This window comes from Nannobrachium achirus (genome assembly GCF_963921795.1).
Source record: "Nannobrachium achirus genome assembly, chromosome: 1".
Lineage (NCBI taxonomy): Eukaryota > Metazoa > Chordata > Actinopteri > Myctophiformes > Myctophidae > Nannobrachium > Nannobrachium achirus.
Window position 1 is genome coordinate 84,052,962 of NC_137810.1, and position 72,089 is coordinate 84,125,050.

At 42.6% G+C, this 72,089-nt stretch overlaps 1 protein-coding gene across 2 annotated transcripts; it reads right to left on the reverse strand.

Moving 5' to 3' along the window:
• Window positions 1-3,199: 3,199 nt before the first annotated feature.
• Window positions 3,200-56,094, reverse strand: LOC308281871 (neurotrypsin-like). Of its 2 annotated transcripts, XM_080722200.1 has the most exons (10): window positions 55,988-56,094; window positions 50,897-50,920; window positions 49,239-49,544; window positions 37,920-38,225; window positions 18,087-18,386; window positions 17,768-17,975; window positions 13,664-13,824; window positions 11,596-11,727; window positions 11,084-11,229; window positions 3,200-3,739 (listed from the first exon to the last, which is right to left on the reverse strand). In XM_080722200.1, the coding sequence occupies exons 1-10, from the start codon at window positions 56,031-56,033 to the stop codon at window positions 3,416-3,418; spliced, it is 1,953 nt and encodes a 650-aa protein (XP_080578326.1). In that variant the 5' UTR covers window positions 56,034-56,094; the 3' UTR covers window positions 3,200-3,415. The 2 variants fall into 2 exon arrangements, with proteins under 2 accessions (XP_080578326.1, XP_080578327.1); XM_080722201.1 differs by lacking the exon at window positions 18,087-18,386.
• Between the last annotated feature and the right edge of the window lie 15,995 nt (window positions 56,095-72,089).

The window sequence follows — 72,089 nt, forward strand, 5'->3', positions numbered from 1 at the left end:
AAATTTTGAGAAAAAAAAATTTTGAGAAAAAAAATTTTGAGAAAAAAAAATTGAGAGAAAAAAATTTGAGAAAAAAAAATTTGAGAAAAAAAAAATTGAGAAAAAAAAATTTTTGAGAAAAAAAAAATTTTGAGAAAAAAAAGTTTTTTGAGAAAAAAAAAATTGAGAAAAAAAAATTGAGAAAAAAAAAATTGAGAAAAAAAAATTGAGAAAAAAAATTTTTTGAGAAAAAAAAAAAAATTTTGAGAAAAAAAAATTTTTGAGAAAAAAAAAATTGTATGACACCAGCCGCGAGTCTGTACGACAAACGGTTCATGAGTTATAGAGGCACTTCCTGTTTGGCGAAGGACACTTCCTGTTACAGAGGGGGCGGGGCTTAATCAATTACAGCTCATCCCTATTGGCCGGAAAAAGACCAAAGTTACGTGTGCATTTTAAAGTTTAAATCACGTTGCTAGGCAAAAGTATGGCAGAGTTATGTGGCGCCAAAGTTTCTGGGTTTTTTTCGGAGTCCCCCATTCTAAGTCAATGGAGTTTTTGGGCGTCGTTTTTTGCGAATTACATCGCAATCGTATCGCGGATCGGAAAGAAAAGTAATAGCACACCATTCCCGGCCGAGCCGCACATTTTGATGTATATATTGCGGGGGTGGCGTAAATCGTGCGGCAGTTATTACGTGCCGAAATTTCCCCCATTCTAAGTCAATGGGGTTTTTGGGCGTCGTTTTTTGCGAATTACGTCGCAATGGTAACGCGGATCGGAAAGAAAAGTAATAGCAACCTATTCCCGGCCGAGCCGCACGTTTTGATGTATATATTGCGGCGGTGGCGTAAATTGTGCGGCAGTTATTACGTGCAGAAATTTGTGGCGAAACTATGGACTTAATTAAGTATGGCGGATTACAATAAGTGTTTTGCCATTGCGTTGCATGGCAGGCACACTTAATTAATGACTTAAGTATGGCGGATTACAATAAGTGTTTTGCCATTGCGTTGCATGGCAGGCACACTTAATGATCCCACAAATTTCGGCACGTAATAAGTGCCGCACAATTTACGCCACCGCCGCAATATATACATCAAAACGTGCGGCTCGGCCGGGAATGGTGTGCTATTACTTTTCTTTCCGATCCGCGTTACCATTGCGACGTAATTCGCAAAAAACAACGCCAAAAAACCCCATTCACTTAGAATGGGGGAAATTTCGGCACGTAATAACTGCCGCACGATTTACGCCACCGCCGCAATATATACATCAAAACGTGCGGCTCGGCCGGGAATGGTGTGCTATTACTTTTCTTTCCGATCCGCGTTACCATTGCGACGTAATTCGCAAAAAACGACGCCCAAAAACCCCATTGACTTAGAATGGGGGACTCCGAAAAAAAACCAGAAACTTTGGCGCCACATAACTCTGCCATTCTTTTGCCTAGCAACGTGATTTAAACTTTAAAATGCACACACAACTTTGGTCTTTTTCCGGCCAATAGGGATGATTGATTAAGCCCCGCCCCCTCTGTAACAGGAAGTGTCCTTCGCCAAACAGGAAGTGCCTCTATAACTCATGAACCGTTTGTCGTACAGACTCGCGGCTGGTGTCATTTTTCTCAATTTTTTTTTCTCAAATTTTTTTTTCTCAATTTTTTTTTTCTCAAATTTTTTTTTTCTCAAATTTTTTTTCTCACAAATTTTTTTTCTCAAAAAATTTTTTTCTCAATTTTTTTTTTCTCAAATTTTTTTTTCTCAATTTTTTTTTCTCAAATTTTTTTTTTCTCAATTTTTTTTTTCTCAAATTTTTTTTTCTAAAAAAATTTTTTTTCTCAAATTTTTTTTCCCCAAATTTTTTTTCTCATTTTTTTTTCTCAATTTTTTTTTCTCAATTTATTTTTCTCAAATTTAATTTTTCTCAATTTTTTTTTTTCAAATTTTTTTTTCTCAATTTTTTTTTCTCACAATATTTTTTTTCTCACAATTTTTTTTTTCTCAAAAAATTTTTTTTTCTCAATTTTTTTTTTCTCAAATTTTTTTTTCAGGAAGTGCCCCTCACCAAACAGGAAGTGACCCGTTTTCTCGTGAACCGTTTGTCGTACAGACATGTGGGTGGTGTCATATGAAGAACAATAATGTTAAAGTTTATGCACAAAAATGCTAATGTTAATAACGCTAATGCTAACACCAACCGCTACACAAGGTTGCACAGACTTAGCGAGCTGCAGGCACACTTAAAATTTCTTAGAAATTTTCTTTTCTAGTTGCACTTTGCGATCACAACATCGTCCAAAATGACCGATTAGTCACCTGTGTGTTAAAGAAGATTTTTTGGGGCGGTCTTTTTTCCTGTATAGTAAGTGAATGGGTAGGTGCAAGAAATCATTAAAAATAAACCCCTTGGGACAATATTTCAGCTTGTTACCTGGCAGAATCTTAAAAAGAATCTAAACATCATCTACCCTTTAAGGATTACAAAAAATCAGGTGGCGAAAAAACAAACACCCTATGTGTTTTCCTACTAGACTATACCGCATAATCAACCAAATGGTGCAGATTATGCGGGCGTCACATGTTTGCAAAAAGGCCACATAATTGCATATTTCCCACATATTAAACAGCATAAAATCACATAAACCCTGCATATTTTGCATCCTTTCGTATATTTCTCGAATTTCACAACTATTTGCATATTTCGCATGTCCCATATTTCACAACTTCGCATATTCCACAACTTTCCGCAATTTCACTGCATAAAATCACATAAAAATCTGCATATGGCATTGCAAAATCAAGGACTTTTGCCAGCATAATCAAGAATTTTTGCCTGTGTTTTTCTGGAGGGTCTAAGGTTCTCAGAGCTGTCAGAATATCTGTTTTATCACTTGTACTAAACAGTGAGTTAACATCTACTTTTATTCATAGTTAATCTGAACTAAATTGATAAAATGTTTGTCAGAATATCTGTTTTATCACTTGTACTAAACAGTGAGTTAAAATCTACTTTTATTCATAGTTAATCTGAACTAAATTGATAAAATGTTTGTAAGTGCTTTAAGGAAGCATTACAATTACTCTACATTTTATAGATTTATTTTCTAATGGCACTTAACAGCTGTTCAAGACCTAAACAGTGTACACGATTCAACAATTACCCCACAAGCAATGTAATATCAGTAATATCAACTTAGATTTTTATTAACATTGCATCATTCATTACTATCAACTTAATATGTCACATTTTATCATTCATGCATTATCATCAACTTATGTAGTAAAATTGTATTATTCATTACTATCAACTGAATACATGTTGTAACATTGTATCATTCATGCACTATTATGGCTTCCTCACACTGTTTATTGTGTAATATCTGCATGAAGGTGAACTTTAACCTGTCTTTTACAAGATGCTTGCTTATCACTGATCACCCAATTGGAGGTCTGAAGTCGTCACCCAATGGAGGTCTGAAGTCGTCACCCAATGGAGGTCTGAAGTCGTCACTCAATGGAGGTCTGAAGTCATCATTAGTGAAGTCATAATCAATACGATCATTAGACATGGAGGTGGTGTAGTCATCATAATTGTAATCATATTCAACATGATCTTGTTTAATCCAGTCCACAAATCTGTGGACATTGGTGTAGACATCAGGCTTGTTGCTCTTAGTGCCGGGAGGTCCCCAGCTCACCAAACCAGCCACGTAGTGAATTCCATCCTGTTCACACATCAGAGGACCACCTACATCACCCTGTAGAGACAACCAGTTGAATATATATATATATATATATATATATATATATATATATATATATATATATTTTTTTTTTTTTTCTTTTCTTTATATATATATATATATATTTTTTTTTTCTTTATATATATATAAATATATATATAATATATATATATATATTAGGCCTGCAACGATACACAAAATTCACGGTTCGATTTTTTCCCCTTAAATGTATTCAAACTCATTTTCAACTTTCAACAACCAACAACACCCATATTCTAGGGCAGGGGGTCCCCAGCCCTAGAATATATATATACAGTATATAGTATCAAAATCAGCTTAACCACTTTAATCTAGCTTGTAGATCTTTTTCAAAAAGAAATCTAACAATGTTTAAATATTTTTGTTCATTCTAACAAATCTTGTATTTATCAGCACAAGATATTTTCAGATGTTAGTCCACTGCCAAATACATATTAATTTGAGGGTTCCTGATATGAACAGGTTTGAGAACCACTGTTCCATGGTGTATTCTTAGCAGCATGTAAAACAAATGCACCTAATGGAGTTACACTTGACTAATTTTCTGCTGTGCATTCTTAGCAAAACATCAAACTAAAGGGGGGTTATTGTAAATAACCTAAAATTCTCTCTATAAATACCCAGGGGGCAAAGGAAGGTGTGCTGCATTTGCCCCGACATACAAAGTTGTCCACCAGAAATATTATCTATGACCCAGTAGGATCACAACCTATATGGACAACCCGGTCAATTTGTACAATATGGCCGCCTCAATATTAGCCCCTATTAGTTTTAATGGGGGGTGAATAGGGCAAAATTTTAAACTGAGGGATATTTCCACGAAACGTCACAGGTTGATCAATGGTATACATATGAACATTTTTTGTATTGCAAGTTTCCATGAAATCCAATATGGCCGCCACAATATGGCCGCCATAATGTAAGGACCCAGAAAATAGGTTTTGCCTCTAACTTCTGAACCAGATGAGCTAGAAACGAAAACTAGGTGTCTATTTCATGGTGTCTGACCATGGGAGACTCAATGGAATAGCTATTTTATTATTGGGTGTGTCTGGACCTTTATTGTGTATATTTGCAAGATGGTGGACTCCCAAAATAGAGCTTTAACATAATTTCTACCATGATTGTTGACTGCTTTTGCAAATACAAGCAATATGAATCCATTTGCTAAGATTTATGGCACAGAAGGGACATACCCGTATTATTCTTGAGTTTGCATGTTGTCAAAATGGCTGTAAACGAGATATTATATTTCCTGTCCGATTCTACTGTATGTAGTTGTAGCAATGACTTCAGATAAAATCAGAGACCAAAACAATGTATCTTAGAAATTATTTTTTAATTAAAAAAAAAGAAAAAAAGAGAGAGATTATCTCAATGAAATGAATGCAACTGCCTTTTTGGGTCTTTCACACATAGACATGCACATGCTTTCCAACAACTTCAGCTTCAGGGAAATTATAATGAACACATGATTAAAACAGGCTGCATTATAATGCAAATAATTGCTAGTCACTATCACTGTCATGTGTACCTATCCTGCTGCATCTTGTCTCCAGTCCTTGGCAACGACACCCCAAGTAGCATGCAATTCCCTTCTTCGCACATGAACCGTTTTTCTGGCAGCCTTTGATACAGCTACATGATATTGCCTTGTCCATTGATATAGGCCAGGCTGGCTCTGTAGGTGGACAGGGGACTGCCTTCCCATCACTGAGAGACCATCCATATTCAGTGAAGCAAGGGATGTCTGGCTTCGCGATGTGTGCAGTTTTATCTATTATGGCTGCTAGAGCAGCTCTTTTCAGGTGCAGGCCAAAGGCATTTTCTGTAGGTGGCAGCAGCTTCAACAGGGTTGATCGGTTATTTAGGAACTTGTACACTCTCAGCTTTGCCAGGTCAAAGTCCTCCGAATGGTCAGCTTTTGATGCATATACAGCTATTGTGAGGTCTCTAGCCTGATTCTTGACATCCTCTGAGAGGGAATAAGAGGAATTTTCACCAAACTCCTGAAGTGCAGGGAGATCTAGACCCATGCTGGCCTTGAACCATGCCTTCTTTCCAGTGAAAAAGGGATATCTGGTGGTATCTCTGCCACTCAGGCTGTGAATAAAGGGCAGGGCACGACACTGTGCGAGTCCAAGGGCTGAGACCATGTGATGGATAGGAAGATATGCATCCTGCTCTGTTCTCACCCACAGCTCTGGAAGGTCTAGGAGGTGGGTGGCAACATGATATAGGCACATGATGATGATGTCTGTGTCATTAGCATGGATGACAACTCTGTCAACTTTGTGAGCCTGGACACTGTAGATGGTGTGTAGAATTACCCTTGTGTCGGCCTCCTGTTGTGTTGACTCTAGTGCAGGGACATCAACAACACACCCCTCCTTGATCACCACACTCCTTGTCTCTTCTTTAAATCCTCCACTCAGGTAAAGATGGGTTGTACCAAGAGCAGACTTAAGTGTCTCATTTTGACACCATTCTTCACAGAGGAATCTTAGAAGGTTTGCTTTGTTTTCAGAGACAGCAAAAAACTCTTGAGGATCAGGAGCTGCATGGGTCTAGATCTCCCTGCACTTCAGGAGTTTGGTGAAAATTCCTCTTATTCCCTCTCAGAGGATGTCAAGAATCAGGCAAGAGACCTCACAATAGCTGTATATGCATCAAAAGCTGACCATTCGGAGGACTTTGACCTGGCAAAGCTGAGAGTGTACAAGTTCCTAAATAACCGATAAACCCTGTTGAAGCTGCTGCCACCTACAGAAAATGCCTTTGGCCTGCACCTGAAAAGAGCTGCTCTAGCAGCCATAATAGATAAAACTGCACACATCGCGAAGCCAGACATCCCTTGCTTCACTGAATATGGATGGTCTCTCAGTGATGGGAAGGCAGTCCCCTGTCCATCTACAGAGCCAGCCTGGCCTATATCAATGGACAAGGCAATATCATGTAGCTGTATCAAAGGCTGCCAGAAAAACGGTTCATGTGCGAAGAAGGGAATTGCATGCTACTTGGGGTGTCGTTGCCAAGGACTGGAGACAAGATGCAGCAGGATAGGTACACATGACAGTGATAGTGACTAGCAATTATTTGCATTATAATGCAGCCTGTTTTAATCATGTGTTCATTATAATTTCCCTGATTTCCTTTTTTTTAATTAAAAAATAATTTCTAAGATACATTGTTTTGGTCTCTGATTTTATCTGAAGTCATTGCTACAACTACATACAGTAGAATCGGACAGGAAATATAATATCTCGTTTACAGCCATTTTGACAACATGCAAACTCAAGGATAATACAGGTATAAGTCCCTTCTGTGCCATAAATCTTAGCAAATGGATTCATATTGCTTGTATTTGCAAAAGCAGTCAACCATCATGGTAGAAATTATGTTAAAGCTCTATTTTGGGAGTCCACCATCTTGCAAATATGCACAATAAAGTCCAGACACACCCAATAATAAAATTAGCTATTCCATTGAGTCTCCCATGGTCAGACACCATGAAATAGACACCAAGTTTGCGTTTCTAGCTCATCTGGTTCAGAAGTTAGAGGCAAAACCTATTTTCTGGGTCCTTACATTATGGCGGCCATATTGTGGCGGCCATATTGGATTTCATGGAAACTTGCAATACAAAAAATGTTCATATGTATACCATTGATCAACCTGTGAAGTTTCGTGGAAATATCCCTCAGTTTAAAAAATTTCCCTATTCACCCCCCATTAAAACTAATAGGGGCTAATATTGAGGCGGCCATATTGGACTTTGTTGTACAAATTGACCGGGTTGTCCATATAGGTTGTGATCCTACTGGGTCATAGATAATATTTCTGGTGGACAACTTTGTATGTCGGGGCAAATGCAGGTTTCCTAAAAAAAGGCTGGTTTGCCCCCTGGGTAAAACCCCATTATCAAAATAGGATTGTTGCCAGATTTTGCGAGAGGAATAAGCAACCAGGTCTATGAAAACAAACCCAAGGGAAGTGAATATAGGCCATATGAACACTTTAAACCTATGTTGGCTATTTGAAAATAGCTGATCCGATCTGCAAGCTCACAACCACAACCGCCATTTGTAATTAGCAACTTTACATAAAAACAAGCCCAACGTCAATGTGGCTTATAATAATCAGATGTGGCAACAGATTCCTCTGCATGTCTCTCGCTACACTGGCTCAGTGAGAAGGCAGGGGCGTCTAATTGGGTATGGCAGGGGTATGCAGCTGCCATACCTTGGCTACAGGGGAAATAAAAATGTACTTTTCATCGTGCCTGTTGCTAAGGTATGGCAACATGACTGGTGTCTAGTCATGTTGCCATACCTTACCTTTTTCTGAACTGACGCCACTGTGAGAGGGGGCTACCGTCTACGAGGGCTAGATTTGCTGCTTGCTTGAGCGGCTCACATAATCGTCAGTCAGAGTCAGACAACATCACACTGTGGACATGCCTGGGACCCCCTATATTTTACAGTCTATGCTGGGGACCTGCCTGGATCCCGAGGCTATGACTGCCCATGGCTTTTGTGTTGGCAGTCTGACATAGGGTTGCCACCCGTTCCATATAATACGGAATCGTTCCGTATTGGACAATTAAAAGATGCGTTCCGTATTGAACCAATACGGAACACGGTTTGTTCCGTATTTAACCAAATGCCCCATAAAGGTCTGTCACACAAACATCAACACAGAATTTAACAATAATGAATGAAATAAAACACAGGAAAAGACAGCAAAAGGAGGGAGAGGCACGGACTGCCTGTGAGGCGGCTCGCAGTCGCTCTCTCCTCTCCTCTCCTCTCCTCTCTGCTAGCCCGGCCCCTGTCTGCATTATGCACTGCATGTCGCTGTCAATCACCGTTGCCTAGAGTTACAGTCAGTGCACAGCGCGCGCTTTAAAAATGTCGTCTGAAGACAATACTCCACCGCCTCAAAAAAGGACAGAAGCCTACAAAGGTACAGACGCGAGTGGGAAGAAACAAACCCGTGGCTTGACAGCGTCAGTGAAGGTTGCTTGCCAAGCAACCTAGCCTACAGTGTGTGGAGAAAAATAACATGCAGTTGCCAGGTCTGATAATATAAGCCATGTTGGGCTAGGTTGGATGAAATACCCTATGGAAATACCATGCAGTGTTGCCAAATCTGACTATTATAAGTATTTTGGGCTCTTATTTCTGTAAAGTTGCTCAGGTTTAGGCTAGTGAAGCCTATTCAGCCTAAAGTAAAACATGTTTAATCTTCGTTGCTAATAAAACACTTTAAACTTTAAGTATATGACTTAATGGTTTCTTGACTACCTTCTCTTTACTGACCACCAAGTGACCCAATACAAGAGCCAGGTTCAAATCATTCATACATTGCTTTATTTCATACAAAATTAACTTATTCATATGTTAGAAACAATTGGCCACTTCAAACTGCAAAACAATATAGGTTATACCATGTTGTGTGTTATAGTTATAACTATTCTATGCATTTCATGGGTTTGGGACTGTATTTTTTCGCCGGCCGGCAGCTGTGCCACGCGCACGGAACGCACGCACCGCGTGCCCGGAAGAGGTGTTCCTTATTTCAATTTCTGAAAGGTGGCAACCCTAGTCTGACAGTAGTAGCTGCCGGCTACGATAGCTTGCTAATGCTAACGCTAGGCTAAGTAGCCAGTTTAGCCACAGACAGTGCTCCGTAGGGACAGACACAGACAGAGAGAGAGAGAGAGAGAGAGAGAGAGTGTGTGTGTGTGTGTGTGTGTGTGTGTGTGTGTGTGTGTGTGTGTGTGAGAGAGAGAGATATCCTCTCGGTGCGTAAGAGTGCTAATATGTTTCTCCATAGCCAAGAAAGAGTGCAATACAACTTCTCCATCCAAGTGTAACCGAGTTATGATTCACATGAGCATCACCCGTGAAAAGAAATCCCACCCCCAAAACAGCGTCTCTCTCTGTCTCTCATCTGGTCAGTGCAGCTCATAGGGTGCAGCTGAGTGCACGCATGCACGTTTCTCTCTATCTGTGTGTGTGAGGAGGAGGAGGAGCAGCTGCGGGCTGCTGATATATATATATAATTAATTATCGTTCGGTCGTTCGGTACGTAGCGCGTACCGAACCGAGACCCCCGTATCGAACGGTTCGATATCGGTTCATTTATCGTTGCAGGATTAATATATATATATATATATATATATATATATATATATATATATATATATATATATATATTTATGCCTGAAGTAAGGCCTATCGTTGCAAGCAGGGATGCAACAATATGGAATTTTTTGTCCGATACCAATGTTTAAAATAACAATTTAGCCGATGGCTGATACCAATTTTTGTTGTTTTGTTGTTTGTGCCAGGGAAACAGATACAGCTTCATTATAAGAAATAACTTCAGCATCTACAGCTTGGTAGGCTATAGATAACCAACATACTACAGCTTGGTAGGCTACAGATAACCAACATACAGCTTGGTAGGCTACAGATAACCAACATACTACAGCTTGGTAGGCTACAGTATAACCAACATACAGCTTGGTAGGCTACATACAGTATAACCAACATACAGCTTGGTAGGCTACATACAGTATAACCAACATACAGCTTGGTAGGCTACATACAGTATAACCAACATACAGCTTGGTAGGCTACAAATAACCAACATACAGCTTGGTAGGCTACATACAGTATAACCAACATACAGCTTGGTAGGCTACAGATAACCAACATACAGCTTGGTAGGCTACAAATAACCAACATACTACAGCTTGGTAGGCTACATATAACCATACAAATGAAGAAAAAAAAAGAGTAAAGCCGCACACTCGTAGCTGCCGATGCACATTTATTAGGAGGAGACAGAGTTAGAAACCAACGTTTCGGATAGACAAGCTGCCTTCTTCAGGCTACAGATAACCAACATACTACAGCTTGGTACGCTACAGATAACCAACATACTCCAACTTGGTATGCTATTAACAACATACAACAGCTTGATAGGTACAGATAATAAACATTTAATTAATAAATATCGGCTACTGCCATCTGTATATTATGTTTCATTTGCCAATATCGATGTTGACCGGTAACAGCAAATATAGACCAATATGTGGCCGATAGTGCATCTCTAGTTGCCAGCCATTGGTCTGATTTCTCCATCACTCTGATCTCATTGAGCCTCAGTCAGTCATGTGATCATGCTCCTCAATGCCAGTAGTTTAGAATGTAATGGACTTAAACATCATTGACATAAAAAAGCATAAACAAACACACACACACACACACACACACACACACACACACACACACACACACACACACTCACTCCGCAGGTGTGATCTCCTCCTCCCTCCACGTATCCTGCACAGATCATGTTCAGATCCAGTCGGTCTTCATGGGCAGCCGCGCAGCGTTGATTAGAGATCAAGGGAACCTTGCCTTTCAACAGTCTGTTTGAAAGTTTGCCATTCCCTGAGTTTCAAGAACACAGAGAGGCAGAGGAGACAAAGAGAAGAAAACTTGACACACGCTGCAAAATGTTATTTACAAAACACATGCCATCTTATGTTTCCATTGGTAAAGGAATAGATTGATTACAGAATGGAGAGAAATAGATGACCCAGGAACATGTTTATGTGTTACATAATGTCACGTTCTGTGTCAAATCCTAGGTATCTAACAGGCAGGCAGAAACCAACTGTTTTTATTTTCTTAAATAAATGCAGATGGTAATGTGTGGATAGATACATACCAGTGGCAGTTATTAAGCTCAGTGCTAATGTGTAGATACGTATACATACCAGTGATTCAGATGGTAATGAGTAGATAGATACATACCAGTGCTGCCCCATCCAGAGACCACACACACCTGGCCATCAGGAAACGGTTGCTTTGGCAGACAGGCAGTTTTAACATAGCGGGTTTCCATGGCACAGAGAGGACCGTTGGTGACATTCAGCTGAAGTAAAGCTGACACACAGAATGATGCATTAGATATTGCATATCTGACAACAATTTACAATTCAGACATTTAGCAGATGCAATTTATAGTAAGCAAGGTAAACACAAGTTTCATCAAGTGCCCAGTAATCTAGGATCATAGGTAAACCAAGAACCTTACAAAAACTTTAGGTGTAGAGTAGAGGGTAGCACGGGTCCAAAAAATGGGAGCCGAGCCGAAATGGAATCGAGGGAAATGGACCCGATCTGGCCAGGTCTTTGGCCCGAACTGTGTCCGATGCTTTATATAATGATAATGCTTTAATGTTTTTTAATGTTTTTTTACAATTTTTTTTTATTAGACTAATAGCCTAGACACTAGGGCAGCAGCAGTGCACCTCAGCCGCTGCTCCGAGGACCGAGAGGTGAGAGCTATTGCGGGGGGTTGCGTGCCCTGTGCGTCATGCAGAACAGTTAGATTTTCAGCTCAGTCCCCAGCTGAACAATCACAGTGACAATCCAGTGAGAGTGTTACTGTCCAGTCAGTGTCCACGACTCCACAGCTCGCATCACAAAACTTTCCTCCGCTCTCGGCTGCCCCACCAGAGTAATCACAGACTGAGAGGAGACTCAGCTGGCTCGCGTGCGTCGGTGCGTTTGTGTTGCAGATAGACAGATTTTTGCCGACTTTATGTCGCCCGTCCCCGCATATGATGTCCAGAAACATGCTCCATATAGGCTAAATGACGTCTAACCTCCATCTTCCAGGTGGCCTTTGTTTGCGTTTCACCTCCCAAATAAATAAAAAACTCCATGATTTTCACTTCAGCGGCAGCAGGGACGTGCAGAGAATGTTAGAGAGGCAGGGGCTGACATTTCTAAAAGGGCCTTTTGGTGGACAATTATCTTGAATGCAGCCTTCAGGTATGGCATGGAAAGGTGACATTTGCATTTCTTTTACCATAGTAAAAATAAATGCATTCATGGTCTGAAGAGGGCACTTTTTACAGACGGATAAGAGGGCAGGGACTCAAGCCCCCTTTGATGTCTATGTGTGCACGTGCCTAAGCGGCACTGCAAAATGCTTGAGATTGGATGCGCTGAACGGGACTCATTCAGTAAGCGAGAACAGGCAATAATGTGGATTTGGGAGCGTAATTGCAATGCATGTCTCATTAAAAACAATATATATTTTAAAGTTGATGGGTAAATACACAGTATATTTTTAAATGCAGTGGTTGGAGTCATACTTAGGGGGGAGACAACAGTGTGTGAGGGTAAATGGGGAGAAATCGTCACTGCTTCCGAATAGTATGGGAGTATGGGAGTGTCCATACAGCTGCCTGTCAGGAGGCTCTCTATTGTCCCTCTGTAGAAATCCCTGATGGTGTAGGGTCTCAGGCTGTTGGTGTGGGGGAAAGCACGGGGCATACGAGTCCTTTAACCAGACTCTCAAAGCACATGTTGACTATGGCAGTGAAGGCTATGGGGTGTCAATTCAGATGTTCTGACTAGTTGAACTAGTTCAGATGTCATAACTCGTCTTCGTCAGAAGGAGCATATATTGACCTTAAGAATTCTGCTGCTTCTGTTCTGAGTCCATCCACGCTGAATACAAATATTACATGACAATATAGTGACGTAATTGTTTTATTTTTTACAAGGTCAATGTTTCACAGCAAATAAAAGCATCAATTGTGTGTTATCACAAAATTCATTGTTGATGTGAAATATTTGCAGATGTATGTTCTGATCATTTATTTGTCACACTCCCAGTGAATAAGAACCTATTCAGACAATCTACAGGGCATTTTCTATAACACAGGGGGTGTGTCCAACTCCAGTTGTGGTATTTAAACATGTTACCAGAGTGTAAAACACTCAAAGGACCACAGACACAATAAAAGACAGAGAGATGAAATAAATGTAACACCTGGCTTGAGAGTTAATCAATTCATGGCCTTACCAATGTCACAATTAACACTGAGGAGATGACCATCAGGGTCCCTTGTTTGCCTGTAATCCTTGTGAACGATGGCTCTCAACACAGGGATGACCTGGTCAGAGTCTTCATTTCTCTTAAGGTATACTCCCCCCAACACCACCTGCATGTCCTTTGACCTGTCACTGAACAAACATTATGTTAAATAAAAGTCATGAATCTTTCAAATCCTTATCATTTCAATTGAGACTGCAGGGCTGGATGTGCTAGTGAACACATCCCACCAACAAGGACAATGAGCAGCTTTGGCCTCCAGGGAGCGTGTGTGCACAGTTTCACATCAATCGGGACCGGTGTTGTCAATAACGCGTTACAAAGTAACTATAATTACTGTAACACTGTTCTTTTTTTCAGTTACGAGTACTCTTACGCATTCTTTTTTTAAATTCAGTAACTCTGTTACCGTTACATGGAGTGTTACTCTGTTATTTTGCGTTATTTTATGCAGCTAGAGTGTTGAATCAACACTGCAACATTGGCTAGAACTGAGCGTAGTCCTGAATCTTCCTGTGTCACTCACATGCAGAGTGCAGACAGACACCGACACCCACCACTGCCAGACAGAGACGAGCTGAGACGCGCTGTGATTAGACGCGACTACAGACCATAGCCCCCACTAGGTACAATATGATAGAATGCGATCACTTACAGTAGGACTTCTCCCGTCCGCTGCGTGCAGTGGACAGCTGTGCGTTATTGATGAGATGATTCATTCCGACATAGCATCCTTTTGACGGTACGTCTTTTCAACGCAGGTGAATGTTAACCTGGTGAAATGCTAACCTGCCGACGCTGGTGAATGCTAACCTTATTAGCCAAACCTAACCTAAACCCTAACCCTAACACCAGTAAAAATATGCCTAAACCTAACCCTAAAACCTAACCCTAAGTCAAAATGATGGCCGTTCGAAAAAGCGAGAGTTCCCCAACTGACAGCGTATTGTAAATGTTTCTGCCATTTATTAACTACACAGACACAGACAAAACAGCAATTTGTGCTGCTCACCACTATTTGTTTAAATCAAAGTCCTTTGTGATGTGTTCACCATTGATGTGTCCCGAATTGCGGTCAAATCCGTTGTCGCGTCTATTTCATTAAGGCTATTTCATTAAGACATTTCTGTTAGAAGAAAGCTTATAACAAACTTTCTGTGGTCATAAGGTAATGTTCCCCCAAGTTTCTGCTGGTAAGGCATTGCACATTATTTCAGAATGTCTTGAGTAAAATACGATTGTTTTGTGTTTTTGTTGTAGCCAGGGCCAGCTTAAAGGTCCTACACCAAGCATTTAAAAATAATTTATATAACACTGTTTGTGTCCCAAAAACGTTTTTGAAAAGGTTTGAGGCTAAATCACCACTCCTGAATACAGAGCCCCTGTCATTTCTGCCTGGCTTTCAGCTGCAGTACCACCTTGTCCTGAGTGGGAGGACTGCGCTATTGAGCCAGTTTTGGCCCCACACTCCTCCCCACCTCCTGCTCAGCAGGCCTGCCCACCCCTCCCCAACCCTCTCCCAGCTCCTCCTGCCTCCTTCTCAGGCCTGCCCACCCCTCCCCAACCCTCTCCCAGCTCCTCCTGCCTCCTTCTCAGGCCTTGTGACATCACAAATCTGACCTTTCACAATCAGGGCCGTTCTGAGACATGCTAACATAGATCTGCCCATAAACTGAGAAAGACACAATGGTCAGAAATAGGACTTTGTGAGGATAGAAGTTGCTGGTGGGACACCAAGAAAATACATAAAAATTGGAAAAATGTAAATTCATGTTGTAGTCCCTTTAACCCTGTGAGGTGCCCCAGGGCGACCTCAGCTTAGTGCCCCCCACCCCTCCCTGCACGAGCGCGCACGCACGCACGCACGCACGCACGAGCGCACGCACGCACGCACGCACGCACGCACGCACGCACGCACACACACACACCTTCAATGTATTTATTTTACTATGGATCTAAACACCATAGATTTATTGGCAGTACAAATTCAACAAATACGACACCATAACAGACCAAAAAAAAGCAACCAGCAACTACCAATATTTACAAGCAACATTACAGAAAAGTAATACCAAAGTTGCTTAGCAGACATGGCAACCCAACACACACACGCACACACACACACACACACACACACACACACACACACACACACACACACACACACACACACACACACACACGACACAACTTCAATGTATTTATTTTATTATGGCTCTAAACACCATAGCTTTGCATGAGATGAGGTTACAGACCCCCCCCCCCCCCCCAAAAAAAAAAGAAAAAAAAAGAAAACACAGCCACCAGAAAGATAAGCCCAACGTTGCTTATAATAAGCAAACATGGCAACCCTGACACACTCACAATGTACACTTTAGGCATTTAGCGGATGCTTTCAGAGCCAGTGTTGTAGTAGCCAGTGATAGTTCTAAGCAGGGGTCTCGCCTCTCATCCCAAAACCCCCCATGTTCACACCTCGCCAACGCTTAATGCTTAGTGTCACTACAGCATGTTTTAACAAAGAAACGAGCCTATATGCATATCAATAGACCTGTATAGTAGGTGTTGAACGGTGTTTGCGGGACGTCTTTAGATAAGCGACCCCCAAACATTGAATCACCATTGCACCACTGTTCAGAGCGATATACAATAAGCAAGGTAATACACCAACATCAAATGCATAGAAATAGTAATCTAAGAAAAAGAACGTAGGTAGACCAAGAAGCACCTATAACTCACACGCGCGCGCGCGCACGCACGCACGCACGCACGCACGCACGCACGCACGCACGCACACACACACACACACACACACACGCACACAAAGGAGAAAAAAGACAGCCATACTGTATGTCTTACCTTGCGCCAAAATATGCAATTTTATATCGAGGTGAGATGTCCCCACATTACAGGGGCACACACAACAATGTGTCATCCAGCCTCGTAGAACATCGCCGAAAACGTTAGTACGCAGGTAGGTATCGTATATTTAAAAATAAAAGTCCTGCGGATGGCTGTAGTTAATCCCAGGGGGGGCGTGCACTTTTCTCAACCAGTAGTCCGCGGACCTGACTAGCGCATGCATGCGAATCTGTGATGCACAGGCATGCACTCGTCTCTGACACAGACACACACAGCGGTCCTCTCACTTTTGGAAAACATTAACGCTTATAACATTTTTGAACAAGCGATTAAAACATTTTTGGGGGAAAAACGTAAAGAAAAAATAATATATATATATTTATTGAGTCGCGGTGAGCATGAGTCGATAATCGCGTTGATTTTCGATTTTATTTCACATCACTAATCTCATGAATGCACGGTGGTGCAGTTGGTATCGCTGTCGCCTCACAGCTAGAAGGTCCTGGGTTCGATTCCCGCTGTGGGCACTGGGGGCGTGTTCCCTCCTCCTTGTCATCAGCAATGACACGGAGGAGGGAACACGCCATAATAGGTGGGGTTGGCGAAAGGGCCTGTCTGTGTGCAGTTTGCATGTTCTCCCTGTGTCTCCTAAGGTAGATACCCTCACAAAAACATGCAGTAATCATGGTCCCTATACTGCCTAGCCCTGGCCAGCAGGGGCACCTGATGGAGGGGAAAGGAACTGGTTGGACTTTTTTTTCTTTTTTTAAGCTGTGAACGGCATGCACACTAGGGATGTGAATCTCGACCACTGAGTCGCTACAAGTGCTTTTTGAGTCGCTACAAGTGCTTTTTGGGGGGAGGGCTGATGGGGCATTTAATGCGCCTCGGAAACACAGTATAGAATGAAATACTATATGCAAAAACCGATCCAACCGTGGAATGTACCGATCCAGAGACTCACGATACGATACATCACGATTCCAGCCGTCAATTGTACCGATCCACCCTGAATGAACCGATTCACTCGTATCGCGCACGTTTGTATCGCGATTATGATCCGTACCGGTATATCTTTGCATCCCTAATGCACACACAAGGTGCAGTATCTGTGCATGGCCGTGCATGATCTGTGCATGGCCGTGCATGATCCGTGCAAATTAAAAACTAAATTGTGGCAGTAAATATTACCATAAATTTAATGCAGCTTACATGCAGAGAGCAGCAGTGAGGACCCAACAGGGCTGAATGAGGACGCCTCCACATGCATGTCTGAATGGTTCTGATGATCCAGTGGTTCTGCGCTGCAGGGACACCTGCCATGGATGATCCCCAGGACGAGTGCGACTGCCTCCCACGATCCTGGTCGTATCACCCGGCTCAGGTCTGCCACACTGGGAGAACTGGAACCGGAAGATCTCTGGACAAGATGAAGACTTAACATGAGAGCTAGAGAGAGCAGGATCTAGATAGATAGATAGATAGATAGATAGATAGATAGAGACAGAATATTGAATTCATTGTTTGCTACCTGAACAGATCACTTCGAGTCTGTCCCCAGAACTAACAGGCTGCATAGTTACACACTCCATCAGAGAAGCTTCAGAACCATTACAGGAAGATGTAATCCACCATACAGGTTGACGTTCAGAACCAGAAATCCATTTTGTGTCAATAGCAGGGCCACAGTTCAGGTGTTTACACACTACAGATGATGACCTCAGGTTCCAGTTAGACACAAGATCAGCCCCTGGTCTCCAATCTCCCTGGTGTTTCACTTCCAGTCTACCAGCACAGTTACTGGTTCCTCCCACCAACCTGACAAAAGACTCTGTACAGAGACAATGGAATATGTGGTACAAAGGTAAGATTACTCTTATTACAGTGTTAAATACATGGATGGATGGATGGATGGATGGATGGATAGATAGATAGATAGATAGACACAATTGGCTGCGTTTACATGGGCAGGTATATTCCACTTGTAATCAGAATGACTGCTCATTCAGAATGAAAATGCTCATGTAAACACCTCAGAATGGAATTGAATATCCATTCAGAATGAATTTTCATTCCAGTCTGGAGGGGTGGTATATACCGTAAAAAAAATAATAACACATTTTAATCATGGGCGGACTTTATGGGGGGGCAGGGGGTGCACTGCACCCCCCAGGCATTTCTGAGCATTTAGGGAAAAAAAGTAAGTCTCTAGCTCATACCTGTCAAGAGTTATGATTTGTAAAAATATCAATTTTTTAAGTTATTATTCACTGATATTCCCTTATTGTTCATTCATTATTGTCCTGCATCAAACAAAATGTTTTGTAGCCGTTTAGAAATTATAGCTGAGATTATCAAATGGTTTATTCTTATTGGCATTTCTTGTAAGCTGCAACTGTGTCAGTGTCGCCAATAATGAAAGTAGCTATTTTACTTAATAATGAACACAATTTGTAAAATGACACTGCTCTAACCACACATAATTGTACTTTTGTTTTATTTGGTACACTAGTGGTCTGGTGGACACAATGAATAACAGTAGTTGGATAGTGTGATAAGTTAGATGGCATGTTGCTGTTCAAGCCTGCCTCCCCTAGGGCAAATGGCAAAGTCCGCCTATGATTTTAATCGCACTTAGTTTTGCACCACAGAACCTTCAGTTTTGGGCATACCAATCATAGCTTGCACCAACCAAGAAGAGACAACAAACGCAAAGGGAGAAGTAGCTGATCAGAGCACTTTGCTTGGCCCAGTGGATGCGAATTTTAGATAAAAAAAACCTCACTCGTTGATTCACTCGTACAACCAAATGTGTTTTACTTGAAAGAAAATGCTTCTCAGGTCAAATACTTATATGCGATTAAACATGCGATTTACAAAGCCTCTGATTAATTAAGTGTGCCTGCCATACAATGTCAAAACACTTATTGTAATCCGCCATACTTGTGACTGCAATGCAATGGCAAAACACTTATTGTAATCCGCCATACTTAAAGGGGAAGACCACCCATTTTCAATATTGAACTATGTCATTAATATACCTTAGATGAGTTGTGTGGTAATTTAAAAAAAAGTTCCCCCTCTTCTCTGATGCCTAGAATTGGAGGATTGATTTTGGGGTTTGTATTGTAAAGTACAATGTGTGATGTCATCAAGTTGTGATTTGCAATACAAACCCCAAAAGCAATCCTCCAGTTCTAGTGAAATAAATGATTTTTATCCGAAAATCGGCGATCGTCTAACCTTCCCTAGTCACCGCTCGTCCATCGATAGCTCATGGCTGCTCTGACATGAAGCAGAGGTGACGTCATTGCCTTTCCTTCTTCATGCTTCCTTGACACCGTCTGTTTACTGTCTGGAGGATAACATGAGCATAGCTGGAGTGCTAAGGGCTAAGCTGGCCAAAATGGTCACATCGACTGTTCAGTCATTCTTGGATTATATGCATGGATTATTATGCGCACGGATCGCGCACGCGAAACGCACAGGGAGATCGATGCTCGGCCAAAACTACCACTCTATCCCAACGGAGATCCAGATAATCATGGTGAGCTAATGACCTGGGGGGGGGGGGGGGGGGGGGGGAAGAAAAAACAACGGTGCGGTCCAAGAAGGAGTGGTGGCGGGCTCATGTTTATAAACATAATATTATGTTTCAGATCACAATACAATAATAGAAATGTCACGGCTAATCTACCAACAACCATTCTATTTTGGCTGGCAAACTGTTAAAACACTCACATGACTATGGACTTTTTCCAGCCAAAAGGAACGAGCTGTAATTGATTAAGCCAAACCGCCTATGTATTCCTATTGGCTGGGCTTTAAACAGCCATTACTCCAGTTCACAGCATAGTACCGTCTTGAAACTTGGTGTCTGGACTTAAACGGCCAATAGGGACTTATTACTTAAGCCCCACCCCCTCTTAAGCCCCGCCCCTATCTTCCTATTGGCTGAGCTTTAAACAGCTATATCTCCAGTTTGCAGCATGGTACCGTCTCGAAACTCGCTGTGTGTACTTACATTGCTTACTCCTTCCTATTGGCTGGGCTTTAGACAGCCATATATCCACTTCCCAACACGTTACTGGTCTCAAACTCGGTGGGTGGTCCCACAGTCCCAACGGCTAACCGCTAATGCTAATGCTAACAAATGCTAAGGCTAACAAATGCTAATGCTAACAAATACTAATGCTAACACATGCTAATGTTACACACATGCTAATGCTAACAAATGATAATGCTAATAAATGCTAATGTTAACAAAGGCTAATGCTAATAAATGCTAACCAATGCTAATGCTAATGTTAACACATGCTAATGCTAACACATGATAATGCTAACAAATGCTAATGTTAACACATGCTAATGCTAATGCCAACAAATGCTAATGCTAACACATGCTAATGCTAACACATGCTAATGCTAACAAATGCCAATATTAAAATTGCTAATGCTAAAATTATAATGCTAGCTAATGTTAATGCTAAAATGCTAATGCTGGCTAATGTTTAAAATGCTAAAGCAAAGAAATCTAAGGATAATGCTAAAAATGCTAAAGCTAATGCTAATACAAATGCTAATGTTAAAGCTAATGATAAAAATGCTAATGTTAAACATTCTAATAATGATGTTAAGGTTAATGTTAATGCAAAAATGCTAATGCTAACACCAACCGCTATACAAGGTTGCACAAACGTAGCGAACTGCAGGCACACTTAAACTTTCGTAGAAAGGTTTACTGTGTCCTTGCATTAAAGTCTCAGTAGTTGGCGTTTTGGGCTCTGGGCTCTGAATGAACCGGTGTTGCCAAATAGCAAATATACAAGCTCACAATGTGTTGCAATGTGACACATTGTGAGCTTGCTGATCTGCTATTTTCAAATGTAAATGTAAAGTAGTAAAACTGAGCCTAATTGCTTCTATTGGGCTTCAATTTTCATAGACCTGGCCGATTGTTTCTTTGGCAAAATCTGGCAACAGACAATTCCATGTCACTTCCTTACTTGGGAAGAAGTGAAAAGATGTTTTTTGAAGCAGCACACAGAGAAAAACTCTCTAGCGCCCTGTGTAAAAGGCAACGGCAGCCTCCCTAGAGAGGGCCAGGAATAAGGTGAATATGAAATATTGTTTTAGGTTAGGGTTAGGCTTTCGATTTAGCACTCGTTTTTACACTCATAACATTTCCTGTATAGAAGTCAATGGATGATTACATTATCTGGCTTTAATAGATTAACATTAGAACACACTTCCAAAAATAAATTACTTGTTTTATTTTATTTATTTATTTATTTTTATTTTTCATTTAATATTATCAACAATAGGGAAAAAAGGCAGTTAGGCCCATCATAGGCAATATAGACTCATGTTCTGCAGGTGTGTGTGTGTGTGTGTGTGTGTGTGTGTGTGTGTGTGTGTGTGTGTGTGTGTGTGTGTGTGTGTGTGTGTGTGTGTTTTTGTGTGTGTGTGTGTGTGTGTGTGTGCGTGCGTGTGTGCGAGTGTGTGCGTGTGCATGTGCGTGTGTGTGTCTGTGCGTCTTTGCGTGTGTGCATGCTCATGCTAGTGTGCTCCTTACAGATGGTTTCTCACGTGTGGCAAGTGGAGCTCGTTTTTCTGTCCCTGTTGGGGGGGGGCATCTCTTTCTTTGCACCCCTCTGGCATCCCTTGTGGGTTGTTGGCAGTGTTGTAGTGGGGGGGGGGGGGGCACGGGGGGCACGTCGTGCCCACACTTCTCTCACGTCGCGCGCACATGCATTGACGCGCGTACACGAGTGATGTGCGGGCCGGCAGGCTGGCTGCTGGTCCGTGTCATCAAGTACCTACTGTACCGCAGACAGAGTGCAGAAGCCAGGCAAGTACAGAGCAGACCGTCCACCGATTGGTTGTAATATCGCCATGACAACCAACAACCAACCAACAAGCTGACTGCCCCTTCGGGCTATGGGATAAGACTCACTGACCAACCAACTACACAGTCTGTGTTTACTTCTTCAAACTTTAAGCGGTTCGTAGCCTGCAGCAGTTTGTTTGTTGTGAATTTTTGTGGTGCATTCTCATCAGCTGCTAAACGTGAGTAAATAAACATGTCTTATTCTTATTGGAGGGCTGGTTAGGTAAGACATAATGCCTATATTTACCCTATTATATTAAGCCTAAAACGGTTCTGTTATGCCGCCTTGCATTAACCGTGTGAAATAACTCTTGTGAAAAGTCTCTAGGAAATATTGATATTATATTACAGGTCGTTCTGACCTAGCCTAGTAAACGACCAACTTCCGTTCTCCAGGAGGATTCCAGAAGATTGGTCTAGCATGATCCACAGCAGAAACGTTTAGTGGGCGGGAGAAGGGGGCGGGCGCAGGAGCGCTGATAGACAACCCCTTCAGCCAATCACCGTATAGCTAGCTTACTGCTAGCTTGCTACTGTTAGCTTACTAGGAAGAATAGCAAGTACAATATCCACAACAACTGCAAACTGTTCGTTTTTATGGACTTTTCCAGATGAAATGAAAGGCAACAACATAATCTAAAGGTACAGTTAACACCAATTATACGTCTTGTGAATGTTATCAGTCCTTTGCAGGTTTGCATTTTACTATTTCAAGAACGTCTATATTTAGGGAATAGAATTACCAATTGTATTAGCATTGCTAGCTCCTTGACATGCTAGCGATATTTTCCTGTGGAACACCTTTTATTATAGGCCTAACCCTGTCCTTAATATCAATGTATAATAAACATATCAAAGTTACATTTTAAATGTAAACCACTACGATGTTTTATGCTGTGTTGTTGCTGTATAGTGGCCGTGCAGTTTTGATTGATTTGAATACTAATGGTGTGAGCAATAAGCTTGTCCCACCAGCCAATCTCTCCCAAAATTAGCATATAATTCGGTGTGAATGAGCCACTATAATGTCCCTTTTATAGGCTAACAAGGAATATAATATGCACTGTATATTTTACCCCTTGGTCGTTGTAGAAATGTAACGGTTAGCAACAACACTCAATGGTATTTATAATATGCACTGTACATTTACCCCTTGGTCTTTGTAGAAATGTAACGGTTAGCAACAACACTCAATGGTATTTATCTATAATATGCACTGTACATTTTACCCCTTCGTCTTTGTAGAAATGTAACGGTTAGCAACAACACTCAATGGTATTTATCTATAATATGCACTGTACATTTTACCCCTTGGTCTTTGTAGAAATGTAACGGTTAGCAACAACACTCAATTGTATTTATCTATAATATGCACTGTACATTTTACCCCTTGGTCTTTGTAGAAATGTAACGGTTAGCAACAACACTCAATGGTATTTATCTATTAACAGGTTAGACTTCATGGATCCTGGAGAGCACAATCTTCTTGCTGGAAGGCACTGCATGTTGGAGTCTGGACCCTCTGGCTGACATCCCCCTGCAAAACTGTTGATTTCATCACTATAATACCCACCACAAATACAAATCGCTTATAGCCTCCTTTTGAAACAATGTACCTTTTTTTGCAAACTGTTAATAAAGTATTCAAACACACATGGATGATAATGCCTTAATTATATTGTAATTTAAGAACCACAGGATTAGAGGTCAATTTCCTTTGTGCAGGTACATGTGTTTAAATGCATAAACTGTAGATATATGAACTACATTACCTGGGAATATTATTCACCATGGTATGTCATGTGAATGTGAATAGGCATGAAACTTTAGAAAAACAGCTGCAGTTTTAATAGGTATGGCTCCTAATGTAAATGTTTCACAGGTTGAGGACAAAAATGGACATCTTCGTTGTGAATGAAGGATTCTTATCACTGATATTTATTGAGACCATACAAATATTAAGACAATATTGTCAGATGGCAGCTGGTGCATCATGTGGAAACCCTTCCTGGCTCCTGATACAGACGTCTCTAGTCATCCAGCCACAACCTAGAGGAGAAATACAAAAAATATATACACATGAGTGTCATGATATATTTTTGGTAATCATCTTTTCAGATCCCCAATGTATCTCAAAAGTTTCACAAACGCTTTATATCAGTGTTTCAAATGTCAAGGTCTCCCCTTAACTGGCAGTTTATAAATGGAACCAAATGAACCCCTAATGGGTTCATTTGTATGTTGTTAAAGTTACAGACCTGTATGGGTCAATTTAGACCCCCCTAAAGGAACTCGCAGCTCGAGTCCCACTTTGAGAACCCGTTTTAGGTCTATATGGCTACAACATGGCTATGTTTTAATTCGTTGTAGGCCTATGTGACAATTCATTTATTTTCATTATATCTACAAAGAATAACGGCCCGTTCACGCCAATAATGTGTGAACGACCTTAGCCTTTGAATATTTGCATTTAGATTTTGTCAGATCTGTTGACATTGGCTACAAAGGATTCTCACCTTCCATGATAAATACAATGGGGAAAAAAATCGCTGTCATTAGCATTTGTTAGCTTCCATTCAGTACCACTTCATGTTCATAGTAGTACAGTGCTACACTGCTACCGAAACTACTTGCTAACATTAGCAAGACAACAAGATTGCAAAGCCATATAGTCTTGACTGTAGGCCTACCTTTCAAAATTAAATGTTGCCTTTCATCTGGAGAAACTCAACGGAGATGAAAAGATAACAGCCTTTCCATCAGTATTTCCAAGGTCCGCGGTCCACTAGTTGAGAAACACTTGTGCAGAAGACGGGCTCGCTTAGCAGTGACATCATAGACTCCACTCATTGGCCAACGTGTGCTGTCAATCACAGAGCCCCCGAGGGCTGACGCTGATTGGTCCGTCCGCCTTTTGAGGACTATAACCAGCCCACATTCCAATCATTCCAGACTCTCTTGCAAGAAACAAATGAAATGGTTTCTGGAAGAGGGGCGGGTACGAGGCTAGTTCTGACCCTGCAATTGGTTGAAATAGGCTCACCAGCTGTGCTGAAATGAGCATGATTGACACAGCAGATGGTAATAGAAGATTTGAGAATCGATGAATGAATTGGAAATATCAGTTGTGCAGCTATTTTGCATAGTTTAGCTGATGATCTGGTCATCAAATTAATGGTTGAGAATGAGAACCACTGGTCTATATCAAGGCTATTTCTGCCGCAGCGCAGACCCGTTTTAACCCACCGAAAACGTCACGTGATGTGCATGCACATTGACGCGCGTGCACGCACATTGACGCGTGTGCACGTGCGTGCGCCGGTGCGTGCCCACACTTCCAAATTTAGCACTACAACACTGGTTATTGGTGTGGGTGTAGCCTGAAGCTGTCTCATCAAACTGGCAGAGGCTTGGGTTCATGGCACCTGCTTGTGCCGTTCAATGTGGGGATTGACCAGAGACGTCCCCAGCTCCTCCAGAAAAAGCTTCCTCTTGTGAGATTTTCCGCTGTTCCATCCGGGATTTATTTCAGTCCACAGTATAAAAGCGTTGTATGCAGATACATCCAACATATTGTAAAAAACAACCATTGGCCACCTCTTGGTCTGCCGTTTGCATGAGTAAGTGCCAGTGACCTTGTCGAGATTTTCGACTCCTCCTTTGGTTCTGTCGTAATCCAGGATTACATCTGTCTTTTTGTCCTCCCCACTGCTCACAGCAGAATTCTTGTGGAGAGTGGACATCACTATGACATTTTTTTTTCTTTTTTGGAAAGTAAGACACAAGTGAGGTTTTCTGTAAATGCAAACTTTGAGGAGAGAAGAGCCCTGCCCTTTGTTTCAAGAAGCGCAGGAGGAAGCTCAGATTTGTTTCTCCTGACTGTGCCAACCATAGAGACACATGGGTGCCTACAAATTCACACCCCCTATTGTGACAGTGGCCCTACTTGATAAGCATAGGGATGTAGCTGACTACCTTTTAGAGGTACAGAGGTTTGTCAAATGGTGTGATGAAAACCACCTTGTTCTCAATGTTAGAAAGACACAGGAGATGGTGTTCGATCCTATGAGTGTTGGTGACCACAGGCCTGTGGTCATTCATGACTCAACCATCTCACAGGTCTCCTCATATAAATACATAAGTATTTGTATTGACAACTCACTAACATGGAATACACATGTGGACAGTCTCTGTAGTAAACTACAGCAAAGACTGCACTTTCTCCGCCGTCTGAGGGTCCACAGTGTTGACCAAAAGTTTATGTTGGTATTTTACCGAGCAGTCTTGGAAAGCCTGGTCAGATTTGGCATCACAGTTTGGTTTGGTAATCTCTCAGTGCAACTGAGGTCCAAATTGCTCAGATTGGTGCAGACTGCAGGGAAGATCATCGGAGTAGGACAACTCCCCTCTCTGCAGTCCATTTATGAGCAGACCATACTAAGACAGGCTCAAAAAATAGTGAGTGATGCTATCCATGTTTTACATGGATAATTTGTACTTCTGCCCTCTGGCAGAAGGTATAGTGAACCTATATGGCACTATATCAGGTTTAAAAAATCCTTCGTCCATGTGTCAACCAAAATGTTGAATGAGGCTCTGAAATAGAATTGATACTTTCTGTGCACTTGTGTATTTGTTGTGTCCCCCCTCTGTACTGTATGTATTTCTATTATTGCCATTGATGTTTTATGTGTGGCTGCAGTAGGGGTGAAAGCCCAAGAAAATAAAGTTTACCTTACCTTACCTTACCCCACTTAAGGTAAGGGTAAGGGAGAACGGTGCACTGCAGCTGCCAATGCAATCCCAATGAGAGGCATCGTGAAATAACACAATTTCAGTGGTTGGCTACTGAGGCCGTAGTGATTTTTTTTGTGCTCTAATAAAGTGTCCCATGAGTTTAATTTTGCTTTTTTAAAGTGGCATATCTGTCATCTTGATACACTACCTACACTATACTTTAATATACTTCATCAGTGAGTCAAAAGTGATAGCATTGGAAATCTTAAGTTTAAGTGGTCGCATGGTACACACGTCATGGACACATCCCTTGAGGTTTTCAATACCCAGATACGCTTGTCTCATGTATAATTAGGCTATTCATGTTTGGAAAATGATCGCATCTTGCTTCTTCCAAACGGAGTCTTGCAGGTTATTTTTGGAATAATACTAGTACCTGGAGAATCGACTCTGTAGTTGAAAAAGTTGGGATCATCAAAGTCGGCGCTCGTAAATGCATACCTGTAAAGACAGTGATGTCACTGAAAAGCGTCAGGTTCTCTGTCTGCCGTCTCCCCTCTTCTCTGTTAACATTATGGGTAACCCATTCAAGTGGCAAATTAAATGTGACACACATCATGTATTTAGAAAACAAGAAGATATGTTGGCTGAGTCAGTCCATACATTTGGAAACATATTTTTATTTAAATCAATATAGTCTTCAGTTCATGCAGGATTATTTTAATATTAGCCACTAATTCATTCAACTAACCACAGTTGAATTGCAATGACTTTCTATGGGCTGGCTTGCAGTACACTGTTCTCCCTTATCCGAAGTGGGGCCGCTGTCTCAATTGTGGGCGTGAATTTGTAGGCACCCGTCTGTCTCTATAGTCGACCTCTTCTTCAGCAGTTCTTGGCTGAGGTCATATGAGGTCATATGATGTGAAGTTGTCACATGTTATATTGTGCCCCCGAAGACCCTTTGTCATTTCAAGGACTACTCCCTTTAGCCTGATAAATCAGTCCACACATCACCACCCCCTGTTGGTGGGTGGTGTGTAGTGTGGACTGACACCGGAGATATTTTATTTTATTTCAAGCTCGCCCGAGGAGCGGGCGAATTGAATGGGCCAATCAGGGCTGTAGACTTGAGGCACGTGGTAGACTGGCATGTGTGGCCCCCTGGGGGCCACACATGGCCCCTGGGAGCCACACATGGCCCCTGGTGTGACTTTCCTCATGGCAGACCCCTGAACAGTGTTTGAGACACTTTGGGTGCATAATGGGGCAACAGTGTGCATAATGGGGCAAGTGCGCCTATGGCACCCAGAGGCCCCTGGGGGCCACACATGGCCCCTGGGAGCCACACATGGCCCCTGGTGTGACTATCTTCATGGCAGACCCCTGGAACAGTGTTTGAGACAAGTTTGGTGCATAATGGGGCAACAGTGTGCCTATGGCACCCAGAGGCCCCTGGGGGCCACACATGGCCCCTGGGAGCCACACATTGCCCCTGGTGTGACTTTCCTCATGGCCGACCCCTGAACAGTGTTTGAGACACTTTTGGTGCATAATGGGGAAACAGTGTGCATAATGGGGCAACAGTGCGCCTATGGCACCCAGAGGCCCCTGGGGGCCACACATGACCCTTGGGAGCCACACATGGCCCCTGGTGTTACTATCTTCATGACAGACCCCTGGAACAGTCTTTGAGAGAAGTTTGGTGCATAATGGGGCAACAGTGCGTCTATGGCACCCAGAGGCCCCTGGGGGCCACACATGGCCCCTTGGGGCCACACATGGCCCCTAGTTTGACTATCCTCATGTAGGGTTGGGACCCGAAACCGGTTCTTTTTAGGACCTGGTTCCATGATAGCGGGTCCAGAACCGGGTCAATCATTTTTGCCGGTCCGATTCTCTTAACGGGTCTCATCACCGCATCGCGGTAAAAGAAAAACACTAGCGATTAGCGAATCGCAAAGGCCGCGATTTTCTGCAAAGTAGACTTCCCAAGCAAAATGGAGACGTTTTAATTTTTGAAATCCCTTCATAATTGACTGTGCAATGATCAAATCAAACCGTGGTGTCTGTCCTTAAATCCTTGTGCATTGATTAAAAGCTGCCATTTGTCCTAAGCTGAAAGTGAAAGTAACTTCTGTGCAACGGTGGCTCCCCCTCCTCGTCCCCCGCACACATGTGAAGTGAAACCTTTGGTGTGTGTCTTAGGGTGCTTTTTTTTGCCTTGATAAAACTTAAGCAAGGCAGCGACATACAGTACTTTCTTCCTTGACAATAATGAGAGGCAGACAATACCATCTTATATTTACAATTGGCTTAAAGCCGCATCCCACTTCCAAGCGGTAGGTAGGGAGAACGTCCGATGTAGGTAGAGCGTAGGGAATAAAACCGCCCATAACTCTATCATTGGCCCCCCGTTGCCATGGTGACCGCCGTCCATTGGCTCGTATTCCCAGCTATGGGACCGGCGGATCCAATTTCAACCGAGGGGGGCGTAGCCAGAACACACACACACACACACACACACACACACACACACACACACACACACACACACACACAAAAATAGCTAATAGTTAGCTCACAACTTTCCACTTTTCTCTTTCACCTCAATCGCAGTAACATCCGTATACACCACGTCATCGCATCACCAATACGTTTTATTTATTATTATTATTATTTTTTTTTCCAATTTTTTTTTCTCAAAATTTTTTTTTTCTCTAATTTTTTTTTTTGAGAAATTTATTTTTTCTCAAAACATTTTTTTATCTCAATTTTTTTTTTCTCAAAAAATTTTATTTTCTCAAAAAAAAAATTTCTCAAAAAAATTTTTTTCTCAAAATTTTTTTTCTCAAATTTTTTTTTTCTCAAAACATTTTTTTTTCTCAAAAATTTTTTTTTGAGAAATTTTTTTCTCAAAAATTTTTTTTTCTCAAAAAATTTTTTTTTCTCAATTTTTTTTTCTCAAAACATCTTTTTTTCTCAAAACATTTTTTTTTCTCAAAATTTTTTTTCTCTCAAAAATTTTTTTTTTCTCAAAAAACTTACTTTTTTTCCTCAAAAAACATTTTTTTTCTCAAAAAACATTTTTTTCTCAAAAAAAAACATCAGATCGTGGCCACCCTGTACCTCAGGGATTTGTTTTCGACGAATATTTACTCCTATAGACGCAACGCGACGACCTAGAGGGGAGGCCGGCGTAGCCGGCCGACCTTCTAGTTACTGACATTTTGCTGAATATAAAAACGTTTTATATTGCTAATAAGCAAAGTAAAAGGGAATCTTTTGGAAACTTTATGGGTCTGTAACTCAGTGAATAAATGGAACCAAATGGACCTGTTCCATTTTTACTCTAATATTTTAACATTTAATATAAATTGGGGTCCCAGTGATATAAATATAATTAAATGGGTATCTGTAGCCTAGTGTATTTAGAAATCCTAGTTCTAAGTTCAAACTAAGCCATATTGTAAAATAAATATAAGAAATAGGCAAACATTTTGAAAATAGCCGATCTACAAGCTCACAGCGCTCAAACACATTTTATTGAGGACTCATAAAACTTTTCTGGGACCCGGGACCCATTACATTGAAAACCTATTAACATCACTGCTAACTACTGTTTGAACGCCCATTAGGCTTATGTAAACAACTACTGTTAAATGGTCTCAATCGTTCATGTTTTATTTAGGAAAAAAAATCATAAAAAAAAAACATGTTGGACTCATGCATACAGCCAGACTACCTAACCGAACAGTGTTCAAGCCAAGTGAAATGGGTGCAGTAATTTAATAAAGCTGATTTTCCATGGTTTAAGTTGTGTGTATTATGTAATTGTATAATGGATGATAGAAAATATGAAAAAATATATATATTGGAACCGTTAAGAGAACCGTTAGGAACCGGAATCGTTAAGAGGGAATCGCTAAGGACTCGGAATCGTTAAAATCCTAACGAGTCCCAACCCTATCCTCATGGCAGACCCCTGAACAATGTTTGAGACAATTCTGGTGCATTATGGGGCACCATCTTGGATCACGTGGTCTAAACACGCTGCCCAATGGATTTATCTGTTTCTGCAAACAAAGGGCTATGTCACTTGTCTGTTTTTGCTACAAAACCTGATCTTTGAGGGCGTTTAGAATGGGATTTATCTGCCTTAACAACAAAATTGATTTTATATTCTAATAAAACTCTAACTTAACGGTTATTTACAATAGTCATCTCATTTTTTTCCAAAATGGCTTTTATCTGTTTTTGCAAATGAACTCTTCATATATATATATATATATATATGATACAGTATATATATTCTGTCTGTCCTATAGATCGCCTGTGTAGAGCCAAGGGCTACTGAACGGTGTGTTTAGGTCTAACTGGCCTTTAGCTGTGCCTCATGCAAGGGACCGATGCCCGTCGGGGATGGGCACTGTGTTTGTATTCGTTGTTTGGGAGTGGACCATGCACGTGTAGCAGTAACAGATCCCATGCGCTGCCAGGCCTGCTACCTGCTTGGGGAAAGGTTGTGCGCGGCCCGGTTAGAGGCTGTGGAAAATATGTCCCCACCAGATGACGACCGCCTTCCTCCATCCGGGACGGTGCGGCGTCACCCCTCACCTCCGGGTGAGGTGGATTTTTGGCAGATTCCCCATGGGGGTGGGGGTTCCCGGCATCGCACGGGACATACCCACCGGGGAACGCCTTTGGCTGCTTTGGGGGCTCCGCCTTCCAAACGCCGTAAAGGCGATGAGCTGGACACGCTTGAGCGTAGAGCACGAGACCTACGCCAAGAAGTAGACTCTCTGGATGTTGGCGATGAGGAGGATGTTCTCTCCATTCACGTCCCAGATGATTTGGCTTTGGAGGAGATCGCTTCTGTTTACCAGGACGAACCTTCCGTTGCTGGTTCAGAGGCCCCCTCTCATGCTGACTCTGCTGGCTCAGATGAGCCGCCGTCAGCATCTGAGGCTCTGCGCCTCCTCCTGGAGAGGGTAGCGGCTTCTCTGAGCCTTGAATTGCCGGATCCTGAAGGCGACAAAGTACAGATCCCTATTTGTCCCCAGTTCGCGGTTGCATTCCGCGAGAGCTGGGCGAGGATGCAGACCACTTCTGCCTCTCGGAAGCGCTTCCACCCCTCCATGGAGACTGCTCCATGGACACACATGGCCGACCAGGACTCCATGGGGATTGCCGCATACCCTGCTATGGATCATGTAGTGGCAGCTACCTTCCTCACTGATGGTGAGATCATAGGTAGCAAGGGCCCGCAGCTACGACCTGGTCTTGATAAGACCAGTGACCAGCTCCTTAGCAGCACCTTTGGTGTCGTTGCTACCATGGCTCGCCTTAATAATGCGGCCATGCTGCTGGGCTCCTACTTGGCGCACTTGATCCCTACACTCCAAGGTGGCACCCAGAGCCAGATGGACGAGGCAGTGGAGGTGTCCAGGCTGCTCGGCCTTCTGCAGTCGGAGTTGGTGCCAGCCAGTGGCCTCAGTGGTGGTGTCACGCCGCCATCTCTGGGCAAACCAGTCAAAGAAGCTGCCTGAACACGTGAAAAGTCTTTCTGTGAGCTCCCCTTCACGCCGGGTATTACCTTTGGCAGAGGGGTGGATGACATTCTACGTCAGACAGAGAGTCTGCGCAGGGACAGGGAGGTCCTAGAGAAGTTCACAGGTGACACACGCTCCAAGAAGCTGTGGTCACATCCGGGCCAAGGACTCTCTGCTCACATGCAGCAGCGCCTTGGTCCTGTCTATCATAAGCCCCACCAGGCCCAGCCCAAGTTCCAAGCCCAGCCCCAGGGGCAGTGGCAAGGGGGCCAAGGACGGGGGAAGAAACACCACAAAGGGCACAAGGGGCGTGGAGGCCCCTCTGCCAGACAGGGTCAATCCTCAGGGAAGAACCCCGGCCGCGGGCAGTCTACTTGACTGCCAAGCGGCCGACTTCGGGCGCTTCTCCCAGGCCCAAAGGGCAAACCGGGAGGTTCTCGTTGACGAGTCCTCCGGGCCTCTGACGTTGCTTTATGCTTTCCCCCCGTTTCCTCTGATCCAGGCGACGCTGGACAGGGTCGAGGAGTGGGGTCATCAGTCGCTCCTTATAGCCCCATTGTGGCCGAGACACCCTTGGTTCAGGATGCTGCTGTCTCTGGTCTCGGGGAGGCCGTGGAAGTTGCCTCTGAGGCCCGACCTGCTGTCGCAAGCTCGGGGAACCCTTTGGCATCCACGTCCCGATCGCCTCCAGCTATGGGCTTGGCCCCTGAGAGGCGCAGGTGGTCAGGTTTAGGACTGGGGGAGGGGGTTATGCGTACATTGGCAAGTTCTAGAGCCCCCTCTACTGTTGCGTCGTACCGGGATAAGTGGTGCCTGTTCTGCACTTGGTGCGGGACCCAGGGCTCCGATCCTGAACGCTGTGAAGCACAGGTGGTAGTGCGGTTTCTTCAGTCACTACTGGATAAAGGTAGGGCGGCCAACACACTAAAGGTGTATGTTGCCGCTATCGCTGCGTGCCATTCTGACAGACAGCTGGGTAAGAACGAGCTGGTGTTAGATTTCATGAAGGGAGTGCGGCGCCTCCACCCAGTGAGAGCCCCTCAGGTTCCCGTTTGGGACCTTAGTTTGGTGGTCTCTGCGCTCGAGCAGCCTCCATTTGAGCCCCTGGGGACTGCTTCTCTCCGTCACCTTTCCTGGAAGGTGGCGTTTCTGTTGGCAGTCACCTCCGCTAAGAGGGTCGGTGAGCTCCATGCACTCTCTATGAGTGAGGAGTGTCTGAGGATGAGGCCTGACAAGTCAGGTGTCACCTTGCGTCCCAATCCCTATTTTCTGCCAAAGGTTCTGTCCGTGGAACATGTGAACCGACGGTGGACGGTTCACATGTCCCACGGTTTGGGTGATACTCCGCACGTCCTGTGCCCGGTAAGGGCTTTGGACGCTTACATCGTGAGAACAAGGGCGATCAGGCTGACTGATCAGCTCTTTGTCTGCTATGGGGATAAAGTCCTAGGTCAAAGGCTCTCAAAGCAGAGACTCTCACATTGGCTTGTTGACACCATTGCCTGTGCGTACAACTTGGCTGGACAGACTATGTCGTCCACGGTAGTGGCAATCCATTCGGCATGTGGCCACCTCTTGGGCACAGCTTAAGGGGGTTCCCCTGTCTGAGATCTGTGCCTCAGCCAGTTGGACATCGCCTGGTACCTTCACCAGGTTCTACCGTGTCAATGTAGTACCTGAGAATCGGGTGGAACGAGCTGTCCTGGAGGTTTTCTCTGCTCCGGCGGAGACAGTGGGCACCTCTTTGTGAGTTGGACTTGGAGCGGGCCGCTCCCACGGGGAGGGCTTGAGCTCTTAGTTTTATTTTGTTAATTTTATTTTGATAGATCACCAACTGATCTGGTAGTGTACTATCATATATTGGAGTGATCCGATATAGTGCTACATAACGAAGGTTACGTCTGTAACCACGGTTATGTGAGCGATTGGATCACTCCAATCTGGTTACGGAGATCTATCGCGCCTCGGAAAGGGTACGAGGAAGAAGGAAGTAACGCGCGGGGCAAAGTGCATGCGGAGGCTCCGCCTCTCACGCGTCACTTCCCGTACTTTATGCACGGGAATCATCGCTAAGTCTGCTCGTAGCTCCGCCTAGTGGAGGAACTATCATATATTGGAGTGATCCAATCGCTCACATAACCGTGGTTACAGACGTAACCTTCGTTCTCTCACAAATACCTTCCAACAAAAAACGAAACACACGTCAACTAAGGAATGTGATAAAAAGTAGATTTTCAACTCGGCTCATCTTGACTCTTTTTAAAAAAATAATAATAAATAAATGTTTTAATGTTTTGTTCAAAAAACGCTATGAACGTTAATGTTTTCCAAATGGGAGAGGAACAGTTTGTTTGTCTCATAGAGTTTGTTTTTGCATGTCTGAACTAGAGCACGCGGACTGTTTTTTTTTTTTCTTCTTTTTTTACCTCCTGCTTGTGCATGCTTGAAACAGGGGTGTAGTTTTCCCGTTTTAAAATGAAGCAACAAGCAACTAAAAGTTCTTATGATTGGCCGCTAGTTGCGCTGTTCTGGCACCAGAAGCAACATGTTCTCCATAGGATTCCATTCTATTCCCCCAAACGTTTACAATTGATTTTCTTACCTTAATAAACATTGTCATAAATACTTTATGGTTCCTGTCGGTAGTTTAAAGCCTTGTTTCAATCACCATGATATGCGAAAATATGGTCCAATTATTGTTATATTTGATGTTATAGCAGGGTATGCTGTAGGAGGGGCTTATGATCATAGGCTTGTGGTGATTCTTCTTTGTGTGCTTTATTTTCGGCAAGCTCAAGACAATGTCCCATGTATCCCTGCGATTTAACGTTCGAGACGTTATCATTTCTACCAATGAACCTTGATTTCTACAATGATGGCGTCACCCATACAACGCCCTAAAAAGGTTCGGGAGTGCTCCCCGACCCGAAATTATTTAGGTTCGGGGGGAGTTCATCCATACTTTCTTAACGGCTAGTGCCGAAGTTGCTTGTAAATATTGGAGGTCCGTGGCATGACAACGTTTGTGACCGATGAATGAGCATTGCAGGACGGATATGACTTGCCCTCGCGCTGCACGCTGAATGACTGGAGGTCCAGGACGGTCCAGTGAGTGAGTAGCAGCACCAGCGGGGTCTCCTCTCTCTCTCTCTCACACTCACAAACGCTCGATCAAAAACATTTAATCTACAAGCTCACATTATAGACGTGCCGCCTCCCTTGCTGCATGCATGTCATCACCATCACACAGTCACAACTCGTCGTGGAAAACCTATCAACACGGAACACTAGCAAATAGCAATAAGCAAAGATGTGTTTAAGCTCTTCTTCTGTCTTTAAAACGGTCGGCGACGCGTTAGCGATACACGCAGCAAAGGTGTGTGTGTGTGTGTGTGTGTGTGTGTGTGTGTGTGTGTGTGTGTGTGTGTGTCACTGTGTCTGTCGCGCGCGCGCCTCCCAGTCCACCAGCCAGAGTGAGAGCCAGCTGACTTGTGTCCGCTCTGCGAAGCCCAATACACGGCCACACAAGCATTTGGAAGTCGGCGTGTCTCCCTCCCAAACAACCGCTGTTTCCTTGGATTCACAGCCGAGAATATGAACGTGAAGCCGGGCTGAATGAATGAGAAGACACCGCTGAGTACCGAAATTAAGTCGGAGGTCACAACATTTCGTCAGCACCGTAGAGCCGAATTTAGTCGGTTGATGCCCCCCTGAACCGGGGGATGCGAACCATATTTGGGTTTGCCTAGTGCCGAACCGAAATTAGTTAGGCTCCTTATAACGGTATGAATCGACCCTTACTGTTATGCTATTATTATGTATTTGTCATCGGGAAGGAGAGCACAGTCTGACGCAAACGTAAACCTTGTTAGTTAGGTTAGGCTGCTGTAGCCTCTCTCCTATAGTACCACATCAATTCAGCATGGAATTGTGAAAAAAGATAAATCTAATAAATTGAGTACAAAGGACCCCAATGTAAACAAGCCATAGTGCTTTACTGGGTTTAATTCCTATTGTAGATCTTTTATCTGAACTGTACTGTCCTGTACTTTTCCTCTGCAAACTTCTAATAAAGTATTCAATCAATCAATCAATCAATCAATCAATCAATCAATGTATACAACATATTTTTGTTTAGGGCTTTGATACAATTCTAAACTTGAAGGCTGAAGTTGTGGTGCAAACTCTATCAGTGCCAAGGGCCAAAATGGCCCCAAGGTATTTTGTGCCAGGATTTTGTTTTTCTTTACTGTGAAATGAAAAGATATATATTTTTTTCTCACAGAAACAGACACAGTTGTTGTGATTCAGTGGCAAAGACGTCATTGGCACATGGGGACCTTTGAAAAAAGCAGTCATGAGACGTCATTGGCACTGAATGAGTTTTTAACCCTTAAGTTCTGTTCGGGTCATTTTGACCCGTTTTACATTTTCATTTGATAAAAAAAGGTAGAAGTTTACATTTGTTCCACCTGAAACTCACTGGCCTTAAAGATTCTTCTGAGATGAACGTGTAAAAAAAATATTTTTGCACTACACCCATGCTACACCCCTCTCATATTTTTTGAACCTTAAGTGCTGTTCGGGTCATTTTGACCCGGAAGCACACAATTATGCAGAGAAATACACAGTATTGTGCCAAAACACAGACACACAGCCCCCCCCCCCCTTCTAACACCCCCCTTCCGAAGCCCCCCTGTCTGATTTTTATTTTTTCCTATAAGCATGAGCAATATTGCCCAGTATTAAATGAAGTAGTTTTTTTACATGAATTCCAGCTAAATCAGTAAAAACGCCTAGCTCGTTCAGTGTTTAATGTGATATAGCAAAGCAGAAATGCAAACATTTACCATATATATCATATGAATTGTTTGGTATTGAGTCAAAGTCAATGTATCATGATGATTTGTTAAGTTCAAATTTATATTAGTGTTGTTTTTTTTAAACCAAATATCTCCCGGGTCAAAATGAACAGAACGAAGGTGTAGTGAATCTGAACAGAACTTAGGACAGCGCATCTCAACTATGCAGCAAAACAAAAGGGTAAACATTTTAAGTCGACCATAAATGGCCCGACAAGTCGATTCGCAAAATACTGAGTCGTTCACATCTCTAGCTTCAACAAATTATGTTGTTGTGTTGCTGTCTTTAAAATAAATTAAACTAAAAAGTTTAGCCCACTTACCCTGAACATCTAGAGAGATTGGTGGTGAACTCTGTGGTCCATGTCTGTTTGTCCCCTGAACATTTAGAGAGATTGATGGTGATCTCTGTGGTCCATGTCTGTTTGTCCCCTGACAGACGTACTGTCCAGAGTCTGCAGGAGACACATTTTCCATCACCAGCTGAGGACCAGTGGATATATATCTGATGTCTCTGTACCAGGTGTAGATGTCTACTGGTGGGTTGGCATCACTGCTGCAGGTCAGAGTCACTTTGCTGCCCTCAACAACTTCTCCTGGTGGATCCACTGATACAGAAGGCCGAGGATCTGTGGAGATTGATCCTGTACACTAAATTAACTGCAGTATTTATAAGGAATAGGAGACAGTATTGCTCTCTAGTAATGGACAATAACCCTTCATTATTTGAATAACTAGAAGCTGGGCCGCCCTTCGGGCGGCCCAGCGTCTAGTCGGCGACCTGGCCAACTCGGAACAATGTAAATAGGGAATGAATGCCCCGCCCTTTAATGCAAACCCCATTATACCTGTTTTCATAGGACCCGTTTTGACCATCTGTCTGCCTGTGTCCATTTATGCCCATATATGGAGTTATCTGTATCTGTCTGTCTGTATGTCGCTGTCCATTTTATGTCCATATATGGAGATCACTGCAGTTATAGTTCTGGGTCCATTTTATGCCCATATATGGAGATATCTGTCTATCTGCGTCCATTTTATGCCCATATATGGAGTATCTGTCTGTGCCTCCAACTGTGTTGCAGACACAGTGCCGGTTCCCCCTTTAATGCAAACCTCATTATACCTGTTGTCATAGGACCCGTTTTGAACATCTGTTTGCCTTTGTCCATTTATGCCCATATATGGAGATATCTGTATCTGTCTGTCTGCGTCCATTTTATGCCCATATATGGAGATATCTGTCTATCTGCGTCCATTTTAAGCCCATATATGGAGTATCTGTCTGTGCCTCCAACTGTGTTGCAGACACAGTGCCGGTTCCCCCTTTAATGCAAACCTCATTATACCTGTTGTCATAGGACCCGTTTTGAACATCTGTTTGCCTGTGTCCATTTATGCCCATATATGGAGATATCTGTATCTGTCTGTCTGCGTCCATTTTATGCCCATATATGGAGATCTTTGACCATCTGTTTGCCTCTGTCCATTTATGTCCATATATGGAGATATCTGTATCTGTCTGTCTGCAATCCATTTTATGCCCATATATGGGGGCATTCATTTTATGCCCATATATGGAGAACGCGCGTGCCCGTGGGACGAACGGTTCTCGAGATACGCGGATTACATACATACATACACACTCACAGAGATTTTTTGTTGACTCATGTGGCGTACGTGATGTCAGAGCCTTTTATGAAGTGATGTCACAATGAGTCAGAGCTTTCGCCGATTTCCTCCGGAACAGCCTGATGTCAACAATCAACCAAATAAACCAACAATCAAATAAGGAGATTCCGAACGTTTCGCGCCGGTTCGGGAAAACCGCGCGTCGGGTCGGGTCGAGACCCGGCACTGCACTCCGTGCCGCGGCGGGGAACGCGCGTGCCGAATCTGAAGCCGGTGGGACGAACGGTTCTCGAGATACGCGGATTACAGACACACACACAGACAGACAGACAGACAGACACGCAGAGACTTCTCGCATTTATAAATAGATGTGGTGTCTAATATTACACCAGATTTGGTCAAAATAATAAAATACTGGAAACTACTGATGATAACTAGAAGTTATGTAGCCTAACCCGGTTTTATACGTTTAGTGAGATAGCGTTCTCATAGCCTCGCAACAGCCAGACTCTGGGAGTTCTCCATAGACGATGTATTACGCGATGACACACGCGATGCAACTGCAATCAGACCTTCCATAGTCCCAGAACAGTCCGCAACACAGCTACAGACGTGGCCTGCTACCACCAAGGTGCCTGAACCCACCGGGTCTGGGCAAAAGACAATGGTATAGAGAAAGAAGCCCTGACAGACCGGGTCTGCCCCGTCCAGCTAAAGGACAAACATGGCCTATCTTATAAGGAAAGAACAGACCATTTAGCTAATGGGCGGAGGAAGTGCATCTTATAAGACAAAGGGCCCGGACCTAAAAACCTTGGTACTAGACATGTTTAAAGGTCCCAGAGTTGGGACCTTTAAACGGGTTGCAAAATCGTGGGATAAAAATTATTAAAACAAACGTGTGGGGTTCTTTAGGCTACTATTATTTGACATGCAGCAAAAACACATTCATTCAAAGACGTTCATTCTCTCTAAATTGGGGGCATCGTCGGGGTAAGAATGGCGTTTCAGGTTTTATGTCAATCGTATTCATACAGCGCCTCACACTTCAAACAGACAGCAAAAGACGGACAATATTACATCCTGTTGGTTATTGATTAATCAACACATTCGTCCGGGAGATGGGGGCGTCGCGACTCGATGTGAGTGTGGTTCATTCAGTCAAAAATCCGTCTCACTTGCGAAAGTTGTGTTTCAAATCGTATCCGTTGACTAGCTGGTGATATAACTTAACTGACACAAAGTATTTATAAACAGACTTGTGTGAATGAACGAGACATTTAAGTGAAATCCTGATCAGGGACACCGACACGCATTCTGTTCTGCTCCTGTTGTGTGTCTGTCTGACTTTGTCAGGCAGCGAGGTGCAAATGTGGTTTGCTTGTTTGCTGATCAGGAAATGTGGAGTTAATGGGCATATAGATCGAGAGATCTATCGTAGACAGACATTTATTCAATGACATTTCATCTCATCTACATATAGTATACACAACCATAGGCCTAAACCTTGTTTTTTGCGTAGTGCATGGTGGCTATATTTGAAATCCAAGATGGCCGCTTCGGCCATCTTGATGACAAACATGGGTTACAAAGGAATGCCAGAAAGGTCGCCCCTTTTCAAAGTCATCCCTTTTTTAAATTGTAAATGTCACCCCAGGGCACGGAATAGTCGCCCTAGGGTTGGGAGAAGTCACTCCAGGACCGCAGAAAACTCACCCCAGCTAGGACTGGACTCTGTCCGCGCTGGGGGGGGGGGGGTATGTTACTGTTATTATAGCCTATGTCAGGGGTCGGCAATAGGCGGCCAGCGGGCCAAAACTGGCCCCTTGGAAATGATTTCTGGCCCTTCAGATTATTTTGAGAATTGTTTTTATTTTTCTATTTTTAATTTTTTTAACAATATTGGACTGACAGTCCCAGATATAAGCTATCCTATCGTAGCTATAATGTCCAAACAGAGAACGCATTCCCACCTAAACGATCAGATGCTTATTCAACGTAATCATGCAGAGAGAGAGAGTTGCTGCTGCTGCAGCTATGAGCTTTTACCTGTGGTCAAAGTGCGTGGAAACTAACCTTGGAGGTGTTGTGGTTCTAAAGGGGCTTTGCATTGATGACAATGATGAGTCCAGGTAGGATATTCCTCTATAAACGCACCATGCGTTTGGGTGTCTCTCTCTTTCTGCACAAGTAGCCTCGAGCAGCTGCGATCACTTCTCTAACGACCTATTTGTCGATGTGCAGGGGTGTTGCGCAAAATGCGCACAGTATTCAATCTGCCAACTCACAAGGCGTCGTGCTGCACAGCATTGTGAGATGTGCAAAGTGATGTATTATGAATCATTCATGCTTATATCTATATGTTATGTATGTGATGTGATGTTGTTGCCTACTGGCAGCAGAGAAGATCTATAGATCATATCTATTTTTTGGAGCTGTGTGGAACACAAGCTCCCTATACGTGGCCGTGTGTGTGGGTCTCCGTCCGTCCGTGTCTGTATGTAGCCTAAACTTCGGCACGCTACTAGTCCCGCACCATTTACGCCACCCCCGCAATATATACATCAAAACGTGCGGCTCGGCCGGGAATGGTGTGCTAGTAACTTTCTTTCCGATCCGCCTTACAATGGCGACATAATCGGCAAAAAACAACGCTCTGAATTGTCCCCATTGACTTATAATGGGACAATGCAAGACATCACATTCAAGTATTTTTCTCTCGCAAAGCATAGGAGCTACAGTTTCAAACCTCGGAGAGGAGATTCATAATGATTTTAAGAATGAATCGAAAAATAATTACATCACTCGGCCTCATGGTGGCGCTATAACGGCCCACTTTGCGTTTTGCCCCGTAACTCTTGAACCGTAGATCGGAAAATTAAAATTCTTTTTTCCCTGGATTCCTTGGGTCAAGACGCATCTCCCCATATAGGCCACGCACATTTGCGCCAGGATAGATTTTCCGCCATCTTGAATTTTCTCCAAAACACACTTTTTGCTCCTTTTCCTACATATTTTCTTCAAATGTCACAAAAATCGGTACACATGATCCTGGGTGACCAGAGAGGTGCTGTTGAGTCTAGCCTGCCCTGAGCATCAACTGCAATACACACACACACACACACACACACACACACACACACACACACACACACACACACACACACACAGCTCCACTTCGAACAGAGGTTCGATTTTTATTTGTATTTTATCATAGATGCCTAGGTCTTGTACAAGGCAGTCTGTCTTTGAGTTCCAGTAACATTGTTTAACTATGAATTTCTCAAATTAGCCTTTCATTATGTTCTGGCCTGCCAGATCATGGCTAAGAAAGAAATTGGCCCGAGGCCAAATCTAATTGCAGACCCCTGGCCTATGTTACTATCAGTGGTTCTCAAACCTTTTCATGTCAAGGACCCCCAAATTGATATGTATGAAATAATCAAAAGTATTCAAAAATATGGTTAAAAAAATAACAAAGTTTGTTCATTTTGGGGAGCCATGAACTTAAGTTAAAAATGTGGAATTATGAACTATGAATATAGTGATTGATGGCAAGATTATATTGATTTGAGCAGCTGTAGTGACTACTGTGTATTTCAGTACAAACAATTCTGATAGTATCAAAAATGTAACCACATGAACGCAAAAACCATAATAACACAACACAAGAGGTCAAATGTAGGAATAGAACACTTTATTTGACGAAAGAGACAGTGTAAAACAACAGCTCACAACACAGTTACTATAACATAACCGCATAGGGGAAAAAGAATATTGCCCAAAGTAGCTATCTGAGCTCTAATAATAGAAGAAAAAAAGATTGTCCACAATTTTGTAAGTATATGCAAAAAAAATAATAAAAAGGTTGTCAGTCGTCCCGGGGCGGGGTAGGAGCCACAAAGGCGTGTTCAGTTACCTTTCTCAGCAGCTGGGGGATGGACAACTACTGGTGTGTTGTTCCGGGGCGGCTTAGGAGCCACAAAGGAGTGTTCAGCTACCATCTTGGCATCAGGAAACACTTTGGCAGCAGCGGACCAAATCGCAGGTTCGAAATCTGTCACCATCTCCATGCCCACATTGCCCAGGTTGGTTGCCATGTCCTTGATTGCCTTGAAAACAGCAACATAGTCACGCTTCCTCCTACTTGACATTAGAACAAATACCAGAGGCACTTGCTTGACGCTCTCGTTGTCTTCCAGCAGGAATCCGTCAATGCTGAAAAGCTGCACAAACGGTTCTCTCACGACCTTGAATGTTCCGTCCATGAATACCTGCTTCTTCGCAGATCGGAGAAGCTCAAGCTGTTTGGGCGTGGCAAAGATGAGATGGCGAGACCTGTTCTTTGTGATATCTTGCAGCAGGAATCCAGCAGGTATATGGTCCAACAGCAACTCAAAGTCGTTCCCCTTTGGGTCCTCAGGCCTGTGATTCTGTCTGTTTAAATTCGCCAGCCTGGTCAGATTGGCTGGGTTGACAAGACACATCGAATCAATAGGCATGTCCTCTCTGATCACCTTCTCCACAACGGCTGCAGCTGACTGGTGGACATTCTCCAGCGTGAGTTGTTTAACTTTCTTATAGATCTGCACCTGGGATGGAAAATACAATTATATACAAATTAGTACAGAAATGACAGACATTTTGCTGCTAACTTACATTAACCACACATCACACAAAAATGCATCAAATAATATACTAGTGCTGCTCATACCTTGGTTTCAAAGCCTGGGTTTCCAGGATGATTGTGATCATGATGTCCTGGTGTGTAGACAGCGCCTGTTTGCTTCAATGTCGCAAGACATATAATTTTCTTATTTCTTACAGAGCAGCGCCAACGTGTCCAAGTGAGTCCGGATGTCTTCACAACGTAGCTTAAACCGTCGCTGTCAACTAACAGGGTGCCACCACGTTGTGCCCCTCCCTCTACCGTTGTATAACAGACTTCAGTTGGCATCACCATGGCAGGGACAACTTCGGCTTCAGCTTCAGCCTGAGGTTGGGCTACTGATTCTTCTGCTGAGTCAGGTCCAGATGCTGTTGGAATGGATGATTCATCTGCAGAGGTCTCTCCGACATGCATGTCTGGTGGTGGAATAGCATCCTCGGTTATTTCGGTTGCAGCCGGTCGTGGTCTTTTCAGAGCTGGGACATCATAGTCATCGAGGCGTCGTGGTGCTCCTCTAACTCTCTGCTGACGTGGCATCATGACCTCACTGCAATGCACCTGGTCAGTACTGTAAACCTTTGCTGCCTGTGGTTGTCCTTTTAAAGAAAGGTCAGGGCCCCGCCCCCACCTATCAAAGTTGTCAAGCTATGAATGGGCCATTAGCACTTGCATTCTTGCCAAGTGGTCAGCAGAATATTGCTCTCAAGTACCCTATGGTCATTTTGAAAAAGATATGATATGATATTAAAGTGTTTAGGCTGACTTTATTAGAAACTGGAACACTCCAGTGTGTTTGTGATGCTCAAACAAACTAAAATAATAGGGGTGTAACGATATAGTAACTGTATCGAAATATCGTTTTTAACTTAAAAAAGTCGAAGTAGATCGAAATGAAAACAGCTAAAATCGAATCGTATCGTTTTATTTTGTATCGTATCGAATCGGTAGTGCAAAGAATCGATTGTATCGATACTACCTACTTGTGCATTGTATTTAGCATTTTTAAGAAGAAAAAATTAAAAGGAGGGGTTTCATTACTTTTCCTTTCCATATAGCTACACTGGTCTATTGATAAATGTGTTTAATCTCTGGGTTCATGTCAAGGTGCAGGTTTGTCAATATACAATGTGCATGTATTTGGCAGATAATCACTGTGTTTACTTATTTATATCCATAATAATACATGTTTCCCTTAAAAGCCTGCACTATCCACACCTTTCACACAGATTTAATTTCTTTGCTAAATAGTTACTATATCGATTTTAAATCATTAAATCGAATCGTATCGTATCGCCATGAATGAACCAATATCGTCCATGTATCGTATCGTCAACCATATATCGTGATATGTATCGAATCGCTATTAAAATGTATCGTTACACCCTATAAAATAACCAAAAAAACAAAGAAAACGTCCAAGTTTAAGGTACAACACAGGTATTGTGTGTGTGTGTGTGTGTGTGTGTGTGTGTGTGTGTGTGTGTGTGTGTGTGTGTGTGTGTGTGTGTGTGCGCGCGTGTGTGTGCGTGTGTGTGCGTGTGTGTGTGTGTGTGTGCGTGTGTGTGTGTGTGTGTGAGAGAAGTCATATAAGCTTTGAGTGTGTGATGCTTATAGATCAGCTATTTTCAAATAAGGCTTTTGGCTGTAAATGGTTTAGTGTCCTTCCAAAGACAGGAACTGATGTAGTTGCTGCACTAAGCATTTAAGCTACTTATTTCCTCTTTATATATTGTCACTCTTCATTGTTCTTTCTGCCCTTATGCTCTCTGCAAAGCATATTTAGCTCAATCTGAACTGAGCTATCCATCTTCTTCTTCTTCTTCTTCTTCTTCTTCTTCTTCTTCTTCTTCTTCTTTTTAAGTTATGCCTTTATAACCACTATTTATTTACCACTAGGCAAGAATGCAAGTGCTAATGGCCCATTCATAGCTTGACAACTTAGGTATCTGAACACGCCTTTGTGGCTCCTAGCCCGCCCCGGGACGACTGACAACTTTTTGCCTCTTTTGTTTTTACTATTTTTGACTAGCTCTTTCCATTTTTACCCCAACCGTTTTATTACTTTTTTGCATATACTTTGCATATTCTTTTTTTCTTCTATTATTAGAGCTCAGATAGCTACTTTGGGCAATATTTTTTTCCCCTATGCGGTTATGTTATAGTAACTGTGTTGTGAGCTGTTGTTTTACACTGTCTCTTTCGTCAAATAAAGTGTTCTATTCCTACATTTGACCTCTTGTGTTGTGTTATTATGGTTTTTGCATTCATGTGGTTACATTTTTGATACTATCAGAATTGTTTGTACTGAAATACACAGTAGTCACTACAGCTGCTCAAATCAATATAATCTTGCCATCAATCACTATATTCATAGTTCATAATTCCACATTTTGAACTAAAGTTCATGGCTCCCCAAAATGAACAAACTTTGTTATTTTTTTAACCATATTTTTGAATACTTTTGATTATTTCATACATTATCAATTTGGGGGTCCTTGACATGAAAAGGTTTGAGAACCACTGATAGTAACATAGGCCAGGGGTCTGCAATTAGATTTCTTTCTTAGCCATGATCTGGCAGGCCAGAACATAATGAAAGGCTAATTTGAGAAATTCATAGTTAAACAATGTTACTGGAACTCAAAGACAGACTGCCTTGTACAAGACATAGGCATCTATGATAAAATACAAATAAAAATCGAACCTCTGTTCGAAGTGGAGCTGTGTGTGTGTGTGTGTGTGTGTGTGTGTGTGTGTGTGTGTGTGTGTGTGTGTGTGTATTGCAGTTGATGCTCAGGGCAGGCTAGACTCAACAGCACCTCTCTGGTCACCCAGGATCATGTGTACCGATTTTTGTGACATTTGAAGAAAATATGTAGGAAAAGGAGCAAAAAGTGTGTTTTGGAGAAAATTCAAGATGGCGGAAAATCTATCCTGGCGCAAATGTGCGTGGCCTATATGGGGAGATGCGTCTTGACCCAAGGAATCCAGGGAAAAAAGAATTTTAATTTTCCGATCTACGGTTCAAGAGTTACGGGGCAAAACGCAAAGTGGGCCGTTATAGCGCCACCATGAGGCCGAGTGATGTAATTATTTTTCGATTCATTCTTAAAATCATTATGAATCTCCTCTCCGAGGTTTGAAACTGTAGCTCCTATGCTTTGCGAGAGAAAAATACTTGAATGTGATGTCTTGCATTGTCCCATTATAAGTCAATGGGGACAATTCAGCGTCGTTTTTTGCCGATTATGTCGCCATTGTAAGGCGGATCGGAAAGAAAGTTACTAGCACACCATTCCCGGCCGAGCCGCACGTTTTGATGTATATATTGCGGGGGTGGCGTAAATGGTGCGGGACTAGTAGCGTGCCGAAGTTTAGGCTACATACAGACACGGACGGACGGAGACCCACACACACGGCCACGTATAGGGAGCTTGTGTTCCACACAGCTCCAAAAAATAGATATGATCTATAGATCTTCTCTGCTGCCAGTAGGCAACAACATCACATCACATACATAACATATAGATATAAGCATGAATGATTCATAATACATCACTTTGCACATCTCACAATTCTGTGCAGCACGACGCCTTGTGAGTTGGCAGATTGAATACTGTGCGCATTTTGCGCAACACCCCTGCACATCGACAAATAGGTCGTTAGAGAAGTGATCGCAGCTGCTCGAGGCTACTTGTGCAGAAAGAGAGAGACACCCAAACGCATGGTGCGTTTATAGAGGAATATCCTACCTGGACTCATCATTGTCATCAATGCAAAGCCCCTTTAGAACCACAACACCTCCAAGGTTAGTTTCCACGCACTTTGACCACAGGTAAAAGCTCATAGCTGCAGCAGCAGCAACTCTCTCTCTCTGCATGATTACGTTGAATAAGCATCTGATCGTTTAGGTGGGAATGCGTTCTCTGTTTGGACATTATAGCTACGATAGGATAGCTTATATCTGGGACTGTCAGTCCAATATTGTTTAAAAAATAAAAAAATAAAACAATTCTCAAAATAATCTGAAGGGCCAGAAATAATTTCCAAGGGGCCAGTTTTGGCCCGCCTTTTGCGTTATTGTATGCATCTAGAGCTGAGCTGAATCTTCCTCTCTGTCACTCGCAAGCAGACAGAGGGGAGGGGAGACAGAGACACCGAAATGCCTGACAGAGCCTCGGTGATGTGTGCTTTGGTGCGCACTGGGCATGTTTGTGCTTTACCAACAGACTACTGCACACATACTGACTGCAAATGTGACTACAGATAGCCCGCACTAGGTACAATATGATAGAATGCGACCACTTACAGTATAGCTGACTTTTCCCGTCCACTGCGTGCGATGGACAGCTGTGCGTTATTGATGAGATGATTGACAACGTCTTGTAAATCCATGCGTCCCGTCGACCTACAGTATTATAATTATATAACTCTATGGTCCCGACTCGCGGTCAAATCTGTTATCGGGTCTATTTCATTAAGGCTCATCAAAGTATCAAACCATGATATTGTTGTTAGAGAAAGAAAGCTTAGTGGTCATAAGGTAATTCATTTTCCCTCAAGTTATTTGCTTGTAAGGCATTGCACATTATTTCATAAATGGAAAATATGATGATTTATTGTTTTTTTGTAGCCTACATTGCTTGCAAATTAAAAATAAAGGTCTAAGTTATTTTGCAAGTAATTCCATGAATACATTATAAATAAAATCTAAGACATTCCATAAATTAGAACACAAATGTTTAAGAAATAGTGAAAATAGCTGATCTACAAGCTCACAACGCAGCACAAAGCGATGCGTTGTGAGCTTGTAGATCTGCTGTTTTCACTAGTTTGGGTCACGGGCAAATGTCTAATATCTCTTTTGGGTTACAAGCTATAAAGTTTAACCAGGCTATAAGGTCATTACTAAAAATTAGCTACTAAACTAAAAAGTAAAAAGTAACTAAAAATGTACTTTTCACAGTAACACATTACTTTTTGGTGTGAGTAATCAGTAAAGTAACTGAGTTACTTTTGAAATGAAGTAACTAGTAACGGTAACCAGTTACTATGTTTCAGTAACTTGCCCAACACTGGTAGTGTGGTATAGTGGTTCTTTTTTTCTTTCTTCTTTGAATTGAATTGCACCACGCACCTGTATTACAAAAAAAAAAAACAAAAAAAAACACCAGGTGGCTGCTGCTCCTAAAGCCACATAGTTCTAGCGCTAATACTTGTAGATCTGCTATTTTAGAGTGAAAATGGGAAGCATGGTATACTGCCTTGGGAATACAGTGAACTAAATAAATAGGTTTGAAGTGGCTCAAAAAGTAATATTACTTTGACTGTAAACTTTTACCTGAGCAGGTGAGTCCAAGAGACTTGTCAGGTGAGCAGGTGTTTGTAGTTGAGTCTGAAGTTCTACAGTCCAGGAGAAAATACTCATTGCCTTCACACTGGAACTCTTTGGTCCACATCAGAGCCTCCACTTCTCCATAGAGCGCCCCCTGGAAGACTGAAGGAGCCCCACAGCCAAGCTCTCTACAGACCACCTCTGCATCCTGCTGGTCAAAGTCACCTTCACACACTGAGACCCATGACTGATCAGACTTCACCTCCACTCTGCCTGAACACCAACCAGAACCATTCACCAACCTCACTGACTCTGGAGAGAGAGAGAAAGAGAGAGAGAGAGAGAGAGAGAGAGATTTGCACAATATTTCATTATGGAACCGAGTCAAACTAAATGCAATGCGTCAACTCCTACAAAGTAGGAAGCCTTTGAAAGTGCAAACTTTGAGGTATAGCTCATGCTCTTTTTGACCCTCAGCCATGGAACCTGTATACACTTATGTGTCTCCTCATGCCGAACAACTTTAACATTCTGACTTTTGACCTCTGACCTTTAGATCTCCCACCATTTTTAATAATATGAAAAACAGAAAAATGTATCTCCTCCTGGGATTTTTGCGTCACTCGCACAGACCTTTTTTTACATGAACTTTGGACCAATATCTAAAGATCTGTCTGACCGGATGTCTTTTTTTTTTGTTTTCTTTTTTTTTTAAATGTGTTTTCTTTTTTATGATTCAATGAATATTGTGGTTTTATGCAAATTATTCTTCTGCCTCTAAATCATACATGCAAAGTCACACGTTCATGACATTTGTTATTCTGGAATGTTCGCGTCACGTGCACATAACCTTTTTTACATGAACTTTTTACCAATATCTAAAGATCTGTCTGATCAGATTTTTTTTTAAATTGAAACATTCTTTTTTAATAATTCAATGAATATTGCAGTTTTATGCAAATTATTCTTCTGCCTCATGCATGCAAAGTCACATTTTCATGATTAAATACTGTAGAGGGTTAGACCAAATATCACTGAAACCAATCTTACCCCAACTGGCCAAAGGGGGGCGATATATCATTTTGAGCAGTTTGTAAAACACTGTAAAACACTAGGTCAAGCAACAGATGCCACCCTTCTCCCATTGGCCTGTTATAGTGCCACCAGTGGGTCAACTTTAGCATAACACATTTTTGGAACAAAATGCCTCAAATCACGCATGCAGCGTCCGATTGAAAGGCCCAAGAACACGTGGCACCCTTTTCACATTGTCCTATTATAGTGCCACCAGGAAGCCAAAAAAAAAATGGAAAAAAAAAAAAAACTACCTGACCTGCCGGAGACCTGTTCTCGGAAGAACACTGTTTTTCTTTTTCCACTTTTCTCGCTTTCCTGCTTTTTTCCGCAGCTTTTTTCTGCTGCTGTTTTCCTTTGCTACTTTTTTCATGGCTTACCCACTTTATCGCTGCTTGCAGCTATATTTATTGTTATTGTTGTTGCAATTTTAAAGTTGAGAATTGAAGTGGAAGCCATTGTTCTCGCGATAATAAAAATCTAAATATATTTTCAAAAATATTGTTTTAAAATACTTTTACTTCTATTTACGACAGTTATTTGAAAACATAAAATGTGTAATATTTATTTGTGTATTGATGTTTGTTTACCTGTTGTGTAGATAGCCTGGAGAGCTGAAGAGAAACATGATCACGTTAATGAGTCTGAGTGAAACTAGTGGTGGAAGAAATTGAGTAAAAGTATCAAAACAACAATATAGAAATACTCTGTTACAATTAATAGTATCAATAGCACAATACAATATTCTGTTACAAATAAGTCAGGTATTCAAAATGTATTTGAGTAAAAGTACCTAAAATAAACCAAACAAAGGTACTCATAATGCAGAATGTCCCATTTCAAACGGTAAAAATAATGAAAATAGCTGATCTACAAGTTTAAAATGAAGCAACTTCCGACCTGAAACAACAACCGATCTAAAAGCTCACAACTCTCACTACGAGTTTGTAGATCAGCTATTTTTGGCAAGGAGATCATGTTGAGCTGGTCATTTTAAAAGTAGCTCTCCAGTCAAAAAAGTGTGGGCACCCCTGGTCTATAGCAATGATTACTAACACAATATACAGCTGTGCAACACTGTTACTGAACAAACACTCTATAGCAATGATTACCATCACAATATAAAGCTATTTAACACTGTAACTGAGCAAACACTCTATCGCAATGATTACTATCACAATATAGAGCTATTTAACACTGTTACTGAACAAACACTCTATCGCAATGATTACTATCACAATATAGTGCTATTTAACACTGTTACTGAACAAACACTCTATCCACAAGTCCCAACATGGATTGCGCAGAAGGTGGGAGGCAGTTCCGGCTCGCAGCTGTCGTGGAGAGCCGAGCTGGCGCAATCGCTGACTCATTGTGACATCACTTCATAAAAGGCTCTGACATCACGTACTTCACATGAGTCAACAAAAAATCTCTGTGAGTGTGTATGTATGTATGTATGTATGTTAGGGTTGTTCGATGTGGCCTAAAAATAAAATCTCGATTTATTTCTCAGAAAAGTCGATTATGATTTCGATTTTTTGGGTAAAAGAATAATACATTGTTTCAACTATGTTGTTTTCATTTAAAAAATGCAAGGAAATGATTTTTTTTTATTATTGTTTTATTTTTTTTATTTTTTTATATAACCAAATAGCAAAATGTAATAAAACAATAAGGGTAATACTAATAATAATAACTTTAGTTGCGCAACAATCACATACAGAAGTTAACTTAGTGTCCTTAGTGTTTCCTTATCAATAGTGAGTGACAAAACAGCCAAAACAAGACAGCTCTTGGAGGCTGGTGAAACGGGTGAAAAAATAGCTAAGGCCGCCCCTGCACTGCTCATGCACGGAGATGTTGATTGATTAATGTAAATGGAGGCGAAGCGCTTTGCTTCCTGAGTCTCTCGACGCAAAATTAACACAGTGAAAGGGACAGTAGGACTACAGTAGGTGGGTAACACAGAATTAATAAGCTTCTTTCAAACTACAACAATAAGTAAGTTTACCAGCTCAGCAGCGTTTGTTCTGTTTGCTGCCTGTACCAGCGCAAGTGAGCGCAGTGCTGTGGTGAGCTCTGCCACAGCACACAGTCTGACATGCGCTGCATGTGCATCAAAGAAATGACACATCAGAGAGAAATTAGTATTAATTTGGTGTCGGACCTTGTCGTCCTGCTTTAGGAGGACCGGGCTGTGTACGTTTTGCCCCTTGCAAGGCTCCAATGAGTAAGAATTACCCTAATTAAAGTGAAACTCGATTTGACGATTTCTTATTTTTTAAATCGTCCAAAGGAAGAAATCCCGATTTCGATTTAAAATCGATTAATCGAAAAACCCTAATGTATGTATGTATGTATGTAATCCGCGTATCTCGAGAACCCCTGCCGCAATATGTAGTGCAGTGCCTGGCCTCGACCCAACCCGATACGCGATTTTCTGGAACCGGCGCGAAAGGTTCAGATTATCCATATGCGGAGCTGATGTCTGACATCAGGGCTTTCCGGAACCGGCACTGTATCTGCAGAGATCTCCATATATGGGCATAAAATGGACACAGACAGACAGATACAGATATCTCCATATATGGGCATAAATGGACACAGGCCAACAGATGGTCAAAGATCTCCATATATGGGCATAAACTGGATGCAGACAGACAGATACAGATATCTCCATTTATGGGCATAATGGACCAGAATCACAGCCCCACCATTCACTTAAATGGACATACAGAGGATTTTACACATTAAATATTAACTTTTTCCCTGCCAGATGTTGTTATTTATTATTGGGTTTTGTGCCAGCAAAAGCACCTTACCTTTGCGATGATATAGACAAAGATGTATTCTTTTTTTTTTTGAATTTTCTCTTAAAGAGGTGTACCGTGGCTCTACCAGCAGTAGGGGGCAGCCTCATGCAAGAATTAATGTGAAAATGGTTTCAAATAGGCTCTCGCTTGTCAAGGCTGCTCAAGGCTGTGCAGTCGCTACAGAGCAATAGATCCAGAGAAAAACACATGGTGTGTTTTGTTACTCCATTGATGCTAACGTCCAGTGGGATTTTGAGAGTACTTTTACGAGAGCTGTTTCAACGGTACACACCCGCGCGACCAGGGCCGACTGGGAGAAATGCGGGGCCCTGAGCGAAGTCCCCCACCACCCCCCCCCCCCGCGCATTTTTTTTTTAACTTGCACGCGCACGTGTGCGCAAACGATTTTCTGTGGCTGTGCATCTATAAATGCTATGGAATTATGCAGCAACTCTACCTCTAACACGGTTAGACAGAAGCATATGTTTATTCTGCTGCTTTTATTGTACACGGCCACAAAGCAGACTCCTGCAGAATGAATGCAATAGCTGGATGGGACCATGTATTTACTTCACTACTACTAGGCTATCAATCAGACACAAGATCGTCATGTTGTCAGATGAGGGGATTTCTCATAACTTTGTAGAACATTACCCTGGCCTTACCTCGCGCAGATATGATGCTCTCTCTCTCAACTCTCTCGTAAGTAAGTAACGGAAGGGAAGGGAACGCTGAATCAAGTTGTAAGATCCCGTGTCTCAAAACTAGATACAGTAAATCCCATAGCCCGAAGGGACAGTCAGCCGTTTCACTGGTTGTTGCTGGTTGTCAGGGAGATATCACAGCCATCTTTGACAGGCTCTGTCTCCGTCCTGCAGATTGCGGTGTTTGTGTGAAGATTTTATATGAAAACAAAACTAAATCAATTAACCAAGCCTAGCGCGGGGCCCTTGCAGGTGCGGGGCCCTGTGCGACCGCACCGTTCGCTCTACCCTAGAATCGGCCCTGCGCGCGACCCCTCATCAGGTTACAGACATCAAACCAAGGTACAAAAGAACGAGCCAAAGAACGTACAATTGGCGTTCCGCCGCCGTCAAAAATGGGGCGAACAGGAACGTTCAAAGCGTTGATAGAGTTAATTCCGTTTTGGACCCAGAGCTTCGAAATCTCGTCCAATCCGTCAACAAGGCCTGGATATGCATATGAAAAATATGTAGACCTTTAAACTTTTAAAACAATAAGACAAAGGAATATATAAGTACGCAGCAGCAGAATGAGGAAATCACCTGTCTGCTGGACCTACAGAGCCGTTTTCACTGATTTGTTTAGAGGCTATTAATCTCCATTACACAAACAACCAACCAGAATAAACTGCTTCAAATGTAGGCTACATGTTTGTTATCATGCCGATTGCTTATAAATCTATAACATTTGATATCTCTGGCGTGAAATGTTCGCGATTCCTGACAAGTTTAGCTGCCGAGCCGCAGAGGGAAAGGCAAGGGTGTCGCACCAAATTCTGGGCCCTGGGTACAAGGATTCTTTGTGGGCCCACATGAATGTTCTTCATCATGGGATTTCAAAAATAGTAAATCTACAAGCTCACAGCGCGGCACTCGGTGCCGCGCTGTGAGCTTGTATATCTGCTATTTTTCAATAGATAAAGTCTAAAATAATTAATGCCCTTCCACCTTGGGCCCTGGTAAGTCAGTCCCACTCCCCCCCCCCCCCCCCCCCCCCCCCTTGTGACGCCCCTGCCCACAGCCTGCAGTTGAAAGCAGAGTTGAAATACAACACTTCGCGTCGCTGTTCATTCAGACATTCACAGACGTACATTACTTTATCAGTTGCTATTTAACATAACAAATAAGCTGTTTGTAGTCATGGGTTATTGTCGTTTAGGCCAATACAGTTCATTCATATTTAAATTGGTTTGAAACGGCTTTCTGTGGTCCAGCAACCATGAACATGTTCCTTATTCCTCTGCTGCGACCTTATATATTCCTGTGTCGTATTGTTTTAAAAGTTTAAAGGTCTACATATTTTTCCAATGCAGATCCAGGCCTTGTTGATGGATTGGAAGAGATTTCGAAGCTCTGGGTCCAAAACGGAATTAATATTTAATGTGTAAAAATCCGCTGGATGTCCATTCAAGTGAATGGTTCCATTAGAGGCGGCTGTGATTCTGGTCGGAGGTCTAGGCGGAGACAGCGTTTGGAGGGGCGGAGTTGTGATTAGTGAATTGGACACAGGCAAACATATGGTCAACACGGGTCCTATGACAACAGGTATAATAGGGTTTGAATTAAAGGGGGAACCGGCACCGTGTCTGCGACACAGTCTCCGACTGTGTCGCAGACTGTGCACAGACAGATACAGAGATCTCCATAATGGGCATAAAACAGATACAGAGATCTCCATATATGGGCATAAAATGGATGCAGACAGACAGATACAGATATCTCCATATATGAACATAAATGGATACAGGCAAACAGAAGGTCAAAACAGGTCCTACTGAGATCTCCATATATGGACATAAAATGGACGCAGACAGACAGATAACTCCATAAATGGGCATAAATGGACAGAGGCAAACAGACGGTCAAAACGGGTCCTACAGAGATCAGAGAGCTTCTAGTAATCATAATTGTACTACCTGTTATCTGAAGTAGCCTATTAAATATAATAATAAAACCATGTTGTAGCAATTTGTACTCAGTTGTGTGCCTGCACAACGGTAACGCCGAAAACACCGGTTATCGGATGTGACAACCCTAGTCTGCATGTTTTGTTTACATTTTTTTGCAGGAGTGACATCATCCAGTGAAACATGGTATCAGGAGGCGGATTAGATCTACTCACCATGAAGGAGCGAAGAGGTCACAATCATCCACAGAATCCTCTTCATCCTACTGTCTGCTCTGTGTGAAGATAGCTTCAGCGTCTGCTCTGTCTGACGCTACGCAGATACCTTTAGCCACTGTACTATGACACTGTGTCCTGATACACTCCCCTAATAGCCTTCCCAAACAACGGATCAATAATTAATGGTTAACTTTGAATAAGAACACCAAATCACACTTTGGTCAAACCACACAAAAAACATGCTGATATAAACATTACATAAAGACATTGGAAATATATACATAGTGATGTCAGGTTGATGTGATAATTTAGTTGATCTGACATCCTATAGTTTGTATAGTTTCAATGTACAGATAATACAATCTTTAATATTAGACTGTTTAGACTCTAGGTAATGTTTGTAAAACACATGTCTTACTACAGACTCCTATAGACTCCAAACTCCAAACCTCACACTATAGACTCCAAACTCCAAACCTCACACAGAGAAAAAGATAAAGACATAAAGAACAAAACAAAAACAAAAACATAAAACGGCACAGAATTCAACAGGGAGATTAGTCTCTGTAAGAGAAAGGGAGGTTATGTAGGCCTAGCATGGACAGGTGATTTAAAAGAAGGTTATATATATATATATATATATATATATATATATATATATATATATATATATATATATATATATATATAAAATGTTTTCAAAAGTGATTTAAAGGATATCGATGTTGTCTGGCAGATAACCTCTTTTCTCCATATTTTAACCTTTGTGTTTTTCATATTAGGTGATTGTACAGTGTCACACAAAAGCATAAAAGTAGCAGATCTACAAGCTCAAAGCGTGGAGCGAATCAACATGTTTTTGGACTTTTGAACTGATATTTTTGCGGACAACCAAGCATACTTAGTGAACTGGGGGTGTGGCTACATAAAAACAGAATTTTAACTCTTTCTGTACACTTTTTTTTGGAAAAAATCTTCCTCCTAGTATATCATAATAGTTGATAATCATGTTTTAGAGGGGTAAACCATCATGGCACCCCATCTTTAATAGACCTTTTATCTGAACTGTACTGTCCTGTGCTTTTCCTAAGTGAACTAATAATCATTGATCGATCGATCAATCAATCAATCAATCAATCAATCAATCAATCAAACATTCCATTTGTAAACTTTCAGATTTACAGACCTGTAACCTCCATAATCACGCTACAGTGGCCAAAACAGAGAGTGTCACGGATGAAGAGCAGAAGAACTCGGAAGCAGCATCACAATAAGTTGCAATTAAATTATTTAATTGTGACCGTCAGGTCGCATTTACTATCAAAACCTCCACCGGCTGTCCGTCCGTCAGTCAGTCACACGTCACACTTTTGCCCTGCTCAAGTGCTCATATCTCCGCAACCGTTGCCACGATCCATGCCAAATTTTGCACACACACTCCTTGCCTGCCAAACCACAACCTCCACCCATCAATTCTCACATGCCCCTCTTCTAACGCCACCTTCAGGCCGATTTTTTAAAACACATTTTTGGACACTGTTTCTACAAATGTTGCCCTAAAATCACGCAAATCGGTACACAGTATGTCTACACTCATCTCATCAACATGGATCTGTCCCATATAGCGCCACCATCAGGCCGATTTTTTCAAACACACTTTTGGACACTGCTCCTACACATTTTGGCCTAAAATCACGCTGCGACCTGACGGTCGCTTATCTCCCGATTAGGGAGTCTTACTGGTGTATCAAACCTTACAACAAGTAGACCATGATATTACAGGAGCAAGAATAACAGGACATCATGACAGCAGGTTACACAGGAACATCATAGTGACAAGATACTATGAAATGACAATGAGTGTTTGCAATGAGTTCAGTTATATAGTGAGCAGGTTAATTGCAGAAGTGTTCACAGGTGTGGAATAGGCATGGCTGTGTTGGGCTGATGTGGGAGTGGAAACAGGTGAGTAACTAGGGCTGTGAGATGGAATGGAATGTGGGAGTGGCTGAAGTGAAGACAGTCTGTGGAGAGGCAGACTGTGACAGTACCCCCCTCTCAAGGGACAGATTCCAGACGTCCTACCAGGCTGGCCCGGAACACAGAGCAGGGTGGGTGGAGGGGGTCTGGAGGAGAGGGACTGGGGCCAAGCAGGTGACATCAGGTGGGCAACGAGGATGATGGCCCCAGGCCGAGCAGGTGACTTCAGGTGGACGACCATGGACTGGGGCCGAGCAGGTGACGTCAGGCGGGCGGCCGGGATGCTGAGACAAGCTGTCATCTGGTGGTCGATCCAGAGGCTGAGACAAGATGGAAGAGCTGTCATCTGGTGGACGACCCGGAGGCTGAGACGAGCTGTCATCTGGTGGATGACCCGGAGGCTGAGACGAGCTGTCATCTGGTGGATGACCCGGAGGCTGAGACGAGCTCTCTGGAGGCGACATTGCAGGCGGCACCAGAGACTCTGCAGATGCAGGAGGCAGCACCAGGGATGCTGCAGGCTCTGGAGGCGACAGAGCAGGCTCTGGAGGCGAGGTAGCAGGCTCTGGAGGCGATGCAGATGCCTGAGGTGACGCCAGGGATGCTGCAGGCACTGGAGGCGACGCCAGGAATGCCACAGATGCTGGAGGCAGAGCAGGTGCTGGAGGCTGGGCCGCTGGAGACTCTGGAGACGGGACCCCAGACGATGCTGCAGACAGGACCCAAGACAACACTGCAGACTGGACCCCAGACGACACTGCATACTGGACCCCAGAGGACGGAGAGAGCAGGAAGCAGCTGAACAAAAGCCAAGGACCAGGCCTTCCATGACCTCGGGCAGACACAGGTCACCAGTGGAGCTGACTGACAAGGGCTCTGGTAGGTCATCGGCCGACAGGGCTGCTGTGGGGGCAGAGGGTGCAGGCAGCTCATCTAGGGAGATCATGTACCATGCAGATGCCTACAAGGATGCCTTTTCTTGGGCTAGGACCCAATATTATTCCGCCCTTATTGGTTCCCAGCAGAACAACCCTAGATTGCTGTTCTCCACCATCAGTCGCCTACTACGCCCCCTCAGTATCCTAAGCTCTTCAGGTGCCCCTGAACTCTGCTCCAGGTTCTTGGACTTCTTCCAAGCCAAAGTGGACTCCATCCACCAACAGCTCCTGGCAACTGACTCCTCCACTCCACACACACCTCAGCTTCAGGACACGGCTCCCATCACTGCCTGCCCCCCAACGTGCCGTTTTCCCTCTTTCATTGCTGTGGATGCTTCTATGGTCACTGAGTTGGTCATCAAAGCCAACTCCACCACCTGTTCTCTGGACCCCATGCCCACAGCACTGGTGAAGACGTGCCTATCCGCCCTCTTCCCCTTCATCAAGGATATCATCAATTCTTCACTTCAAGCGGGCACAGTACCCTGCAGCCTCAAAATCGCCTCAATAACCCTAATTCTCAAAAAGCCTGGGTTGGACCCTGAGGAGCTGAGCAACTATCGGCCGATCTCCAACCTTCCTTTCCTTAGTAAGATTTTGGAAAGAGTAGTTGCCGCCCAGATCCAACAACACATGGCAGACCACGGGCTCTATGAATCACTCCAATCTGCATATAGAACCCACCACAGCACGGAGACCGCCCTATTGAAGATCACAAACGACCTTCTCATGGCTGCTGATGACGGCCTAGTCAGCATTGTGGTTCTTCTGGACCTCTCTGCCGCGTTCGATACCGTCTCCCACAACACTCTCCCTGATCGCCTCTCCACCTATCTCGGCCTCACGGACGTAGCCCTATCCTGGTTCCGGTCATATCTCTCCAACAGACAACAGTTTGTTACCATCAACTCTTCCAGATCACACCCATCCCCAGTCCACTACGGCGTGCCGCAAGGTTCCGTACTTGGTCCATTACTATTCACCATATACATGCTCCCCCTGGGTCAGATTATCCGCCACCATGGACAGAACTTCCACGCTCGCTGACGATACTCAGCTGTATCTGAGCACCACACCTTCCACTCAGCTCCCTCCTCAGAGCCTTGTCAATTGTCTAACCGAAATAAAAGCATGGCTGACCACTAATCTTCTCAAATTGAACAGTTCAAAAACAGAGCTCATGGTTGTAGCTCCAAAGGCGCTGCTCCAGAAGACTGGAGATTTTTTGCTTCAGGTTGATGGCAGCTCCATATCGCCATCTCCGGAAGTTCGCAACTTGGGCGTCATTCTGGACTCCACCCTCTCCTACCTTAACCAAACATCAAGTCCATAACCAAATCTTCTATCTATAGTCTTCTGTCACCTCAAGAACATCTCAGGGCTCCGTCCATCACTCTCTGATTCCGTGGCAGAGACCTTCATTGAAAAGACACTGATGTGAATCTGGTACTATTAATAACCCAATATTTCTTATGTCACTGTCTACTATGGAGACAGTACGTCTACGAGAACCAAAGTGATATTCATTGGTCTTCTGCTAGAGAGGCTGAGATAACACCTCTTTTGTTTAACAGTGTTTGGTAAACTCACTTACTATGCGAGGCTTGCTTAAAGACAATGGACTATGTTGATGAAGAAGATGTTTGATCTATTCAGGGAGAATTCTCACCTCCAGCCAGCCCAGGGTTGTCAACATTGGACTGTCAGAATCCAGGAGATTTATTTTTTTGGGGGGTGCGCGGAACTCCCCAACCAGGGTCTGGGGGGTGCTCTCCCCAAAACGTATTAATAGATATATTTTCCTGTGTTCTGTTGAATTTTGTGCATGTTTGATACATTTATCAGGATTACTTTAATAGCATGTGTACAATTTCAGCATAAAATGCCAAATGTAGGTGTACAGATTTGATGACTGCAGCAAAGTATAAAGACATCTTTAATAATGATGTCTCATCTGTAAGTCATTACTTAAGTGAATATCTGTATGATCTTGCATGCATTGCCCCCACCCCTAAAGCGGGGGGTCTGGGGGTCCTCCCCCAGAACATTTTTAACATAGTAGATTTAATCTCCTGTGTTGTGGTGAATTTTGTGCATGTTTGATACTTTTATCAGGCTTGCTTTACTAGCATGGGTACAATTTCAGCCTAAAATGCCAAATGTAGGTGTGGTGTACAGATTTGATGACTGAAGCAAAGGACATCTTTAATAACTAGAAGTTTGCGGCCCTTTGGGCCGCAAAAGTCTAGAGTTCAGGCCGCTGCGCGGCCCTCACCGCCATGTTGCGGCAGTGTGGTGTGTAATGGCAAAATATGTTTTTTTGAGGAAAAAATAGTTTTTTGAGAAAAAATAGTTTTTTGAGAAAAAAATATTTTTTTGAGAAAAAAAAGTTTTTGAGAAAAAAAACGTTTTTTGAGAAAAAAAACGTTTTTTGAGAAAAACATTTTTTTTTAGAAAAAAAAAATTGAAAAAAAAAAAGTTTTGAAAAAAAAAACATATTGGTGATGCGATGACGTGGTGTATACGGATGTTACTGCGATTGAGGTGAAAGAGAAAAGTGGAAAGTTGTGAGCTAACTATTAGCTATTTGTGTGTGTGTGTGTGTGTGTGTGTGTGTGTGTGTGTGTGTGTGTGTGTGTGTGTGTGTGTGTGTGTGTGTGTGTGTGTTCTGGCTACGCCCCCCTCGGTTGAAATTGGATCCGCCGGTCCCATAGCTGGGAATACGAGCCAATGGACGGCGGTCACCGGTCACCATGGCAACGGGGGGCCAATGATAGAGTTAGGGCGGTATTCCCTGAGTTCTACCAACATCTGCTCTCCCTACCTATGAATTGAAGTGGATGTGAAGTGGGCGTGAATGGGCTTGGAAGTGGGATGCGGCTCTTAGAGGAATGTATATGTCACGGTTTGATAGAGAAACAGTACGGTCGAGAAACGGAGCACTCGTCGTGCGGCACGGGGCGGAACAAGCGGTCGCTTTGAGCCAAAACAATGTCCTCCAGGCGGAGCCGCTCGATTGTCCACGACATTGCAAGCAGGCGCAAGTGGCCGCAAAGAGCGGGCCAGGGCCGGCCGCGCGAGTTACGAAGCCGTGGTGAATGCAATCGTTATATTTATGCCCAGGCAGTAAGGCCTGGGCAAGCCCACGATAAACGCCCTGTCCAAGTGACTACAATGGAGCGCTCCCTAGCTCATAGTAAGCTAATGGCTAAACACTGCCGAGCTAGGCTAGTAAATAAAGAAAGAGAGTCGCAAACGAGTGACGTCAGCGCCTTCAATAGTGAATGGCTGTCGTCGCCATCTGGTGGTGATTGGTGTGTGGTGAACGACAAAACAAGCGCTCTTACAATGAACGTACTGAGTTACCCAAACATACTGTAACATATATATAAGATGACTTCTCATCTTTAAGTCATTACTTAAAGGGGTCCTGCCACGCCCCGAAATTATAATAGTATGATACAGTAGGATACAGTAGGTCACGTGGTCTTTTTTAAAACGGTCTGAAATCTCTGAATCAAATGATCCCATCCCCCGTAGCGCAGCCCCCTCCACTCGGAGGAGTAGAGAGACAGACAGGAGACAGCCTGGTCAGCAGATATGGGATTTGTGGCTATTTGAAGTGAACTGGATCTCTGAAATTGAGTACTTTTCCCACCACTGTTCATTAGAAAGGAACGGCTCCCTACTGTGAACCGAATCATATCGTTCATTTCAAAGAGCCGTTCAAAAGACTTGATTCGTTCGCGAACGTCACATCTATACTGGCCAGCCGCACGCAGTTCGAGGATGAGTTCGAGCGCAGCTGCCCAACTCAGTGAAAACATTGTGTTTTCCATTTCAATGAATAAACATAAACATGCATATTCCCATGAACAATGGGGAAGTAACAACCAGTAACCACCGGAAATATAATTTTTATAGCCACAGATTTATATATAAATGTGTGTCTTTAGCTGGTTAGCTTTAGTGCTAGCCCAGCTAGCTAGCCCTGTGGGAGCAGAGAAGTTGTGAGGGCTGTGACTGTGAGAGCGAGCCTGCGGGCGATGGGAAGAAAATGTACATTGTGCAGACATACAGTAAGTAACAGTCAATTAATGAATTTGATTGGCTTATCGTGCATTCCCACAATGACATCAAACAAATATTAACTTGTTTTTAATATAATTTCTTAAGGTGACAGTAACCCTTAAGGTGGCATAACCCCTTTAAGTGAATATCTGTATGATCTTTCTGGCATGCATTGCCCCCACCCCTAAAGCGGGGGTCTGGGGGTCCTCCCCCAGAAAAAAATTAACATAGTAGATGTCATTTACTGTGTGCTGGTGAATTTTGGGAGTTTAATACAAAATCCAGGAGAAATCCAGGAGATTTGCCAATCCAGGAGCATGCCAGGAGATGGGTTCAAAATCCAGGAGACTCCGGTGAAATCCAGGAGAGTTGACAAGCCTGAGCCAGCCTAGTGACCACCCTGTTTTACATGCATGTACTGAGTATAAAGATGTCCTGTAAAATGTTGTCATACAGAGCGACTTAGGCAAGCCGACAGGCTGCTTGAGCATGGGCTCCACCCTGGGAACTCATACTTTGAAATAAATCTACGGAAGAACCTCCATTTGCCTGTTTTTTTAGTTTTCTCAACAACTTCTTCTCCAGAAAAATTTGCTCACTCATTTTCAGTCTAATTCGTCTCAAAATACACTACAACACCTATTGAATGGATGGGCTTGGTGGCTAAAACACCCTGGGAGATATTGCCCCGTTTGTTGGCGGGACCTCCCCGAGCCAGATTCGATTCTTTGACTGGGTCAGGATACACAGGAATTTGAACAAGACTTTGAATATACGAAAGAAGGTCAACATACTGGGCTTTCTGCTGGTTAGCATCAGGGCTAGTGGGTTGCAAGCCCATCACACCTAGCCTAATAGTTTGAGAAGCTGGCTGGAAAACATGATGTGAGCTGTCTCAAAGTTCTTAAGTCTCTCATGGACCACATTCAAATGGGGAACAAAATGACTAACCCATGGCCTCACTTTGAACCACTGCTGCTGGATAGAAATCTCTCTTAGATGTTCAGCACGCAGGTTAGGAGGAGAGGCCAAGAGACAATCAACTTAAAAAGTTGTAACTCTGCTGGGTTCATAATAATGGTCAGTTCATACTGTCACGGATGAAGAGCAGAAGAACCCGGAAGCAGCGTCACAACAAGCAGAGTTGCAATTAAAGTGTTTAAAGTGTAAATAATCAAACCTTACAACAAGTAGACCATGGTTTTAAAGGAGCAAGAATAACAGGACATCATGACAGCATAGTGACAAGATACTATGAACTGACAATGAAGTGTTTGCAATGTGTCCAGAGCAGGTTAATTGCAGAAGTGTTCACAGGTGTGGAATGGGCATGGCTGTGTTGGGCTGATGTGGGAGTGAAAAGAGGTGAGTAACTAGGGCTGTGAGATGGAATGGAATGTGGGAGTGGCTGAAGTGAAGAAGTGAAGGCAAACTGTGACAGAGAGATGTGTTGAAAGGACATTTAGTCCAGTTTAAAACAGCGGCGGCCGGCCCATAGGGGCGCTAGTGCGCCGAACCCCCGAGGCAAACGACCAGAATAAAATATATTTTGAATTCTGCATTCTGTGATTTATTTAAAATGAGCAAGCCAGCAAGGTAAATATCATATAATAGTGATTAACCAGTGAGTAAAACGTATAATCTGCTGTGAATGCCACTCAATTTGTTGATAAAAATGTCCTATGTTGTAGAACGTTACTGATAGGTGACAGTTCTGTGCGCGCAAAGATCTGTTTCCATTGATTCTCGCTTTAATTTGTATAATAGGAGGGTAGGACTTATTGCATAGAGCTCATTGTCTTGGTTCGTTCCCATACCAGGGGCAGAATATATACTATACATTAAAAAAAAGATCTATTGCTAGTAAGTAAGAAACCAAATGTTCTCCACGTGTCATTTGCACATTTATTAGTAATCGGTGTTTCGGTGCCGGCACTATTTTCTTATGCTGCGTGGTGATATTTTAACTCGCGTCGTAGTATTTTCAAGGGGGTGGTGCGTTTTTTGTCACATTTTTGGCCCAGTAGGAGCCGCGTATGCTTACCATGGTCTCATAACAACAAACATGGCGGCGCCCAGCAGAGCCGGGGAAGGGGGAGAAAAGAAAGCTAAACAAAGCAAATATCCTTCAAAAGTGCACAAAAGAATTATACACGGACACGGTGCGATAGTTTACATAACCAGCGTTAACGGTGGCTTTGGCTCTGCATTGCGTTGATATGGATTTTGCGGCTGAGAAACGCATACACAGACGGTGGAAGAACGTGACAAAGACAGAGACGCTGGTCACAGTCAGTCCCCTCGACAACATAACCCCCGAAAGAAACCTTCTGCTGGTCAAGTTACACAAGCTCACACACACACACACACACACACACACACACACACACACACACACACGCACACACACACACACACACACACACACATTTTTAACATGCGAGACTGACATTATTCTCCATATTGTAAACAAACACGCGTGCCAATTTTGGGCTGTTAAATATAGTTTTGTGTTACAGTAGTGTGAGGGAGAGAGAAAGAAAGAGGGAGGGGGAGGGAGGGAGGGAGAGAGAAATGGAAAAAGAGGTAGAGAAAAGAGAAAAAAACACACTTTGCCATCATTTCTATTCCCCTCAACTGTACATACATTATTTAGTTTAGATTTTATTGTTCTCATGCCAATAAAGCCCTTTGTCTGTCTTTAGATAGTAAGACCTCTATTGATAATTGTATTTATGTGGTCTAAAAATAGCAGAAATAGCTGATCTACCACCTTACAACTTATAGCCTTGTAAGATTAATTGTAGATCTGCTATTTCTGTTATTTTTTAATATTTGAATGTGTGAAAATATTTTGTAAATGATTATGAAGATTATGCAAAAATGAATGTGATTATCTTAAATAATTGCGGTCGAATGATTATGTAATTGTGACAGGCCTATGTAACTCTTGTAGTGTGTGTGTTTGTGTACAAACATTCCTGTGTCATTTCATCCATGTTCCATGTCTGTGATAACCCAGACAAATTTACATCTTTGACAGCTAATACACCAGATGTTGTTGTAGAGTCCAGGGAAGTGTCTATATTAGAGATAGCAGCACCTTTGACCTTAGCCTAGAGGAAGCCTTATATGACCATGGTCATTACATACCAACCACTGCTAAATACCATCTCAGATGGGCTACAGGTGCAGACTAGTTGTCTTTATATCTGGCAGCCTAGGACATACTCACAGACTGGCCGTTTGAGGGTTTCATCAACTTAGTACAGTATGCGCAAAAAGGAGGCAAAAAGGCTGTCAAAGTATTGTGCTGTGTCTCACAGTCTGCCATAATTGACAGCCGCCACATATGGCAGAGACACTGTTACTTCTAGGCTACATATACTGAGTGACATGCCCATTGTGAAAACATATTCCATGATTTTGTGAATGTATTCTTGCTGCACCAATAGTATTTGTGTCCTGTATGTTTCTCTCTTATGTGGACATAAATAAATCATTAAAGTGTGTGTGTGTGTGTGTGTGTGTGTGTGTGTGTGTGTGTGTGTGTGTGTGTGTGTGTGTGTGTGTGTGTGTGTGTGTGTGTGTGTGTGTGTTCAGAATTGAACCACCCTTTGCTGACAGCCTACAAGATCTTCTATGAGAGTCATCCGTTAAAGGCTTATAGTTGATCAAGAGGTCATGAACCGGCTACGGAGGATGTTTATCAACAGTGAAGAGGCATGAGGACCTTGATGCCTCACACTACAGGTAACTGGAATACCATGTGTGTCTTTGACTGTTCTTGAACACAAAATATATATATATATATATATATATATATATATATATATATATATATATATATAAAACAATTTAAAACATTTTTAATGATTTATTCTCTTATGCGACGAGAGTATGTTTAAAAAAATGTGTTGTAATTGTGAAAAGAAATCACACCGGTGTAAAGTGAGCAGTGCTCACTACACATGGTATCAAACACGACACACGTGCATAGCTCCCTGTATGGGCCAGTCTGTCTGTGACATCAGCTGCGGTGATGTTGGTCTCTGCATACTTTCTATGACATTAGTCTTGTGCTCATGCGAACACTCATACGTACATGGGGACCTACTGTACACACAGAGCCAGTCTGTGATGTTATCCCATTCATGGAGTTCTGTTCTCCATTCATGGAGTTGCATTCCCCATACATGGAGTTCCATGCTCATACGGACACTCATACAGACATTTACTGTACACATAAAAGCCAGACATAAGAGTGGTTAGCACCACTCATTAAATAAAATAACACACTTGTACTCATCTTCTTTCCCTATAATTTTATGTTGCAGACAGGATGAACTGAAGAGGAATTGACCAGTGACTTTCCTCCAGCTTGTTTTCCACTGCCTACCCAGCTCTGAACTGTTTTCTTTTTTAAAAAAAAACATTATCAGCAGATAAACGGTTAGACAGGTTACCTCAGCCATCATGCATATCAACGACAACAGAGTCCACTGAGGTAAGCGTGTGACAGTGAACACCTGGCTGGTGCAACATCTAGACAGAAAACTACAGAGCACATAAGGATACTATATAGTGCAGGATTGCTTTTGAAGAGGCTTCTAAGTGACTATTCCGGTATGGCATGCCCGTGGCCTCCCACAGAGTTAAATGTGTCTGATGCTAAATCTGTTGTGCCTGGATTATATGTGACTAGGTCTGGTACTTTGTTCCTTATGTCTGCATTGGTCATTTTTCTTTTTTGTACAGATTATCCAAGTACAGAATCTAAGCTTTCATATGATCTATCATTTGTTGGAATTGGAGCATATTTGAAGAAGTTATGGACATTTTAAACTTGTTGCACCATAAACCCCAAAGTGCTTAAAAAGCCATTTGAATGCCAGGAACATTTTTACAGCTCTAGGTCGCCAGAAGTGGATGTGACAATGGTAGGGACAATAGGTACTTACCTACACCCCTAAATCACTCCCCCAAGTCAAACCACACCCACAGTGGTAGCTGTCAACATCAAATTTACTTTTATTTACTACAATTATTTAAAACTACTATTTAGTAGTAGACCTGTGGTAATATATTGTGCTATAGTGCTTGCAGCCATGTCAGAAATAGTGGCCAGTGGTCTTTTCTACCTCTTCCCCTCCTTATATGCTCATCCTGTCATTTTCTTCTTTTTGTAGTTTTTATTTTTCACTAAAATAGTGTGTTACAAAATTACCTACATTTTATAATTAAGTAAAAGTATCAATACTGCAATGTAGAATCACTATGTTACAAGTAAAAGTCCAGAATTAAAAATGTACTTGAGTAAAAGTACAAACGTATTGGTATCCAAATGTACTTAAAGTACCAAAAGTAAAAGTACAAAATGTTTGAAAATAGCAGATCTACAAGCTCACAACGCGTCGCACCGCAATGCGTTGTGAGCTTGTAGATCGGCTGTTTTCAAATAGCCTTGGTATAACATAGGGCTAAAGTGGTTTATGTATGTTTTAAACTTTAGTTGCTTTGTAGATTAGCATTATTGGGCTAAATGTAAAGACGCTACGCTGCGCCAACCGTGAATTCAACACAATCTGCTGTTGAGCAGTTTAACCAATTTGCTACGTACGTCTACACAAACGGTCAGATTACAAAGATAAATTGCTTTAGTGAAGGCTCACGGATGTCACCATAGGGTACGCTCCAGCAGAATGTCCCGTAATGATCGTATTATTTAACGAGGAGCATTTTAATCCGATCGGTCGTCGTTTCCTTAAAAAGGTATTAATGTATCTAAGTGCAGTACACCTCGCAACCGATGGGGTCGCATGGCTGAAAAACAACCGAAAAATGGCGTCTGATCGGATTAAAATGCTGTTTATTAAACAATACGAAAGATACGGGTAATTCTGCTTGAGCGTACCATACTGTGACATCTGTGAGACTTCAGTAAGCACTTTATCTTTGAAATATGAAAGTTTTTGTAGACGTACGTAGCAAATAGGTTTAACTGCTCAACACGAGGTTGAAGTGAATTTATTACGTGCGCTGTGCTTTATATAACATCGTCGAGTGTTTGTGTAACTTCAGTCAGATTGAAGGATCATCTGACTCTGATAATGAACCACAATCTACAGGCTACGCTTAACCGCCTCGCGTTGTTAGCTTGTAGATGAGCAAAAATAGTTTGGTTGCGTTTTATACAACAGATGCCTACGTTAGCCTGCAGCTAGCGCTAGCTAACTTTAGCGTTAGCCGTTAGCCACTGCTAACTGCGTGAAGCTAACGCTATAGCGTATCTCGCATCTCAGCCACTAGTCTGTAGTATAACAAAGCCCCGCCGTTCTCGAACGCTTCTTGCCTTTTGTGAACATTATATCCAAAAAGTAAAGGTCCTATGCCGGTCTCTCATCTGTTTACTTCATTAGCGTGGAAGAAAATCGAAGCAGCTTGTTGAAATAAAGTTTATATCGCTCATTTTTGTCAGCCGGTCCTTTGTTTTTAGACATGCTGCCTCCCCTGGTCACGTAGTATAGACACAACGAATAATAGAGGGGAAAATAATGCAACGGCTGACAAAATGAGCGATATAAACTCTTTATTTCAACACGCTGATTGGATTTTCTTCCACGCTTGAAAAGTAAACAGTTGAGAGAAGTGTATAGGACCTTTACTTTTTGGACAGAATGTTCACAAAAGGTAAGAAGCGTTCGTGAGCGGTGGGGCTTTATTTTTTACCACAGACGAGAGGCTGAGATGTGAGATACGCTGTATAGCGTTAGCTTCCCACTAGCGCCGGCTGTTCCATTGCGAGAAGACATCATCGCTGTCTTTCTTTGTGTGCCCGAGAGCGACTCAGAGAGTCAGATCACGACGTATAAATCAAAAAATAAATCCTTCCAGAATACTGTCTTCTGCAAATCAATAACATTAGCGAGATGAAGTTAGTCACTGAGAGAGTGTTTACACACTAGAATCAGATGCACCACTGTATGGGCGGTGCTCAGAGCGTGAACACGAGTGAAACCTGAGGAACAATGGATTCCGTCGGCCAATCGAAACGCTATGCAAATCTAAAGAGCTGACTTCTCCGCCTCCAGAAACGGTCTGTAATCTCTTCCAAAGTAAGGCAACTTCACTACACCAGTGTTAACATTTGGCAACCTTAACAAAGATATCTTATGGAATGAAAACCCTCTAATATATTCAAACTGTGTTTATATAAAAAAACTAAAAACAAAGAAAAAACTAAATCACTCTTGTTTTCGCGTTTTCTGACTTTTAAAATTGCCGACATTTGGACGGTTTCACCAGCCTCGGACACATATGTGCAACACAACAACCAACACTATCCTGTTATGATGATATTCCTGACGATGTGAACCTAAAAAGTTTTACCCATTTGTCAAAACATTCTGTATTTTGCATCTAAATTACGGAAGCAGACACCTAAGTCATTGTGTCTTGGACTTAATGTTCTCTCACTGCTGAGTAGATTAGGACATTTTATGTCTGAGAATGTTTCAAAGGCTGCAGAAGAAAGCTCTATGGGATGATGACTGATGAAAGTGATAGGGATTAGTAACATACGCACCAAAGCATTTGGCACATTTGTTAAATGGAAAAAAGCTAAAATTACTACATAATTTGTCATGACACAGCCTTACGTGTACTTACATGTACGCTGCCAACAAAAGTAGCAAAACATGTATTTTTTGTGATGCCTTTGTATGTGTTGCTGTTTTGGTCTGTATTTTCATATTCTGGGGGAATTGATGTACAAATGACAGATGCTGTGCACATTGTGGTACTTAAATAAATGTTTTATATCATATGTTGTAATAATTCAGAATTTTTAGTGCAATTATTTTAGTCTTCTCCATTTGTGGCATTATACCAATTTAGGATGTGTGGTCGAAATTTCATTGATTTTCAGCCATTTTTGGCCACGGTGTGTCTTTTTTTTTTGAATGAATGAGGAAAAAAATGTTCTATGTGTATGTTTAATTGTGCTGGGGGCCAATCAGTTATTGAAGCTTTTTGTCAACAAATTGCTACATTTCATGATCTAAATTCACAAATGTGTATACTAAGGCACCAATACTAGTTTCAGATGTTAGGTAGATGTATATATGATATTTTAGAACGATTTTGAGTTGCCAATATCAATATAGTAGATTTTACAAGCAAAAACAGCAGCACAAGATTTTCGTTTTTTGTTATTCACTTTTATATACAATTCTGGCTGGTGACAAAAGTCGTGCAAGTTTGGTGCGGAGAACTTTTAACCCAAAGTCCACAATGGTATTGTCTATGCAAAAATGCATTGAATGAGTAGTGCCCAGGCGTGGGAACGAAATCCATTTTCTAAGCACTTTTTTCTCAAAACGCAATACAGCCTAGGGCGAGGAGCGCTGGTTTGGAGCGCACGGCTACAATGTGCTGTAGCAGAGTCAGTATGGTGGGATTTATGGCTTATTTGAAGTGAGCCCGCGCCATGGATCTGGGTGACTTAAAATCACTGTTCAATCACTGTTCTCAGTCAGTACTCAGTGGAGTAGCAAGGAGATGTTGAATTTGGGGGGGAGGGGAGTCCCCCCGCCCCAAATGAACAGCTCTCTACTGCGGGAACCGGATCCCATCGTTCACTTCAAAGAGCCGTTCAAAAGATTCGATTCGTTTACGAACGTCCCACCTCCATCGCACTTCCTAATGCTGCGTGCTGGTGAACATTAACCTGTTCATGCCGGTGGGCGGCTCACCAAGGCAGCAGCACAAACATGTTTAAGTTTAACCACAAGGACACCAGTTCACCAAGAAAAGGCTTCATTCTGAAGAAGACGTTTTAAGGTCAGTCACTAAAGTGAATAGTTAAAGGTGACAGAGTGAAGCTTATAAGGAACTGTGTCAAAGTCAAGGAGAATAATCATTACGTTGCATCTTCATTAACCTATTTAAGAGACTCATTTGATTCATTCACAATAAGTTAAAAACGCCCTTATGCAAAGGGCACAGTGTACTACTGACATTTTCCTTGTGAGTGGTTCTATTTGGTGTTTATTATTATTACCCTTATTATTACTATTATTTTTATAGTGCACCCCCTGGAGGAAAAACCA

Bases quoted from the DNA above. Each gene is read 5' to 3' on its own strand.
- LOC308281871 (XM_080722200.1), bottom strand. From the start codon at position 56,033: ATGAAGAGGATTCTGTGGATGATTGTGACCTCTTCGCTCCTTCATG. The intron at 17,976-18,086 runs GTAGCAAACAAT...CATCTTGTCCAG, and splicing joins ACTCGAAGTGATCTGTTCAG to AGATCTTCCGGTTCCAGTTC. The intron at 13,825-17,767 runs GTAAGCTGCATT...ATGTTTGTTCAG, and splicing joins CTCACTGCTGCTCTCTGCAT to TGACAGGTCAAAGGACATGC.